Genomic DNA, 71494 nt, shown 5'->3' with positions numbered 1-71494 from the left:
AATTATAACTTTTATTTTTTAACAGTTTTTTTTACTCTTTCACCCATTTGACTTCTATATTTTCCAATTTGATCCATTTGATTCCTTTTCTTTCGAGTTTGGTTGTGTACCTATTTAGATGGTAGCCAAGTCATAATTTTTTGACACATCAGTGCATTCACGTTCTATTTATTTTTTTAAATTAAACAAAAAAATTAACTAATTTAAATGTTAAATAAATTAAAGTAAAAGATGAGTATTCAAAGAAGTAAATAAATATAATTTAGAGGTCAACCAATATATTAAGCGGAGAAATAATAGTGATTTCAATATATTATGGGGATCCCTTCCATTGTAAATACCACAAAATTGTCGAAGGATTTTCACTTTTATTATCTTTGATGTATGATGAGATGTGATGTCTATTCCTTATATGATGATTGATCAATTTAAAAAGTGAATAATTACGATTTTAAATACTACTAGCAAAAGTGCATTTTTTTTTAAATAAGCGCATTATTTTTCTATACACGTAAATAGGCCAATATTATTTGCACATAAAATTAAATAACAAAGATACTCAAGTTGACGGTGACTGATGCCAAACTTCGCGGCACAAATAAAGGCACGTGAGAAGGAAACGATGGAATAAGAACCGTTGGATCAAAAGTAAAAGTATCGCGGCGGTGGATTTGTAGGACCCGTAGAAAAGAACACGTGTGCGATAAAGAAAAAGATCAAGTGGCCCAAAAAGAGCCGTGCATCGATGTGCGGTGTGGGCAGCGATAGGGACACAAGGCCGTGTCTTGTGGGCTAAATTTTAGACACTCCAAAAGGATTGTATCATTTGGTTTGGATTTTACTTGGCAAAATCTATATTAACACCTAAACTCTTGTCTCTTGTTTTCATTATTTTCTTTATACAAAAAGAAAAATTATGGTCTCATTGATTATTGACAAATTAACTATTATTGGATGTAGTCTTGGGAGTTTTTTTAAATTCATGTTTAAAATTTATAGTAACTATATATAAATATTTGAAAATATGAACTTATAGTATTTTTTTTAGATGAAATTTATAGTAATTATTTATAAATATTTCAAAATACAAACTTAATTTATAGGACAATCAATAATTAAAAATGAACAATCATGCACCTTGAAATTTGGATCAAATAAACTTTCAACGTCCGAAAAGATTCACCAAAGCTCCGAACGTGTATAAAAATGAACAATCAGGTCTCTTGGTTTAACGCCGTTTCATTGCTTCTAAGACTCTGTTAGTGTGATCCTACGTGGCAGAGATAAAAGGATCATTTATTCTCTTAAGGTTTGGATCCGGGATCAAATGAGCCATTAATGTTTGAAAAATGTTCACTTATGCCCCTAATGTTTGAAAAAGTTCACTTATGCCCACAACATTTGAAAAAATAAATAGTTAGGCCCCTAATTTAACACTATATCATTGCCTCCCAAACTCCTACGTGGCAAATTTTTAAAGAATTCATTAATCGAACTGTAGGCGGCCGGTGTCGAACAATTAATCGTTAATAATTGTCTGCTATAATAAAAAACGGTTACACATAATTAATAATGAAACATAAATTATAAAAAAAAAAGCAGTTTATTCATATTCTTCATGTGTTGCGATTCGACAATTACATTCCTAAAAAAATTAGACACTGATCAATTATATAAAAAACTAACTAAAAGGATAAATATTGCATTCCTTTCATTTGGCGTTCCATCTCATGCACTACCAATTTCTACCTCATCAAACACTTGTTTTTCTCCGTCTCTGTCATTTCAAGTATCTTGTCACCGATTAATGAAGAGAATACATTATTCGATTGTTGGAGAAGGACAATATATCGGTTTAGCTCGGTCTTGTAATAAAATGACTTTACAACGACGAACTATTGTTGCTGAGAGAAAGACCGTCATGGAGAAATATTTGACGGTAAAAAATAGCCACGTAGGATCACTCTAACAGAGTCTGGGAAGCAATGAGACAGTGTTAAACTGGAGACCTAACTGTTCATCTTTCAAACATTAGGAGTATAAGTGAACCTTTTCAAACGCTAGGGGCATAAGTGAACATTTTTCAAACGTTGAGGGCTCATTTGATCTCTGACCCAAACATTAGGGACATAAATGATCCTTTTATATCTGCCACGTAGGATCACACTAAGAGAATTTTATGAGAAATTGAACGACGTTAAACCGAGAGGTATGATTGTTCATTTTTACAAACGTTGGGGGCATGGGTGAACCTTTTCGGACGTTGAGGGCTTACTTGATCCAAACCTCAAACATTAGAAGCATGAATGACCCTTTTCCATTTTTTAATATTTGTCATGGTAGTTAGACAATGAACAAAGGGTCAATGCGCTCCCTAAACTTGTGACACGGAGTTATCTAACCCAATTTATACTTTTTTGAGCAACTAACTCCAAAACTCTTTATTTTTTATCAAATAACCCAATAATTTATATTTTTATTTCAAAAAATATATTTAGAATAATTATATCGCAACAATTAGGGAAGTATTTAATTATTTTTTTGCATCTCTCATCTCCGATTTGTATTTTACGCGTTTTAAAAATACAATTATGGGAGTTATTTGACCCAAAAATGAAATTTTTTGAGATTAATTGCTCAAAAAAGTATAAATTGGGTTAGATGATCACGCCCTTTGTTCGTTAGACAATTATTACATGTTGACCCTCTTAATTTCAACAAATTTTTAAATTTTGTATAGCATATGAAAAAGAAATTATTTTGCCCTCCTTAATTTCTAGTTCTGGCCACGCCCCTGGCTGGACCGCCATTTTTTGTTCCCCCATGCCACTACTCCCTAAATTTCAGTAAATTTATAAATAAATAAAAAATTAAAAAAATTTTAATGGTTAAGTATCATTTTTAAAAGATATATTTATTTTTATAAGTAAACTTTTAGAAAATGTGAAACATGTATTTTCCCGTAGATGTAATGCATTTTAACAAAGCTCTATAAAGATTATTCTATATCATTATGATAAATATATATGTAGCAATATATTATTTATACATGTAATTAAAATAATATTTTTCACTTATAATTAGAGAAGAAGAATGAGTCTAAATTTTTCAGATTAATTCATATATCTACATTGACATTTTTTGATATCTTTTGCTTGTAAGTTGTAGAGAAATGATTCATATTTTTTAAATGATGGTACCTCTTGTCTTGCATTGAGTATATATATATAGCTAAGCAATTAATACAATGTCTATTTGATAGATAGCAAACGGATAAAAGTGTTCAATTTTGGTGAGAAGTAAATTGGTTTAGATATCATAATATACTTTGCTTATGCATAGCAAATAAACTATGTTATCCTAATAACACCCAAATCATCATTGAACTATATTTTCTTCAACTAATATAAATAATATGAAACGGGTACACGCAGTCATGAAGGTATTCCTGGTCTACATATATTCTAAACAATAACTAATTACTATTTTTCAATTAGATTTGATAATAATGGAAAACATATAGTAATAATCAATGGCGGAACAGTAAATTTTATTTAGATGGGCATAAACTTTGTGTAGTTGAACAATATGTTATACGACTTTTTTAAAAGTTTTGGATCAAACGCGCGATATACCGTTTATTTCAAAAAAAATTAAAAAATTGTCTTCTTTATAATAATTATTTAAAACTCATCGGTCTTGGATCGGAACCGGGGTGAAGCGGCCACCTCACCTCCCTCCATTCTTGTTCCGCCACTGGTATATATTTATTTTATATTTGGTTTAATCGTTTTATATTTTTCTATACATGATAAATTTATTTAAACTAAATATAAAATTGTTAGTAAATTTAAATTCAACTATTTTTTCAATGCATTTAATTTTTGGTTTCATTTTTTTTTCGAAAAAAAAGGAGGTGTTAGATAAAATGAGAGTGAATGAGATGTGATCGGAATACAAAGTATAAGGAGAAAAGGGTAAGTAAATAGTTGCCAAAAGAAAGTGAGAAACCAAATAATGAAAGCATGCACATTTTAGTGGAGCTTACACGCAATTTATGCAAGCGTGCGATCGATCATACCACACGTGCATAACCTTTTTCATACATATACTATGGTACTACATGAAAAAGGATAAATAACATATTTTGCTTTCTCTTCTTTAGTTGCGAATGATTTATGTATGAATTAAGATGCAAAAGAAGATGGTAAAAAGTAGCCGAATTCACCGACTTTATATAAGAAGAAGCATGCATGTATATATCAATCTTCTATTTATTTCCCAACTTTATTCATGCAATCATGTTTGGTTCTTTGATTCCCTTATTAGGATAATTTTATTTTGGACATTAATATATTGTGTACCCTTTTCAATTTGATGACTATAGGTTTATTTAAAAAAATTGTAAAAAAAACAAAATTTTATGACGGATTAGTAAAGAATTGTCAAATTATAATAAAAATTTATCGTATTGTGAATCTATATCGAGTCATATGCACGATCAATTCATTTATATTTTCATTCTGTTGTTTAATTTATACAGTAAGATTTTATTTAATTCATCATAATAGAAAGTTTACGAATTTTTAATTTATTGTGATTTACGAATTTGGTGAGTAATTGTTTTATTGAGTGAGACTTTGTTCTTGTTTGAGGACAAGTAAAAGGTGGGTTTGAGGGTTTCTACTAGAAGTAGAATTACTCTTATTTTCATATGTTGTTTAAGTATAATTATCTCATATTCGTGTTTGTTTTGATCTTCTTTTGTACTCATTTTATGTTTGAGCATATCACCCGTAATACGAGTTTGTTTTGCGAGTTTAAAGATATTTTGAAGCCATCAGAAGTGCAGTGAAAAGTTGTGCAATGAACTGAAGAAAATAGACGTCGAGAACATAGCTGCTTACTTGCAATACCCTTTACATTAAGTGAAAATTTTAAAATTCTTAAAGACTTTGAATGAAGTTATGTTCTTCATAAGTGATACAACTAGAAAACTCTTAAGTTCGCCTCTTGAGTGTTTCATGCACAAAGAACAAAGTAAGCTCAAGGAGTTTAGGCTGGTGTTGCCTGAAAGGCGCTCCGATATTTAAGTCAATACGGGTTTCTCGGTAGATAATGTGGGTAATAAGTATTTAAGGTTTAAAAAATAAGTACTTTTCTCAAGCACCGTGGAGCTCTTTTTATAGGCCCTCTAATGGCCAGTTATCTCGTTCAAGATTGTGGGTTCAAAGCACGACCTTTCATGGGTGTAGGCAAAGTTTTTTGATATATTCTGTTAGTGGGAGAGAAGGGCTGGTGCACCTCTTTATTTAATTGGCGAACTCAAACTAGCAAAGGGCGAAGTCTCTATTTGAACTAGAGAGGACTCAAATAGGGACGTTCTTTAAGATCTGGAGGCGAACCAGGTTTATGAGGCGAAATTTAGAGTTCAGATATTTCTAGGTCGATATCAGATGCCCCCCCCCCCCCCCCCCCACCAGAGCCAAAGTCAAAGGCTTCGGGCGGTTTTTTCATCATTTCGAATTTCAAATTTTAAAATTTGAATTTTTTAAATTTCAAACGTTTTGACTGATGTTCAGAATATAAAGAGTCGTGTCTCTTTGTTTTTGCAATGAATGCCTTGTCTGGGAAGTTGTGTCATGTTGTCATACACTCAAGTACTTAACTGCTCCTTGTTTTTCTAAAAGGAGGTAAATAAAATTCAATTTTTTTCTCTCTCTCTTTTTCTTTTATCTCTAGTATATCTTTTTTTACTCCTTTCTTCTTGTTTGCTTCTCATTTTTCTCTTGTCCTTTTTGCATTTTTTTTCAACAAAGCTTTCATCTGTCATCAGTTGTAAATAAGTGCCTCCTTTCCTTCCTTGTTATTTCATTGATTTTCTTTGTTTGTTACACACTAGTCATGTCATCTTCGTCGGTAACTTCTTCCTCTAAAAAGTCTAGTGATAGGTCAGCATCATATATTTCTCTTGGAGTTGTAGAGGTAGACCCTGATATGGAGGATTTAGAGAATAAGGTAGTGGAGGATAGCCAGGAGGAAACGTCCAGTCCCGAGGCCATATCAGTGAGGCGAAGGGGAGATGAGGTTGTGCGCTGGCCGAAAGGGTGAAGGGGAGGATCACCTCGATGGTGAACAAGAAGGAGATTAGGAGTCTGAGGATGAGGATGAGGTCCTTGTTAAGAAAAAACAGAAAAGATCACCCCAATCTCCTCAATCAAAAATACTTCCTTTTAAGAAGAAAGCTCATATTACTCTTTCTGCATTTCCATGCGTGTTGGGCGATGGCGCCCTAGAGTGGATCAAGGGCCGATATAAAATCCCTGACTGGATTACTTTTAGGCTACCGGTGTCCAGTTATGCCCTGGATCAGGTGTGGAGCCTAATGAACATGTTATTTTTGTTCAAGATATTGGGGGAGGGCTAAAACTGCCACTGGACAAATACATTAAGGACATCTTTGACCGTTTTCGAATTCCATTGGCCATACTTCATCCTAATGATTATCGACATTTGAGCGGTTCCTTCATTTGTAAGATGAAATATAACAGAAATATGAACTACCGTATAATTCGTTATATTTACTCCCTAATCAATATAGTAGTTTTTCTTATCCTAAAATTGTCCAATATGATAGCTCATACTTTAGCAAGGACTTAATTTAGTGTTTGAGATAGTTTCTTTATTTGGAGGGGATGCAACTTTCTGAAATTTGATCACTTGTAATAACTGAAATACAGTTTAAACCAAATCTAACCCACTCTATTTTATATATATAATAATATTTTTCCCAAACACAAATTCTGTCTCAAACTCAAAAGAATATCTTAAAACTATAAAATTAAATAAGTTTATAAACTTAAGTAAGTTTATAAAGTTAGTTTGAAGTTCATTTATTTTATATGGTGGAGCTTGACACTCTATTATAGAGTTAGGTTAAATATGCTCTTATTAACTAATGGATTCTCATACTCTTGGGGGAAAATCAAACGCGGTGAACATCTTCCACCACAATTCGTACAAACTAACTATAATATTATCTTTGATTTGATCTCTTATTATCATATCATATTTATATAATAAAGGTTAATAGGCCGAAAAACTACCCACCTTTACTCTTTTTTCAATAGTACTCTATCCTTATAAAAAATCAATTTTACCCCATTTCGTATTTTCGACTTTCATTAGCACCCTAAATTGAAAAAATTAGACGATTTTATTACTAAAAGGATGAAAAGTTTCAAAACAACTACATTTAAGAGTTATGTCTGAAATACCTAAGAGGGAAGTAAATTAGGTTTTATGTCTAATTTTAAAAGTTAAAGAGAAAGATTAGATTTAGAGAAAGGAACATAAGAGATTTAGAGTGATTCGAATCACAAATTGGTTCTATTCCACTACTCAATTAAAGATTGATATTTGATTTAATTAACTAATGGGGGTGTTTTAAGCTTAACACATAACTAATACAATAAGTGTTTTTCTAAAACTAAACACAAACTCAGCAAAGTGATTTTTTAAAATTAATTACAAATCTACAAACATTACATGATTATAAAATAAGCAATAAAGAAAGGCAATCACTAAATGATACACAATAAATGAAGAAAGAGTTTTAATCAATTGTTTATAGTTATTGTTGTTCTTAAAGTGTCTAACCACATAAATGTGGTGATTGAAGGATATTTATAACCTCAACAACTCTCCTCCAAATCTTCTAAATGAAGAAAAAAGTTGTGCACAAAGCAGCACAGTTGCGCCCGCGAGTACCATAGCGCTCCCGCGACATTTAACTTTTCCAATGGGTTATTGCCATGTGTTAGCCAATCGTTAGGGGGTTTGAAAGTAACTGTTGGACCCTCAATGGTAATAAAGGTCGCCCCCGTGATCTCTGGGTGGCGCGCCCGTGACTTTTGGTCCTTGAAAGTGTGCAGGATCAGTCCTTTAATTGGGCCCGTGATTCAACTGTGTCGCGCCCGTAATTTTAGTCTAGCGCAAGTGCGACTTTCTCGCTGGAACATTGCAAATTTGGAATTTTTTATTCTCATTAGAAAACTTCGAATCGATTCGCGATGGTTTAAATAGGTCCATACACACTTATAAATAATATTAGAATCTCTAAATTGATTGTTAAAGTCAAATCAAAGAGATAAAAAAAAAAACTGATCCAACATTATCATACTTTTTCCTACTTGAATAAATTCAAATAAGTTCTTTAACTTAAAAAACATTCAAACAAGTTATAAATAAAAAATTAATCAAATATATATTGTTAATTTTTAAATTTCAACGCCTACACTTCAAATCTACTACCACTTCTATCGGACCCGCCATCGTTGGATCTGCCGATCCGTCGCCCACCCGTCATCCATGAAGCAGACCTTGTCGTCCTCTCATAAAGGACGGCGGCAGGTCCGAGAGCGGACAAGCGGGTTGTTGTGGGATGGAGGGAGACGGTGACGGTCTAAGGGAGGTGGCGGTGAGGTCCGGTACGTTTTAAAAAAATTTAATTATTTTTTATTTCTTTCTTTAATTTGTGGATAAGAGGGTTTATTTGTTATATTTATATATAATAGGTTAATTTCATATAAAATTACCACCTTTACACATTTTTATATTTTAATCACGTCCTTTAAAAAGTGTCAAATAAAATCACCACCTTTTAATTTTTATAAATCTATCACTGATGAAAAAATTCGGTGTCTTTTTTCTCCCACATAAATATCCAAATCTGACTAATGCGCTAATTAACATAAAAAATACCTTCCTCTTACTTTTTTCTTGTTGATTCCGGTTGTCGATACACTGAATTTTCAAATCCGTAATATAGATTTGCAAAAAAATAAAAGGTGGTGATTTTATTTGACACTTTTTAAAGAACGTGATTAAAGTGAAAAAACGTGTAAAGGTGATAATTTTATATGAAATTAACCCCTTATAATATATACTCCCTCCTTCCCAAGAGAGTTGTCACTTTGAGAAAAAAAATTTGTCCCAAAATTCTTGTCCACTTTCAAAAAATAACTGATTTTTTTTACACTCAATTTTCTTATATTATCCCTACTTAAAATCTACTAATAGAGTAAATTAAAAATAAATTGCAAGTGTACCCTATATTAAATAGGGATATGACAAGAAAAGTAAAGAAAATTTTACAAAATTCATAAATAATAATTGTATTTCTTAAACTGTGTAATAAAAATAAAATAGACAACTCTAGTAGGACGGAGGGAGTGTAAATATGAAGAATTGTGTTTGAATTTTATCTAAATAATTTGATGTTTCATAGTGTTTTTGAAAGTCATAAATACGAAAGAAAGATAACATTAATGAAGTTACAACGTCGACTTTTCGGTCAATTAACTTATAAGACCATCTTCAAGGGGTGTCATCAAAATGGAAATTGATGACTCTCCATCTCCAAGAGAGTCACTAAAATGTATTTTGGTGACCTTTTTACACTCTCTTCCATCAAAAATGATGAAGGAATTTTTCTTTCACCATTTCACTTTTTGAATATGATAATATGGTTAATGTACACTTTGATACATATAATTTATAATTGTATATAATTAATTATTTATTTATTAAATAATTTCACGAGATATTGATATAAAAATATTACAAGAAATTTTTTATGAAACAATAACATAAAAGTTTTATATTAATAATTTTAGGAGACAATTAAAAATTATTACATAATTAATTTTAAAAGACAATAGTATATACATAGATAATTTTATTATATAATAACTTAAAAACGAAACATACTACGTTCGGAGTTTTACAGTCACATTTTGCAATTATTGCGGGACCTTCAAGATTTTGGAAAAAAGATGTGCTACATGATATTATGACAACGTGTATTATCATGCATAACATGAAAATCGAAAACGAACGAGATTTTATTGCAACAATTCAAGATGCAATGGAAGTACAGGTACTAGATGAACCGGTTGAAATAGCAATGGATGGTCATATCTGATTTCAACAATATTTCTCGAGATACCGATAATCTAAAGATAAAAGTATTCATCTTGACCTTCGCAATGTTGTAATAAAGCATTTGTGGATTATGAGGTTTGATTTATGTTTTCGTAATTTTAGTTTTTATCTTGTGTTAATTTAAATAAATTAATATAATATTTATTTTAGTTTTTTTTATTGTGTCAGCATTTTCTGTATCTATCAAGCCTCTTATTTAATTTCATTTGCAAAATTAACAGCCCATCATCATACACTTGTCACTAAACAAAAATGCCATAAACATTCTTTACACCATACAAAAAAAATATCATCAATAGATCAGCATACTGTATAAAAAAATCAAATTATAAAAATGAAGATATCTTTTGCTTTTGGAGGATTAAAAAAATCACGATTAAATACAAAATTACAACACTTTGTTTAAATTAAAAAGCCGTAATTAAGTATCTCTCTCACGTGTTTGCTAAATCCCGTTTACATTTAAGAGAAAAAAACTGGTTAAGCAGTCAAAATCCACGTATGAATGGTTAGACCACTTGGGTTTTTGTCGGTACACATTCAATACCAACGACCGGTTCTGTTTCATGTCCGTACAAAAACTTGACCTCCAATCGCCGGTCAACAAAATAAACTTATGATAACAAGGGCCAAATATATCTTTTTACCCTTGTACTTTTAATTCTTTATACTCCCTCCGTCCCGTTTAAGAAGGGACAAATGACTTTTTCACATATACTCCCTCCGTCCCGTTTAAGAAGGGACAAATGAATTTTGCACAAATATTAATAAAATAAGACAATATTTTATTTTATCATGTCTACCCCTATTAATTAGTATAATTTCTCCTAATAATAAAATAAATGTATTGTAAATTGAGTTGTTTTTAATGCATATTGAAATAACTAAAGGGATAAAAGTGGAGGTTCAATATAAATTGGCACAGAAAACACGATATGGCCTTTTTAGATGGGACAAATAAAAATGGGATATGTCCCTTCTTAAACGGGACGGAGGGAGTATTAAAAAAGCATTAATTATTATAGTGTTTTCTTATTTTACCCCTATTTATGATAGTGTTGTATTTTGTGTATAAATTAATAGTCATTAATTATGGAAAGAAAAATGGGGGTAGAAAATGAAAATTCATATAAATTGGCACAAAAAACACGATATAACCTTCTTAAATGGAACAAATAAAAATGAGATATGTCCCTTCTTAAATGGGACGGAGAGAGTATTTATTCGATTTTTATTAAATTCTTATCTTCATCTATTTTTTGTATTCAATTACTTTGAATTTCTAGATATTTTTCATCTAAAAAAGAAATGTACATTACATCTACCGTAAAATACACATAAAATCGGATCCAAACTATTCTTCTGACTCGATACATTGGCAAAATAGATCACATCATCAAACTTAAAGAGTGATTGGATAAGTAAAAAAATTAAATATAAAGACCTATTGAACAAAAAAAATTAAAATAAAATAAAAATTTAAAAATATAGGGTCTTTTATCATTTTTGACGTACATTATTTAAATATTTAACAGTGACTGAGATACACTCATAGTTTCCGTCAAATAGTAAAAAACTATTGAATAATTAATTTTAAAGAGAGACTATATAAATAAAATATAAAAAATACAGGGGCTTTTTGATATATTAAACCAATAACAAACAACTCTCATAAGTCATCATCATCATCATCTTCATCAATTCACTTTCTTTGAATTTCTTTCACACCTCAAAGGAAAAAACCATTCTCTCTCTAAAACACATACACCCACCTACCTACCATAAAAACCAGATCAACCCTACCCTACTTCTTCTTCCTTTCTTCTTCCAAACAGCAAATCAAACCCCATTAGTTCTCTCTCTTTTTCCTCTAGCTATCTTATATGGTAGTATTTTACTATTTTCATGAAGTTTTAGTTTCTTTAATCTGATAAACAAAAAGGATACTAATCACTGTTATTATTATGGAAGGGGTTGAAACAGTAAAGATTGAAAATATGGTGGGTTCATCATCGTCAACGACAACAACATTTCCTGATCTTTTTCTTCAGAGTAGTTATTCAGTACAGAGTGTTTTTGATAATTTTTATGAAGGAGGAGGAGGTGGAGATAAGAGTTCGTTAGGGTTTCTTGAGTTGTTGGGCATGCAAGATTTTGGTAGTGTAAGTCCTTCGGTTTTTGATGTGTTTCAACAGGCTGTGCCGTGTAAAAATGGTGGTGTTAATACTCCAGTTGTTGTAACGAAGATGGAGTCGGCGGATGGGTTGGTTAATCAGCCTGCAACTCCTAATTCTTCGTCTATTTCTTCGGCTTCTAGTGAGGCTTTGAATGATGAAGTTTTGCCTATTTTGGCTGTGGATAATAATGAAGAAGAAGAGCAACAAAAGACCAAGAAAGAGTGAGTTTTTTTTATATGTTTTTTTATGAAAAAATGGATAGTTTTTGGGGGTTTAAGTTTGAATGCTTTAATGGATGGGAATTGTTAATATTTGTGGTGATTTTTGACTTTTAAAGTTGAAGGTTTTTGATGGGTTTTTTGGTGTGTTTTGTGGGTTGTTTTTTCAGGTTAAAGGCAAAGAAGACAAATCAGAAGAGACAGAGAGAAGCTAGATTCGCATTCATGACAAAGAGCGAGGTTGATCATCTGGAAGATGGGTACAGATGGAGAAAGTACGGTCAAAAAGCTGTGAAAAACAGCCCTTTTCCTAGGTACTAACTTCAATGTTAACATATTTAGCACGGGCATCTCGAAACGGTGTTATTTTAACGTTTTTTTATGTTAAAAATGTCGGAAACGTCAAGTTTCCAACACGTTTTCGAAACGAAAAATGTTGATTGAATGAAGTATTGCGGTACTTCTTAGATGTTAACTAATTCTTCATTTTTGGATAATTATTTTTAGCTCAAACGCTAATGAATTTGTTTTATTTTGCCCATTTTTTGATTCTTTTCAGGAGTTATTATCGTTGCACTACTGCATCATGTAATGTGAAGAAAAGAGTGGAACGATCTTTCAGTGATCCAACCATAGTTGTCACCACCTACGAAGGCCAACACACACATCCCAGCCCCGTAATGCCTCGTCCGAGCTTTCTCGGAGCTCCGGCGGACTCTGGTTATTCCACCGCGGCTTTTACCATGCCGGTGCAAACAAGATTATCGCTCTATCAACACCAACACCAACAACAACAACAACCTTTTGCTAACAGTTTTTCACCGTTGGGTTTTGGTTATAATGCAAATACAAATGGTAGGCTTTTACATGAGAGGCGTATTTGCAGCATTCAAGGAGGTGGTTTGCTCGAAGATCATGGCCTTCTTCAAGATATTATCCCTTCTCATATGTTAAAAGAGTAGATTATATTATATAGATAAAACCCTATTAGTTACTGCTTTTGTAGTTTCGGTTAACTGACATGAAAAAGGATGTGTAGATGAAATACCCTTTTGCTGATATATTATACTATGATATGAAGTTTAACAATATATCTTTTGGGTTAAAAAGATTAATTGTCATTTAACCAAAGATTTTTTATATTTTTTGATTTAGAGGTCGAGTTACTAAGAGCATAAAAGCAGGTTCTAGTCCGACTTGCCGTCGAAAATTCATTAGAAAATTTGAAGAGAAAGAAGTAGGGTTTGCAGGTCGTTCAGACTAGATAAAGGTTATGTTCGGATTGTTGGAAAGTCAAAAATATACTTAAAGTTAAGTTCGGTTTGAAACAAAATTCTGATTCTGCCACTGCTTTGATTACCATCATTTATTTTTATATTATGATGACTCAATTTTTATTTTTTTTCAACAACGGGAAGTTGTTACTTAGCGAATTCAGATAAATTATTATTTATGTGGTCAGCGAAAAATTATGTGACGCTTAACGTTTACAGTGCCGCATAAGTAATTTTATTGACCGAATTGCGATATTACCTCTCATTTTGAAAAAAAATGAAAATAGATTATCATATATATAATATAACAAATAAATCAATGATGCACGAACCGTAAAAAAATTATAGTTCAGTAATCGTAATATGTAACTTTATTTCTTGCTGACCGGTCATGCATGAATATTGCTGATCTTGATGAAAAGAACCAAACTTTTGATCAGTGATCATCTGATGTAGAACTATTGGGTTTTTGATCCAATGCCATTTCTTGAGCTCAGTTTCTTCTGTTTTTGCCATTTTTAGGGGTTCAGGGAATAAAGAGATTATAGAAAAGGAAAACGAGGTTAAGTTCAGCATTAATGTAAGATTCTGACCTTATCGTTTGTCTTATACCATTTGTTTTTGTTGTCCAAGGAATGTGCATTGATTCTGAGAGCAACTTCAAGCAAATAATGGCGTCAAGATCTTTATAGTAACACTAGGGTTTTCTCTTCAAAAGAGAGTTAATAATTTTTTTTCATTTGTCTTGGAATCCACAACATCATTATTACCTATTCTGAAAGAAATGAGGTTCCAAACAGGAGAATTTGGTAAAGAAAATTAATGTTATGTCTCTCTAAAACATTAATCCAGTAAGTAAGAAAGAATAACTCAACTACCATCTTCACCCACTTTCAGCTTTCTATAGTTAATGTTTTTTTAAAAAAAAAATTAATTTTTTTTATTGCTTTTTAAGAATGTATAATGCATAGATGTATATAAATGGATAAAGGGTGTTGAGGGAGAGATATAACAAGAAAGTGAGGCAGAAGTCTAAATATAGAAAGAATATGAAGTGTGTCGTTTGTTCGATTCTATTTGATGGGAACTAAATTAAAGAGATGCGAGGATTGGGTTTGCACACTTTCTGTGATCAACTTTGTGTTGCCATTTGATGAGAAATATATTATCTAAATAGCCAATAAAAGAACTCTTAGTATTGATGCTTTTAGCTCTTTTTCTCATTGTTTAGTATGCTAATGTTTGCTTGCCAATCAGCGGTACCATCAATTATTTTATGTCGACAATTAATCCGCATTTTGCTATTTTAGAGAAAAATCTCTACAATTAATTCTGTCAATAACGTTTCCATTGGAATGCTAAGCGGCCGTAAATTTTACAAAAGAACCAAGGGTAAAAAGTAGAGGTGGGGCAGCCCTTGCCCCGCTACCAACGGAGTTCTTTCCTAGGCATGGCAAGTTCATATCGAGTCAGTTTCCCGCTTAAGCGACATGTTACATAGAGAGAGTTTCCTGGCCTAGACAAAATATCAACCAAATCACGACCATTCCAGACCAATGGGGCTCTACGTTATTAGTTAATCACCTAAAAAGGAATCTCCTTGGCGGAATTATGTCTTACTCATACTTCTCTCAAAACTCCTGTCGGTATCCTTCTTCCCCTTCCCTCTCTCGGAGCAGAATATAATTCCTGCAAGATTCAGCCAGATAACAACCCACACAAACCTTGCACATACTATTTACATTGCTTTAATGATCTCCATCAGTCATTTTCACAATATATTCGTAGGGAAACAAGCTCATACTATTTATTCACCACCAATACGGCGGCGCCGACAGCTTTTCCTGTAGAAAAAAGGGAATCAAAAGAGATCATGCCCCGACAGCCTCTCTTTTTTGCCTACTATTATTTTGCTTCTTTCACTTTCAATTTTTTACATTACTCTGCAATTTATGTAAATAAAAATCACTATATCACTGATTTCTTTCAAAAACAAAAATAATAAAATATTATTTCATTGTTTGAATTTTTTAATTTCAATATTATAAAGTTTAAAAGTATATCAAATAATTGCTCTAAATTACTAGGGTCACCCTAATAAGTTAACTAAATGCACATAAAAACTGGACTTTCACATAGCTGAAGACAAGGTTCTAAAATTCCCTACAAATGTGCCTATAAAAAGCTAGTTTCCGACCCCTTACTTTTCTACTTTTGTCATGATACACAAATTGTATATATGTGAATGCTTGTAATTTATGCAAGGAAGAAGAATACAAGAAATTACATACAGGTTAGGGGTAAAAAAAAACCTTTTTAGCATCAAGAGAACTGGGTATACTCTAACATCAGAAATTGCATAAAACGTAACACAGTTGATCATCGCTAGCATATAGGAGCTTAATGATTGTTTTGCTAGCAGAAAAGTGATACCATTGCAAAACATCTACGAGAATTTGCATATTAAAACCACAAGACACACACAGGTGAGGTTAATAATATTCACAGAGAGAAGAATTGATAGGGACCCTAGAATTACTTCAAACAATCACTAGTAAACAAATCAAAGCTTTGCAATAATTTCATAAATATAAAATCTGAGCCTTATAAGCAAGTGCCAGGACAATTACAGCAAAGTTTTACTAGACTACCGTTAAGTGCAGGTGGGATCAACAACTGAACTTGTTTCTGGTCGTATTTGCATATGATCCAAACCCTGCAAAAAGGAAAAGAAAAGAAAAGGCCAAGTGGAAAATACTGTCCACCTATTAGATAGAAAAAGCAGTTGGTGAATATGCACAGACAAGTATAAGCAGAAACTAATTATTGCAATGCTCCTCGAAAATGGAAAATTTACGTGCAAGTTTCTAACAATTAGGTGAATTTGCTCTCATCTGCATTCAAAATGAATATATTGGGACTGTTATCCTTCAACATACAAATGAATGATACTTATGGAAAATATCACAACAAAGTAGGAACAGCAGCAGATGTAGATCAGTTCATCAGGAGATGTGGACTAACAAAACATTTACGACTGCAACAAATATTGTAATTTTATTGAAACTTATTTGCAAACTGAAGACTGTTGATACAGATAACAGAGATAAATGTCTATTCAGATTTATTAGGGACTTCCTATACTACAAGAACAGCAGAAGTAAATTTTCCCCAAATTGTCAATCATGAAAATATATATTCAGTCACATTAGCAGCAGTATACTGAGCTCTGGCACATATATGACTGGAAAAAAAAAAGTAGAAGAAAGGCTGATACTTATCCTACAAGAAAAAGGGTTTAAAGTTAAATATTACGCTACCAGAGCTAAAGCAGTTGGCATGGAATTTCTGACTGAAGAGGTATGATCAGCTTCTTTATCAGAAAAACCTTCTGATAGGAAACAAGGTTGCTGACGTGGATTATGCGTTTTTTGCTTCTTCTGTAATTGTTGCTGAAATAAAGCGAACTCATCAGGCTTCTCCCACTGCATAATTAATGGATTATAGCTTCAGCAACCAGCTAATCTCTAGTTGAATGATTGAATCTATCACTCATGAGTTCAAAATAGTAAACTCTAACCAACCCGACCAAACAGAGGTTAAATTAGACATCCAAAATTGGATAGGAATTCAATTAAAAATGCTATGGGAATTCAGAGAGAATTTTTGAAAAGTTACGGAGGTGGGAATACACATACATCCTTCAAAACATATATAACGCACACAATCCTGAAAAGCTCAAGGAAAACCAAGGATAACACGGGATTTATCTCAGATGCCAAGAATACCAATCAGCATCAAGTTTTTTAGATCATATCCAACCTTGCCTATCAAAACGTTGATGACATCATTCAGTCCCCCCCATACAGGCCTCTAACATTTCAAGTAGATGAAGTTTTTGTCATTTCAGGTTGACCTCAGTCATGGACTCCATGAGAAAGTATTATCTCCAAGCTTTAGGTCCAACGCACACAACTTTATCATAACCAGTTACATAGATTCCTTTTTCTAATCCAAATTCAATCCACACCTGAAGCCAAGCAAGTTGGGGTTGGACAACCACGTGGACATGAACATGCCTCAAGTTGACTTTTGCAGTTTGAGATGTACCCATAAATCGGTACTAAAATGAAAACAACATTTTAAACCACCAAATTAAAAAAAAAACTGAATGCAGTGTAATCACTTAACCAAATAACTTACCCTGCTTTCACAAGTTGTGCAATTATAATAATACTTGCACCCATCTGGACAGTTATGCTCACTCCAATCACACTCTTGTGGATCTTCTGTCTGGGGACTCTGGGGTACCACAGAGGCAGAAGATTTATCACCCACAGCTGGACGATTACCTTCACTACACTGTGACTGCATGAAGACATAACATTAAAAACAATTAGTCAGACTTGCAAGTCTGCCATAACTTGACCAAAAAAAAAGGTAAGCTATAGATTGAAGTTACAATACTCCCTAACACACAATGACTACTCAGACAAAAACAATTAGAAGACACAAGACAATAAAATGCCACTATTTTCTGCCACAAGTTAGTACTGCACCTAAAGTTCTAGCGCACCAATGCTACGTTTCAAGAAACAAAAACCCAGATTCTCAAATGCATTACAGTAATTATTATAAAATGGATAGTAAGAAGTCGAAATTGCAACTACACAAAGCAGGTCATTATAAATTTGCATTAGATGGAACAGACTTAATAGCTCCTGCAGTAACTTGCATACTAGATCTAAAAACTAAATGAAAATTAATCACTACCTCCAGGGAAATCCGGACACTTTGCTGCTGGTCTAAATTTGAAATTTGTTTCACCATTTCAGTGACTGCTGGTTGAGAAGATTGCAAGAATTTCTCGGGACCCCAAGTCTGCTCTAAAGGCATCTGAGACAACTGTGCTGGTGGCTGCTTTACTGGAACAAGTGGTTGCGCTATGATTTGTGGAGCAGCATGCGTCAACTTTACTTGGTTGGGAATGGCTAGAGGTTCAGAAATCATGGAAGCTTCTTGCGCAGGATATAAAGCAGTAGGTAAAACACACCCTCCCATTGAATCGCCAAAATTGGGTGGTGGCCTACAACAAATAAACCATAAAAATAGAAACTCTACATGTTACATACAGCACAAGGTGTACCATGTACATGAAAAGAATAGAAAATGAGTAAACCAAAATTTACCTAATCATTGGTCCTTGAGAAAAAGAGCCAGAATTTTGTCCATCATATCCCCTAAGAAAAGATGAAGCAGATTATATTGAGAGTTAGGGAAAATAGAATAGGGCCAAATAAATTAGTCTCATTGCACACACATAAGCACCCAATTATTCTTAACTCAGATCTACTAATCTATGATCAGAAATACCAAAGCAAGCAAAAAATAATATTTCTATGTCTTTTTGTATGAGTGGATATCCCAAGCAGAAGAAAATTCAACTGGTACCTATATTGTCAAACTGAACTATAAACATAACTAAGCGTCATTATCTTTTGTAATTAGACATAGGAGATATTGAGATAGCCAAAAGAAGTTAAAAAAATCAGGAAAATTACCAAATTTAAAGCTAGCATCTTGCATAATAACCATTATGCATTTTATGGTTCATTAGCAGCTCAATAGAGTGGCAAATAGATTAGAATTAATATTTATTAAATTGGTTACGCAGGGACAGAAGGTCCAGATCATGAAGAGAATATACAGGAACATCAATACAAAAGAAGCAACACCTTAATTCTCCCGCCCTCCGTTTAGGGGGATCTGCAAATCTAATGATCAAAGGTTGATCACAGCCCTGGAAGCATGTAGTATCAGAGATTGTATAAGGAACTACCATTGAAATTTATAATCAGAAAATGACAAAACAACAGATGCACTTTACTCTCATTGTGAAAGTTCCATGTAATGCTGTCATTGCTGCTAATGCCATATCTCTGTGAGTGAACTTAACAAATGCACATCCTTCAAAAAAGCAGATGGACCATCAAATCAAAACCACCATAGGTTACTGGTCAACAAAGATAGAAGTTTGCCTGAAATGAAATCTTTAGACACAAGCTAAAACCATTAAAAGAAGAAAATCCAAAATGAGAAGGCCGTTGCTATATTGCTGGAACATAAATGAGAGTTTCAAAACAGAAGACTTGAAGCAATAATACAGGTCGACAAAAAGTTGCACTTATTGAACAGTGTCGTAAATACTGATCAGTTCCAAGAAGTTTGCCGCTTCTTTTAATTAAAAAAAATAAAGGCATGAAAAAATAACAATGAAACTGATAAGGGACTAATAAAGCCCATAATTTCTATTAGTGAATGGCCCCACACTGAGTTATAAACTAGAAGGCTTTAAGAAAACTAAGTTCCTATGAGTCCACTACTCCAGATATATTTCCAGCTAAAAGAGAAAAGAAATCAACGTGAAAAAACAACTTACCACGACTTTGCTTCAGATTATCTCGTACGATATACACATCTACCACATGACCATATGGAGAAAATATCTGACGGAAAAGAAAAGGTCAGATAAAAACATTATGCTATAAGCATAAAAAAATGAAAAGCAAAGAGTTAGTCTTGGGATATAAATGTGCACAGACTCAGTTAGCTATCCTCACAAACTCTCGCTTGGTATATGCAAGTATTGTCACCTATTTAATAAATTTAATCATATAGAACATCATACAGGACAAAGCCTTCAAATTATCAAAGAATGGCCATGCCATCTAATAACACTTTATTTCCCTTTTTTGTTTCAAATAGTGATGTCTAAGCATTTTGCAAATTTAGAACTTTGAATTCACAAAGTTACGCTGGAAGTTGTAAATCTTCGTTTTATCCATGTAAAGCTACAAAAAATATAGCAAATGTGCCTCGTACTTCCTCAATTTCTTGCATTGAAGCTTGTCTGTGAACACAACCAACATAGAGTTTTTCTACCATCTCCACGGCTGCTGTCATAAAATAAGAAAGGCAGTGAAGAGTAAGAACCTTTCAGATACATTATTAAACACGTCAGCAAAAACTCGGGCACATCTTGTAGATAAAGACCATACAGTTTTCCACCGCAAGAAAAAATCTTATTGTTAAAGAAACCCACAAGGCAAGTAAAGATAGACTGTAAACGTCAGACAACAAAATACAGTCAGATGCAAAGAAACACCCTCTTTCATGGCATCTTCAGCTGACGATAGGCCATATTTTGCTACAAAGAGAGAAGATTAATAGTCTTTTAAATAGATTTGAATTTTTTTTACAAGCACCATGATTTCATTACCAAAATGGAAACCTTAGACTATTTACAGATAATTAATTAAATTGCATATGGCAGAGATCTATATATTCTGATGCGTAGGTGAGAGGTGATAGAATGACATGTAGAAGAACATACTTCGTAAATAAATGACACTTACCAGGGCGGTCCCTTTCAACCTTGGCAACGCGTTCCCTCTCCCTATCAGCATATCTGACTTTAAGGGGAACCGCTTCCTGAATGAAGATATTTATCAACAGAACATTATTTACATATCAGTTATTAACAACATCAGAATTTGTTTTCTGCATTATCAACCAAAAAACTTACCCCAGGAATAGTATACTGACCATTTAAAGCCCTAATAGCCCTGTCAGCTTCCTCTATCGTTGCATATTTCACAAAGCAATACCCTAATGAAATAATTTTCATATAGATATATTTAATTACCATGTACATCAAGTTACAGTAAAGTATAAGCAATAACACATAAAGTATGAATCGGGAATTTTAATGCTTCAAACAGATTTTGAATCTAAAGATTGATATGCATAAGAAATTATAATGAAGAACAGACATCACTAGAAATTAAGCGTAATCCATAGACAAGGAAAATGGAACTATTCCACATATAGAAAATGCACTTCAATAGCAAAACAACCACTAGATTATATGTTATTTTGCTAAGGACAAAATTAGACATATGAGACATGTACCAACAATAAAGCAGCCAATAGCTATATTTTGTACCGAACAATACAAAACATGATCATAGTGTAATCAGCAAATTAGTGGGAAAACCTAACACTAAAATAAAATTGCAGAAAAGTTGCAAAGCATACAATGAGTTATAGATATCAAATCCGAGTACCTTGTTGATGACCACTCCGCTTATCCCTGGGGAGAACTACCTCAATAACACCTCCATGTGCTTCAAACAAGGGGCGTATCTAGCACAAAGAAGCAATGGCCAAAAGTTATGCAGGAAAATGATATATTATAGAGTAGCCGTCAACCCTCAGCTGAGAGGGGAGAGAAGCTTTCTGCTTGAACACGGATAGAGTAGAATTAGAAATATGATTTGCAACAACAAATAAAGCAGAGGTGTGGCATTTGCAGATAAAAGAGAAAATAAGGCATGCGAAATACCACATGCCTGCACGACCTAGGACTTTTTAAGATTTAGCTCAAGGGGAAAAGAGTTCTATTTTCAAACTTGAAAATCTCTGACTTCATGAAAATTAAATAGGGCACTACACAGTACATCCTGACAATTGGTGAGTGTTCCACTAAGTGATGTCCAAAGAATTATGAAGTTTATTACTTAGTCAGCATATTCAACAAAATTTCGTGTTATTTTAATGTTTTTTATGTAAAAAATGTAGTTGAACATTTCGGAAACAGGACATGATTGAATGAAGTGTCCGTGCTACATTTATTACTATACTAAATCTGGAAACAAATGACAAAGCAATTTGAAAGAAATAACTTACAGCTTCCATAGTTGTGGGAAGCGGAATAGGCGCGACAAAAAGTTTTACATTGCCACCATCAGCATTATGATCTAAAAAACAAAATCAAGTAACATAAGTCTGCGTATATTAGTCTAACAAGTGAACCTAAACTGTATCTTATATAACAGTGAAGATTCGAAATAAGATTAACAAAAATAAATCAGCTATAGAATTACATTGTTACCTGGGGAACCTGGACGGCCAGAATGACATCGAGCTCTTTTCAGGCCATTGGAGAAAAATCCTCCGCCAGCAACCGGTGCGTTTGGTTGGCCGGTCATCTGTTGGTTAGCATCAAAATTAGGACGGGCGTCAAAGTTCTGGTTATTGAATTGATAATGGTCATTGTTAAAGTAGGGGTACGGAGGCGGTGGTGGCGGCGGTGGCTGAGGCTGGAGCGGTAGCTGTGGCTGGAGTGGAAGCTGCGGCTGTGGTTGGAGCGGTAGCTGCGGAGGTGGCTGGAGCGGTAGCTGCGGAGGTGGCTGGAGCGGTAGCTGCGGAGGTGGCTGGAGCGGTAGCTGTGGCGGAGGTGGGAAAGGAGGCTGGTTAGGGTGTTGGAAATAGTTAGGATGATGATGGTGGTGGTGCTGTTCTTGGTGGTTGAATCGGGGGCGGTGGTGGTAGTTGTGGTGGTGGTGGTAGCCTTCTCTCGGTGGTTCCATTAATTAAACCCTAACCGGCGGGTGAGTTGACAAAAAATTTAAACGTTGAAAGTGGGAAAACGGTATTGTATCATTGCGTTTTGCTGCGCGGTTAAATAACACGTTAGCCTGATCTCCCTATTGTTTAACGATTATCGTATGGTGGGGTCAAATTCTTTCTTCTTTTTTTTAAAAAAAGGGTCATTCATACCCTTAAAATTTGTTTTCATGATCAAGTGAACGCTCAACGTCTGTACAAATTCATGTATGCCTCCGACGTCTAAAAACATGAACAGACATGCCCATCAGTTTGGCACCATCTCATTACTTGAAAGACTTCGTTACTCTGATCGTACGTGGCTAAAGGAATTATGCCTAAGATTTGGGTCTAGGATTAAGTGAGCGCTAAACATCTAAAAAAGTTCACTTATGCCACCAACGTCTGAAAAAGTGAACAGTCGGGCTCCCTAGTTTAACATTGTCTCTTGTTTCCCAGACTCCGTTAGAATGATCCTAAGTGGCTAATTTTTAACATTTGCCTTATAATCGAACCTTAGGCGACATGTAAAGCAATTAATCGGTAATAATTGTCCGATGTCATTTAAGAGGATTAAAACATAATTAATAATGAAATATAAATAATAAAAATTAGTTCCTTCATCTTTTTCATGTGTTCCAATTCGACAATCACATTCCTCCATAAATTAAAAACCCACCGATTATATAAAAGATATTAGCACAAAGGATAAAGGTTGTATCCTTTTCCATTTCTCATTCCATATCTTGCACTTCCGCCTTCCACCTCATCAAACGATTCTTCTTCTCTGTCTTTGTCACTACATGTTTCATTGGACGAGATACTACGAAGAGAATTCCTCGTCTGATTGTTGAGGAAGAACGGTGTATTTGTTCAGCTCGGTTTTATGATGAAATTACTTCACAGCGACAAACTATCGCTACTGAAAGAAAGATCGTCACCACTGAGGACAAATTTGACGGTAAAAATTAGCCACGTAGGATCTTACAAACGGAGGTTAGAAAAAAGAGAGGCAGTGTTAAACTATGGAGACATGGCTGTTCATTTTTTCAAACGTTGGGGGCATAAGTGAACCTTTTTAGAGAGTGCTCATTTAATCTTGGCCCAAACCATAGGCACTTATTTTTTCTTGGCCATATAGAATCACACTAACGAAATTTGTGAAGCAAAAAAACAGTGTCAAATTGAGGTATACATAGATAACCCTTATCCTTATTTAAAAAAATTACTTAACCACTCTCTCATCTAATCTAAGCAAATGGAGCATCCATCTACTACATATGGCAATTCTACATGTATTTTTAATATTTTTTTCTTTTTTTATAATGTCAGATGGCACTTCCACAATAATTTAATATGTTTTCTTATTACATTAAATATTTTTTAGTTTCAACAACTAATTAAACTATAACAATAATTGGTCTTTATCAATATTTAATAACAATAATTTCCAAAACTTTGACATATGAATTAATGATAACGGTAATTCTATTTCTTTTCAAGAATGATTTATTTTTTTTGTTAAGATTTATATCAATAATTGAGTAGCTATCTTTTTTAATACTATAGAAAAAAGGAACTTTCCTTACAGGTTAATTTTCTTCAACGTCATTGAATTTAACTTAATTATATCTATTTACATAATTATAAATTTATTACCTTTTATATATATTTTTTTAAATCATTTATGAAATTCCAAATGCTAGTTTAGAGGGGGTGAATAAGGTGTTTTAAAAATTAAAAGGAGTTTAAGAGATAGAAGATGACACAAGAAATGCAGAGTGGTTTGGATTACAAGTCGATTTTACTCCGCCACTCTCAAAAATTGAGATTTTGATAATCCACTGAATTATGTGTTTTGAAGGTTAACACTAACTAATACAGAGACATTTTTTAGAGCTAATCTCAAACTCATAATATGATTTGTCAAGGCTAATCACAAACATACAATACACTAAAATGACATATCAATATATGATAATCAACAACAATGAAAAGCAATCAATGTAAATTGATGCACAAAAAAGAAAGTAGTAATAATTGAATGTTTGTATGATTGGAGTTGTTCTTAGAGTGCCTAACCACATTAATGTGGTGGTTGTGGGATATTTAATACCCAACAACTCTCCTCTAAGTCTTTAAGGGCAAAAGTTGGAATTTAGCAAAAATTAATTATGTCACGCCCGTGACATCTGACTTGGATAGGTGGTCCAATGTTGAGAGGTCATGTGTCATAGAGCCGTTAGGAAGTTTAAAATATGACCGTTGTTATCCAACGTCGTTGTGTGTCAATCTCGTGACACACTTTCGTCATGCCCGCGAAACCTTGTCCAAACTAAAGACTAAAACCCTTGCTTGTGTCACACCCCTGTATCCTTAAGTCACGCCCGTGACAGTCCTTTGTCACGGGCGCGAAATCTATTCTGGATCTTAAAAATCTGAAAATACGAATTCTTGCTAGATACATCCGAATTGTTCCACGATGGTTTTGATAGGTTCATATACACTAGCGAACAATATTAGAACCTTTAAATTGATTGTCAAAAGTTAAAATTGAAGAGATTAAAAAGACGTGGTCCAACAATTTCCAATTTGGCAGGCAAATTATGTTCTCTCTCCTTTTTCAATTAATTGATATTTACTCTTGTCGTTTTTAACACTAAATCATTCCTTAATAAATATATTGTAATCTAAGATATTTTTTAATTCTATTGACTTAATTTTGATTTCTCATTCTAATATATGTAAAAAAATGAGTATTTTTTCCTATGATTGACTTGTGGCATTTCCACATATATTTTTTAATATTTTTTCTTTTTTTAAATTGTCACGTGGCACTTTCATAATAATTTTATATATTTTTTATTATATTTAATATTTTAAAGATTCAACAACTCATTAAACTAAGCAATAATTAGCCTTTAAGAATTATTTATTATAAATAAATTATTATTGAATAACTATCCTTTTGAAAGTAAAAGGGACTTTTCTCATAGGATAATTTTTTTCAATGTCATTGAATTGAATTTAATTATTTATAATAATAATATTTTTTATATATGTTTTTCAAACCATTTCTAATTTGACATGTAAACTATGTTCTCTATAAATTAGAATGATTTAAAAAAACAAATCACTAATCTATTCAAATCAAATTATTATAATTTTTGCACAAGAATTATGTCTAAATGGACTACATTTTTCACAACTATCAATGGTGAAGGTAATTAAAACTCTAAATTTTAACACTATCTAATTTAATGGTGATAATTTTTTTACTTTTACATTTCAAAAAAATTGAAGCTACATAACACCACTTTCAATTGTTAATAATATAGTTTCAAAACATACATTACCGCAGTATTATTGTTGCTTTTATTTATTACTCCCTCCGGTCCATAATATTTGTCGCATTTGAGAATTTTTTTTTGGTCCATAATATTTGTCACACTAGAGTTTCAAGAAAACATTAATTGCTATTTTTCCAAAATTATCTCTAGCAATAAATACTTTATAAGGTTAAAAGAACTAGTTAAACATAAAACAAGTGGTAATTAATATGGACAATTTAGTAAACTATACACAAATCAAGACATATTAATTATTTTCTTAATCTATGTGAAATGGACAAATGCGACAAATATTATGGACCGAAGGGAGTATGACTCATTTTCTCTATTATTACATATTCTGTAACTTCATTCTTAATTATCAATATAAATGGAATTATTTAAAATTCCATACCAAACTTGCAAAGAAAACACAACATAACATCCCAATTAAATTGCTATATATTAAAATGTTATATATATATATATATATATATATATATATATATATATATATATATATCAATTTATGTGGAGAAGATGGATATTATGTAGGAATATCTTACAACACAAAATAGAAAAAAATCAAATAGAAAAAGAGATATTGTTAGAATGAGCGAGTACTATGCATATAGAATCCAGGCAAGAAAAAATCAAGGACAAACATTGATAATGGATAGTCGTTTATTCCAACAGTATAGTGTAGATGCTTACACAAGTACAAAAGAAGAAAGGTTGCGGTGGGTAAGAAATAATCATCAAACGTTAAGGATTGAATTCTTTAAAAATCTAGATGATGCCATCATTAAAAGTGACATATATGCTTCCTCAATTGGTAAGAGGATTATTTTACCCCTATCATTCACCGGAGGTTCAAGATACATGGTACAACATTATCAAGATGATATGGTAATATGTCGATGGGCTGGAAATTCTGATTTATTTATTACATTTACTGCAAATTCTAAATGGCCATAAATTAAATACATGGCAAGTGAAATTGAAGGACAAACTGCATAAGACAAAACAAATATTTTGGCAAGAGTATTTAAGATAAATCTACATAAGTTGTTAAAACATATAAAAGAAAAGAAATATTTGGTAAAGTGCATGCAAGTAATATTTTTTTTAACAAAAATAAAATTTCTTTTCAATAATAAATTTGTATTGTTTCAGAGGTACACACAATTGAGTTTCAAAAGAGAGGACTCTCGCATGTTCATATCTTATTGTAGTTATATACTTCTATCCAAAATACAAAAACAAATTGATAAAATTATTTCTACATAAATAGCAGATAAAGAATTTGATCCTGATTACTATGAAGCAGTAATAGAGTTTATGATGCATGGTCCATGTGGATATGCTAATAAAAACTCACCGAGCATGATTGAAGGAGTTTGTAGCAAAAACATTTCCAAAAATTACATCAGCAAAACAAGTATAGATCAATATGGATATCCAATATACAAAAGAAGAGATGGCGATAAATATGTTCAAAAAGGTCAAGTTAAACTAGATAACAAATTTGTGGTTGTTATTGATGATTAGATCTTATATTAATATTGAATGGTGCAACCAATCAAATACAATCAAATATCTATTTAAATATGTTAATAAAGGTTCCGATAGAACTATAATGGTGATTGAAGAAAATATTGTTACAATAATATTACGATTAAAGATGAAATTAGAGAAGTCGATCAGATAATTTTTTTCAAGATTGTCGTTATATTTCAGCATGTGAAGCATGTTGGAGAATATTTGAATTTGACATACATCATAGAAGTCCGGTTGTAATTCGACTACCATTTTCACTACCAAATCAGCAAACAATTACATTTAGAGACTCAAAAAGAATATAAAACACCCTTCAAAATTAAGAAATGGACAACACAATGTTCACAAAATGGATGTAAAAAAAATACAGTTGATGAAGAAGAAAGACAACTACTTTATGGTGATTTTTCAAGCAAATACGTTCGACAAAAGGATAAAAAAAATGGATGAAGAAAAAATCAGGAAAATGTATCGGTAGAATTGTATATGCACATCCAACTTCAGGTATTTTTTTTAAAAAAATTAATACAATAATCAACTTATAAAAAATATAATTTTTTTAACATGAAGAACGTCAAATCATTTTTTTTTCCAAATAGGAGAACGATATTATTTACGTTTACTACTCAACATTGTTAAAGTATCTCAAAATTTTAAAGATTTAAAAACAATAGATGGAACAACATATGGAATGTTCAAGCAAACATGTTATGCATATGGTTTGCTTAATGATGATAAAAAAATGGAATGATGGAATTAAAGAAGCAAGTCAATGGGGCTTGCCACGTCAACTTAGAGAATTATTTGTCACAATTCCTCTTTTTTGTGAAGTCTCAGATCCATTATAATTATGGCAGTCAAATTGGAAACTTTTATCTTATGATATTCTTTACCAAAAAAGAGCTATCAAACCTCCAGTTCATAGTATTTGAAAAAAAATAGTCCATAATATTTGTCACATTAGATTTTTAAGAAAGCATTAATTGTTATTTTTTAAAATTTATCCCTATCAATAAATAACTAGTAAGGTCAGAAAGACTAGTAAAAAATAAAAATAGTGGTAATTAATATGGACAATTTAGTAAAAATATATACCAAACAAAACATATTTATTAGGCCCCGTGCCGTTTCAATTGTTAATTTAACAATTGAAACAGCAGCTGAACGGGATAAAAAGATTAGTTGTCCCAGTCAGCTCATAATTAATGAAAAGTTTTAAAAATTCTCTTTGCAACTCCACTGACCCACCACCATTAATCAACTCCCATTTGAATTCTTTAACAATATTTATTAACTTTATCATTTTATTCACTATATCCGTCAATTTTCTTTCTTTACATATTTTTAACCTAATTTTCAAATTTTCAACCTAATCTTTCTAATTCCAAATTGTCCTTCAAAATCAAACAATCTCCAAACTTGAGTAAGTATTATTCTTTTTAAATTTTACTTGGGTAAATTAGTTTAGTTTACATATTTTATGGAATAATTATATCAATTTTATTTTTTCAGGTTTGAAGAATAAAATAAATGGTTAGAATTTTAGACTATAACAAGTAAGTATTTTTAATTATTGTCAATTTATTTTGTTGATAAATAATTTGTGGGTTTTATTATTTGGATATTTTTGTGAACTTTTAAAAAATAATTAGATAAAAACTAATAAAATAATTCAAAATAATACAATATAGATTATGAATAAATTTGTTATTAGAACACCAAAAGATGTCAATTTTTGTGACGGAGAAGATAATTTGGATACTACTTCGGGAGAAAAAAGAGCACATGTTGAATTTGATTCTGCAAGCATAATTGCGTATCCTACAAATTGGATTTTGATTGATGAATACGACGTCAATATTAGAGATGAAGTGAGACGTGCATATGTTCTTAAAGGTTCATGTCAACCAAAGAGCCATATGTTTCCTCAGAAAAAATTTGGGAAACAAAATAGAAATTTTCAAAGACTTGATTTAGTGACTATGTGTGGTTGGAGTATAGTGTATCAAAAGATGCTGGATTTTGCTTTTGGTGTAATTGTTTAAACCACCAAAGCTTAAGTCTCAAGGTGGTCGAGAAGTATTCACAAAATCGGGATTCAATAATTGGAAGAATGCAAAGGTTAGTTTTGGAGAACATATTGAAAATGTTGATAGTGACCATAATTATGCAGCGAGAAAATATCAAGCGTGAAAAAACAAACGACAAAGCGTGGAGCACATATTCACTCAACACTCTTCAGACATGGAGGGTGCTTATCGTACCCGATTGACATTTTAGATGCTATCTGATTCTTACTCAAGCAAGGATTAACCTTCCGTGGGCATGATGAGTCGAGTGATTCATTAAATAGAGGCAACTTCATTGAGTTACTCCAAAGGGATTTGAGCATAATGAAGAGATAGCAAATGTGTTAAATATTAATGCTCTAGTTAATTTACTAACATGATTTAAATTAATTTACATTTACTAGTAATAAAAATTAATTATGTCAAATGGTTAATTTTTTTTTCAATATTCTAGGCTACAATCATATGACTAATGGAAAAATTCAAAAAGAATTAGTGAATTCTTGTGCTGGAGAAGTGAGGACTGGCATTATTAAGGACATTGGAGATCGTGTTTTCTCACTCATGGTTGACGAATCCCGTGATAACTCAGTGAAAGAACAGATGGCGAGTATGGTGAGATATGTTGATGATCATGGAGAGATTCTTTAGAGGTTTCTTTCAGTTGAGCATTGTAGCAAATACTTCATCACATACTTTAAAGAAAGCTATTGACAACTTTTTTTGCAAAGTACGGAATTTCAATATCTAGACTGCGAGAGCAAGCATATGATGGGGCTTCAAACATGCAAGGAGAATTCAACGGTTTAAAGTCGCTCATACTTAATGAGAATCCTTATGCTAGGTATGTTCATTATTTTGCTCGCCAGCTTCAATTGGCGGTTGTTGCTGTTGCAAAAACATTGCCAATTGTGGAGAATTCATTTAGTTATTTATCCATAATTGTTAACATTGTTGGAGCTTCTTGTAAAAAAATGCACTCAGAGAAAGCCAACATGATCTTATGGTCACATAATTAGAAAAGGGTGAAATCTCTTTAGGAAGAGGGTTGCATCAAAAGACAAGTCTCATTATCAAACAATATTTCGTATATTGTTGATGTGGCCTTCTATAATGGAAGTGCTTGAGAATGTTCATGATGATGCGACCGGTTCAAAGGAAAAAGATGCAGCTTTAGATTTGCTTAACCGAATGGAAAATTTTGAATTTGTATTCACCTTGCATTTGATGAAAAAAGTCTTGGCAATTATAAATAGATTGTCACAAGTTTTGTAAGAAAAAAATCAAAATATTTTAAACGCTTTGGATATGGTACGTGCTGTAAAGGTCAAGTTCAAATTATTTAGGGAGGATGGATGAAATGATGTTTTTGATGAGGTTCGCAAGTTTTATGTTGGAAATTCGGTCGATGTGCCTAATTTTGAAGATAGTTTACCAATTCATGGTCGGTCAAAATATGAAGGTTAAACTATAACATATTCTCATCGTTTCCGTGTGGAAATATTTTTTGAAGGTTTTTTAATATACTATTTTTTTTACTATTAGTACACTTCTTTATGTTGGGTTTTCTAGGTTCATAACGCAGCGGAATTTCAAAATTTTATCTAAAACCCAAACCAAGATCCATGTAATTTGAATAAATAGATTAACTACAGAATTAATATTTACTTGTATGTCGAATTCAACGGCAATGTAGGAAGGAAGGAGGTGGTTCACTTTGGTGATACCTGGCCTCGGATTAGAAACGCCTCCAAAAGAATGCGTACTCTACGAGTATCCACACGAACAGACTTTAGCCAAAACTAGTGCTTCTGTGCTAGCACTATTTCTTCACAAGCAATTTCGAATTTTTAGTGATTTGGTGAATAATGAATTTCGTGATTCTCAAACCAATTGCTTAATGTGTATTTATAGTGATACAACAAGACTAGGGTTTGAGACAAATTCGAATTTCAATCTCATTACAATTCTTACAAGTTTATGTTTATCAAAAACTCCCTTTTTGATAATCATCCATATATATTAATTACTATATTTATTATCTTCAAAAAATAATAAATTAAGGAAAACACTTATCCTTAATTTCGAATTAATATATATTTATTAATATATATATTACGAATTATATATATATATATATATATATAATAATTAATCACTTAATCACATTGGGCTTGTATAACCTATAACTGTTTTGGGCCTGTTTTTAGTGTTGGACCCTGTAGGTTCATATAACGTTGGCAGTAGGCCCGAAATCTCTATTTCAGCCCACAAGTCATAAGTGGCCTCTAGCAAGACATTATGACTACTCAAGTTATACGAATATCGACAATCTGATTTAACCATTTACAATAATATTTTAATCCCTTTGTCTCTCGATATCCAGATTGAATATAAGGCATAGTCCTGTCATCCTTATAATATTCAATCATTAATTTCTTGACACTAAGTAGACTGAAAATGATAACTCTTTATCAATTCATTTAGCATGATCATGCATTTCCTTCAGTCTATCTTCTTCAAGGGGCCCATAGATATCTTACTCAAATAAATAAGGGAAAAATTCTTTCTCAATCACTCACATTTCTCACATAGTTACTTTCATATCCAATGACAATCTATTCCATTATCCTGTTAAAGATAATGTAAGACTGTATCAAATATGAAATAGCTATATAGAAATCCATGATGATTTCAAGGTCAAAGGATTATACTAATAGAACTGTAATGAGAATTACTTATGACAATGATCTATGTAGTATTCTCACAGTGGGTCATCCAGTGCCTTATTTCTCAAATAGCACCTACGATTTGACTTAATATCTCATATACATGATTAGTAAAACATAATCATCAGTCAACATCATACTAGTCTCAATGTTCTATTAAGACTAGGGATAGATGGTATATAATTTTTTTATTAAACCTAAGGGTTCTACTATCAAGTCACATACTTGATGACCTTAGAAAGAATTAACCATTCAAGTATTTTAATCATTAATATAAAATGATAAAAACTGCCAATAAATAAATAACAAAATGATAAAGTCAAAACATGGTCAAACATGATTGACCTAGTGCATATCACTAACACTTTATTCTCTTAGTTTTAATTTTTTTTTTCATATCTTAGGTTATTGATGTGATTCTGCAAGATGAATGACCGTTTCTCTGAAGAAAATCTCGAGTTGCTTTCTTGCTTAAGCTGTCTTGATCAAAGACAATCATTTTCTCAATTTGATACCTTGAAATTGCGCCGCTTAGCTGAGCTTTATCCAGAATATTTTTCTTACATTTGATTTGATGATGTTGAGTGATCAATTGGAGATATATATACATGATGTGAGGCAAAGTGCCAATTTTGTTATAATTGTGGGAATCAGGGAACTTACAAAAAAGCTGGTCGAATTAGAGAAGTACACTGTCTATCCCCTTATTTATCAATTGATTGAATTAGCATTGATTTTGCCAGTTTCAACTGCTTCAGTTGAAAAGGCATTTTCAGCTATGAATATTATCAAGACCGATTTGCGTAACAAAATGGGTGATGAATTTCTAAGCGACAACTTAGTATGTGTTTTTGAGAAACAAATTTTTGTGAAGATTGATGACAAGCTCATTTTACAACGCTTTCAAGCTATAAAGACGCGAAGAATACAACTACCTCTCCGCGATCGAAACTAATGTAAGAATCTATTATAATAGTTATTATTTGTTTTTTTATTAATATAAATTTTAGACAAATGAATTTATATATTATTAATTGCATGTTAATTAGCCCGTGCTGGAAACAATTCCTGGTTCCGCCCCTGTGTTGATGATTATTAAATATATAAATAATTTTTGAGTTCTAACATTTATACGTTAAGACAAATTTTATTTCTAAAATTACAAAAGAATGCCAACTATTTTTTCTTTGAGTTCAAGTATTAAAAATCTCACTAGCTAAATTTAGTCTAGAATTATTTCATTTTGAAGAGTTTTCAAGTATTCAATTAGTTCTCTCTCATATACATCCTCAGTTTCTTGCTTTAGTTGTTGGATCAAACTGTCTTTCGATTGGATTTGATTGCATTTATAATAAAAATATGCAACAAAGCGCATGCAAAGATAATCCCAGAAACAGTCTTCACCGGGTACCATGTTGTGCATCTCATGATACGCCATCTAAGCTTTAACAGACTAAAGCATCTCTCGATAACATTTCTTGCTCGAGAGTGCTTCATGTTTGTCACGACCGGAAATCTCGAGCCGAGACTGGCGCTAGAGAATGAGACTGGTTGCTTCAAACTCCGTAGCAAGCCTAAAATTAATATAATTTTTTTGCTTTTCAAATCATAATAACTTATGAAATACGTTTTCAAAAAACTCTTTTATAAAATATAACAGTAATTGTTGATATTATTTTTTGAAAGCGTTACTATATACATGGAAACCAGGGTCTTTACATATATCTCGTGTATCACACATCGCCCTATTTCAGACATGAAGCTCATATCATATAAACCAGTTCAACACATAACAACTGGTTAAGCATCCAAACGGTAAACATAGCGTAGTATTCAAAACTATATACAAGCACAAACCGCATATCAGAGTTTAAAAGATTATATCACAAACCCGTTAGATAAAAGACCGAGTCTATTAACTACCAGCTACTGACTACTGCAGCTCTAAATAAACGGTAATCTGAAAACAAACCACTGCAGAGGACACATAGAACCATTTAGATTTTGGAGGAGATTTCCAGATTTCGAGATTCATTTAAACCTAGAAATACCTTCAAAATCCGAACACATCTATGAGAATAAACGTAGGAACAAAACATCCTATATGCGCTTCTTTTAAACTTAGTCCATAAATACACTTAAGGTTAAGAAAAAATACGACTCCAAAACCAAAAGCATCAAAACAAACAAGTTACATCGAAAAAAAACTAGACATAAATATCCAGACGACACAAACTACTAGGAGAAGATTAATGATGAAACACCACAAAACCAAAGTTCCACATCACTAAATAAATTTGGGCCACAAGGAACAATGTTTTAAAAACCGAACCGGTGGCCGAACCGGTGAGGCCACTGGTTTCCGGTTCAACCGGTTTAACCGGTTCAATGACCTATTCAACCGGTTCAATAAATTTAAAAAAATTTTAAAAAAAATTTATGGTTCACCGGTTTTTTACCGGTCCAATCCGGTTCAACACCCGGTTTTTACCGGTTTAATCTGGTCCAATCCGGTTCAGTCCGGTCCAACCCGGTCCAACCATAAGATCCGGTTTATCACCTTTTCAGACCGGACCACTGACCGGTTTGCGGTTCAATCGATCTGATCGGCCGGTCCGGTTTTTAAAACACTGACACGTAGAAGCCTATAAAAAGCACAAGAGTCCCACTCCTTTGTTTCCTCTTTACATACATTTAGGCTTAATTACTTAAAAACCACCCACCTTGAACTTTTTTTTCGTTTATACCCTGACCTAGGAAAAAATTCATTTATACCCTGACGTATGTGTTTATGTTTCACCTCTATCCCGAGACACTAAATTAACCTTTTTTTATTTAACAAAAAGTTTAAAATAATCCTTCATTTAGAGAAAAATTCATTTCTAATTAAACTCTAATTAGCTTAGGTTAAAAATGAAGAACCATTTTAAATTTTTTTTTTAATGAAAAGAGATTAATTTAGTGCCTCAGGGTAGAGGTGAAACATAAATACATACGTCAGGGTATAAATGAATTTTTTCCTAGGTCATGGTATAAACGAAAAAAAAGTTCAAGGTGAGTGTTTTTTAAGTAATTAAGCCCATACATTTATGACACCCATTTAATACTTCACTAACTTAAGCATTAGAGTGAATTCGGGGCCCAAAGTCCAAAGTTCTCCTTTCGCTACTTCCGATATCAATCTTCCGCAGGTAGTCTAATTCACTCTCATACCATATCCACTATCCAGATCCGTTAGATGCTATCTTTAACCGTCTCTCCGGGTCTATTAATTCTAATTATAAGCCTAATTAAAACCATAAAACTATAATTACTCTAAATGGCAAAAAAAAAATACGTAATTCAACATATTAAACACTAATTAATCATAAATAATTTTAAATTAAAAACTCTAATTAATTCAAATTATAACCCTAATTAAAACCTTAACTAACCCTAATTAAAACCATAATAAACTCTAATTAAAATTCTAATTCTAAGTAAACTTTATTATCCATTTTCTTCTTCCTCTTCACTTTACCGCCGCCACTCCATTTATTCATTCACTTCACCGCTAACGAAGGACTCTGCGATGGATGAATGGTCAAACTGCTGGCGATGGACGAATGGTTGGTGTTGTTGGTTGTTTTTGGTGCGATCAATGTTGTTTGTGTGCATGGTTGTTGTTGTTGTGCGTGATTATTACTGCGAGCGGTTGTTACTGTTGTGGTTGGTGCTGTAGTTTTTGCTACAACATGCGTTGTTATTTGTTGTAATTGTTGTAATGAACGGTAGACGGTGGATGGCACGCGGTGGTAATGAGAGAGAATAAGAAATGAAGAAGACGAAATTAAAAAATATATAAAGATAACTTTTTATTTAAAAATTGATTCGAAATTTAAGATTTTAAAATTATAAGGGACATAACTGATTTGTAAAAATCATTAGGTGTCAATGTGAAGAAGGTTTTTTGATACTAAAACTCCACTTTGTGGGTAATTTTGACTCGATTTAATTGAGAATGATTTTTGTTGATAAGTTGAGGGGTGAAATAATTTTTTTTTTGTCATTAATGATTTAAGTGGTAATTTTTTCCTTCAACTTGTAAACAATGGAAAATTTATATATAAATTAATTTTATGGGCAAATTAGTTACGAACTTATTAATTATAAATATTTAATTCCATTTTGACAATTTTTCCTCCAACTTTTAAGTTAATTGTTCTTTAAACTGACAATTTGCCCCCTCAATTTGTAAGTTAATTTTTCAAATAGAGTTAATTGCTCACGTATCAAATTTATGACTAATTTGTCCATAAAAAATTAATTTATACATTAATTGGTCATTCTTTATAAGTTTATGGTCAAATTTTAAGTCTATTATTAACTATTGAAAAATTATTGCACACAACCGTTGCGCCATGTCATTCGTGCAACAAACCAATTGTGCGTTAGCCATGTGGAAAATTGAATGATAAAAAAAATAAATAATAATTAAAAATTTCCTATCGCAAATGTTTATTGGCTTGATGTAAAAATGACGTGGCGCAACGGTTGCATGAGATAAACATTCTTAACTATTAGAAGCAGAGAAATCCTCCAAGATAAATAAAGGAGCGCAGCCCCAAACCCCAGGTTTTGCCCTAGCTCTAAGCTCCGCTCACTTTTTTCCGGTATCATCCTCAGTCCGCTTATCCCCCACTCACCGCACAGGTAATCTCCTATTACCCTCTCCGTTTCCGCTCCGCTTCATTTCTTTTGCTGTTTCTTTATAAGATAGCCGTCATCAATTTATTCAGAATTTCCAAATTATTGACTATAGAGCAAACGCAATTTATTTTCCTGTTTTTCATTTCATTTTTGTGTGGCGTTGGTTGATTAGGTTTCTTTAATCGCGAATTATGCTAGCTAAATGATGATAAAGTGTGGATTGTTTTATGGTAATGCAGTAATTGGATTTTAATTTGTGTTAAAATGGCAACACGGCCGGATTTAGACGACGACGATGATGATTTTAGTCAACTTTACAAGGAATACACTGGTCCTTTAGGGTCAAATGCTAATAGTAATAGTAATAATGCGCAAGATAAGTCAAAAGCGAATAAACGGTCTCTAGCGGGTTCTGATGAGGAGGAAGAACCTCGGGACCCGAATGCTGTTCCCACTGATTTTACTAGCCGGGAAGCGAAAGTTTGGGAAGCTAAATCGAAAGCTACGGAGCGGAACTGGAAGAAAAGGAAAGAAGAAGAAATGATATGCAAGATATGTGGTCAATCGGGTCATTTTACTCAGGTATTGTTTGCTTTCTTGGAAATTATCTTTCGGCTTTTTATTCATTGGTAAGTTCTTATTCTAATTGATAAGAAACTGTGTTGGCCAGTAGGGAAACGATAGATTTATACATGCTATGTTGCCACTGCGCTTAAGCTCTCAAGTTGTATTAGTGTGGTTTAAACTAAGGCTCTTCACTCTTGTTAGTGTGTGAAAGGCTATTTGAAATCTGACTTTGGAAGCTGTAAGAATGTTGCCTGAACTCAAATGTATTTCTTATGAACATCGCGGTGGTTTTAGGTTGTTTATTTTCTAACTTCCTACTGTTATAACAATTTGCTCTACTACATGATGTTTGCAGTTCCTTTATTTTTCCTTTACTTTTGTTAAGTTTGTTGCTGGGCAGTCGATGGATTATATTATTCTCTCGCCTTCGCCTTCTCCTTCTCCTTTTCCTTGTCCTTTTTTGTTTTTGGTTTCCTTTCTTTGTTTATGTTTCTTTAAGTAAATGCTTTGCCGTGCTATCTGGCACATACAGGGATGCCCCTCAACTCTTGGAGCGAATCGGAAGTCGCAAGACTTTTTTGAAAGGGTTCCTGCAAGAGAAAAACATGTAAAAGCCCTGTTCACTGACAAAGTCATACAGAGGATTGAAAAGGATATTGGCTGCAAACTCAAAATGGACGAAAAATTTATAATTGTTAGTGGCAAAGATAGGTTAATTCTGGCAAAAGGTGTTGATGCTGTTCACAAGGTGATTAAAGGGGAGGGTGATAAGAAGGGCTCCTCTAGTTTCCACAACAGCAGATCTAGGTCACCTGAGCAGAGTCCTGTTGGCTCGCGATTGCGACGCTCTGAATCGGAAAGATCTTATTCAGGTCACCCACGTGATACACCACTGTATCAGCAAAAGTTTGGGAGACAAGATAATAAGATTGTGGAAGATCGTGTTCATGAGGATTTGCAAAAGTTCAGAAGACAAGATAAGACTGTGGAAGATCGTGTCCGTGAGGATCTGCAAAAGTTCGGGAGACAAGATAAGATTGTGGAAGATCGTGTCCATGAGGATCTGCAAAAGTTCGGGAGACAAGATAAGACTGTGGAAGCTCGTGTTCGTGAGGATCTGCAAAAGTTTTCTAGAGGTTCTCCACAAGGTAGGGACAGGATAGGATGTTTTTATGGCATCCTTGAAATGCTGGTAATCCAATTCATACAGTTCGTAGGCCTTTACATACTTTTTTCCTGTTTTACCTAGTCTTCGTTGTAGAAATTCTGAATTGTTAATGATGGTGTTTGTTGCTTACTTTTTTCTTTGCAGCAAGAGGTAAGTTATTAGCTTCAAGCATAATCTGGGTTTTGAAGTATTTTCGTGGGTGGGTCTGAAATGGTCAGATTGTCTGCAAAACGAAATTATTTACTGAAAGCATATTTGGACATGTTAGCGACCAGATGGGTTCAGTGTGAATGTGTTAAATAGCATGTTGTTAAGCTACCATCTAGCATCTCGAATCAAGTGCTTAACATACTCTTCATTTCATGAAGCTTATGGTAATGACGGCGGTAGAAGTCGCTCAAGCCTTTCTAAATCTCCTGCACGCCCTCCTTATGCTGGAAATTCATATGGTACATATGATGGTCACAATCACAGTATGGGTTATAGAAATGATGGGCAGGAAACAGAGAGGCGAGGACCTGATTTGCAATCTGGCCATCAATTTGAGTACCCAACTTTCCCTCAGACATTAGAGGAACTAGAGTTGGAGTTTAAGAGGGAAGCAACAGAACTTTGTAGAATTCGTGACAAGGAAGAAGATGATGAGAATATCAAGCATCGTGAGGTAATAAGACCGACTCATTTCTGATGCTGGCATTTAATGTATGGGTTTTAACTATGACTAGGTGATTGGCTCCCATATTTGATGCATTTTGGTTCCATATGTATAATTAAGAAATTAATTTGGAGCTGAACATTTTTTCGTTCTGTTTTTATGTGATACTTAGATGTAGGCATTTGCAATTTTTTATTTTTTGTTGTATTATTGAATTATGTCTATCCACGACATATGCGTCATGGTTATAGTATTTCATTCTCTATTTTGCGAAGTCTTAAAAATCTAATCAAAGAAACAGTCAGTCTTCTCCTCTATGTTTCATATTCATCTCCTTATCATGTTGTCCTCATAACTAGATTGAAATTTAAAAGGGAAAACATGGGGTATTGATCAGTGTAAACAGTAGATGAATGAACCATTTCATAAATCTGTTACTTTATGCTCCTTTGATGTACTGATTTTGATTTTTATCTTTTGTCCTATGGAATTTAGATTATCTGGGAGATGAGAGAGAATTACATGAAGAACCTAGCTATTCTGAGGGGCACACATACAAGACAGTGGGAGGAGTTTCTTCAGCTGGATTCTCAGAGGCGCCAGCAACAAGTTCGGCAGCAAATGCCTGCATCAGGCTTTAGCGGTTATAAGCAGCCTACATATTCTGATTATGATGGCTCTTCAGCCAATCCTCATTATACTGGGACTAGTTTACCAATGGATTCGAGGACCAGGTACTCAAATCATGTGGAAAGTTATCCTTCTAGGCCACATGACAATTATGGTGAGCTCCAGCGTCAGAGGCGTGAGGATTTTGGGAAAGCTTACAATCGATATTAAGTTGGTATACTAAAACTGATACCGGTGAGTTGTCTTTCTCAAGTTAGCAAGAGCAAGATCAATTGTTGTGTTTTTTTTAGATTAGAACCTCAGATTTTGGAGACACCCTTATAATTTGTTTGCTCACGACATACTTTCCAATTACTTATGCGAAATCTAACCATCACATAAGAGTTATCAGTCGGGATCCACGGGTGGGAAACCATGGTTCAATAAAATGCTTTGTGCCCATTTGAGAGGGTGCTGGTTTAGTAAATGTTAATAGGTTTCTGATTGGGAAGCAGATGTTAGGATTATTTTTGTGGGTATTTGCAGATGTTTTCACATTTATACTGCATTAGATTAAAATTTTGTTCTAACATTTTCAGGCTCCAGATCATCGTCCCGTATGAGTTAATGCACAGGGGATGCTTTGATGTAGGTAAGTATGGTGATTGTGATAGACCTTAAGAATGGAATGAATTAGCATAGACTATGGTATGAATTAGCATAGACTATACCACTAGAATTGGTTGCGTTGCGTTTAATCAATGTTTCATTTTATGTGAAAAACTTTCTTGCTGAGTGAGTTTGATGTTCGTACGTAGGGTATTGCACACTTGTTAGTTGCAAACTTCTATCTGGATATTCGCATCAATGGGGTTCTCTTTAATTTTTGACCTTTTTTAATTTCAAATTATGCTTAAAATGCTATGTATAAGCAAATTCTTGGCTTGAGCAGAGAAACTTCAGTGACTGCTTCTGCAGACCTACAGAAATCAGCATTCACAATGCTATATTTTCACAACAAAGGCTTGGTAATTTCATGACATATGAGAGATGAGACTTGTCTCTGAGTACAGTGTTCTTAAATTAGTTCATAACTGTTTTATCTTTAATGAAAATCTTTATATTAGTATTTTTTATAATTTTTGCCTTCAATTAACTTTATATAGGTATAATCTTAGGGTACTTTTTAAAGTCAATTTTAATTTCGTTGTTTTGCTATAAGTCATCTTACAATGGGTTGAGTTCATTAATGAATGAAGTATTGGTTCGTTTTAGATAAGAATTTTTTGTTAACAAAATGGTTGAATGAAGTATTGATCATTCATCAACAGGTTGTTGAAAGAGACCTCAGTTTTTTGTTTGGTTATGTTCTCTCAGGCCTCTCCTTATAATTGTGGTTTATGTTTTCTGCAAATTTGCTGTTAATGTCTCTATTTTGCCATAAAAATGAAATATGCATGTTCATAGTAATTGATCTGCTACAAGCTGAATGCTTGGTCAGCCGATTTTTCGAGCTGTTGGAATTACTTGTTTCACTTCCTTTAAATAAAATATGGGACTAAGTTTATTTTTTGAGCTGTTGATTGCCAAAAAAGAATGTTGAGTTAATTGTTTCACTTCCTAATTATCAAAAAAATAAAATTGTTTCACTTCCTCTAAATAAAGTATGGAAATAATGAATAAGATGAACATACATTTTGGTATGTTAGTCCTTGCAGTTTCTAGTGAATGCATATCTTTTAGGAAATTGATCCTGTTGGTATTGAAATTATTATTATTTTTTTGATAGGATCACTTTTTTTTTCATTTTGGTGATTTCTTTTTTGCTTTGGTTACCAATTTTCTTTTGCAATGCTAAAAACGTTTAGGTGGTAGTCAGAGTTTATTGCTTTTATCTATAAACTTGTCATGTATTTATAATTTCTTTTAAAAAAAATTCTCCCCAAATGAAATTATGCATTTGTGCAAGTTTTTGAAGTAAAACTAGTAAAATTCAATGTGTTAAAGTTTATGTATTTGTTTGGCCAGAATTTTTTTTTTGGAAAGAATTAAAGGTTAGTAATTAAAATAAAATTTAGTCATTAAAATAAAAAATTAAAAATGACTTCTAGGATTTTTGTTAACGTAGTTTACCTTTTGAAATTAAGATGTGCATACATGGAACCCAAAATTTAATTCTGGAGAAATTATTGTAAGCAATTTGTTTTATTTTATTAAGATGGACATTTACAAAAAATATTATTGGATGTTTTCAAATTTATATAATATGTAATTTTTTATTAAATCCTAATTAATGAATTTATTTACATAAAATTTTAAAAAATATAATCAACTATAATGAATTAAAAACTGCAAAATAATAAAATTAGGCTTAGTTGTTTTTAAAAAATCATAAATATGTGTGTTTTGTAATTTTAATTTTGGTATGCTAAAAATGATATTTGTTAAAATTGTCTATTGAAAATAATCATTGTGATAGTTTCATGCATGTATATAATGAACAAAGAATCACTTCACTCCTTCAACTTGACGTGAAATATCAAAAAGGTCATTCTTGCTTATGGTTTCTGTGAGCAAGTGAGCTTCGGCCAGCAATGAACTAGATTAAATATTTCTGAATATGGCTAAATTGTACTATTTTCACTCCTTCGAAAAAATAGAGAAAAATTTTTAATTAGATAACTCTATTTATTTCTAATTACAGTCGACCCTCTAATTGTTAATATTTTATAAATTAATAATTTTAATAATTAATAGAAAATTGAGAGAACCAACTTCGTTCCACGTCGGTTAATTAATAATTAATAATTTTATTATTTAATAATTAATAAAATTTAAAATATATTCTACTGAATACTAATTATTAGAGAGTTTTTTAAAGAAATATATAACAATTGATGATTTATTTGAGGCAATATTAATCTTAATTCATAAAGTGGAAGTTAAAATAACATCAAATTTTGACTTTCTTATTCTTTTAAGAAATTTTAAAAGAAGTTATTAGATAAACAAATTAAAATAAGTAAAGTATCTCTTGTATAAAAATATTAAAAATTATTTTATTCTATGAATACAACTTTTTAATAATTATTTTTTAGTTTGATATCAATTGATATTTTTTTTAAATTGAATATAAAATTATTTCTTTTAAATTGAGTGATTGTAAAGTGTATTTATTTAGTTTTTTTTATAATATAATACTAATATTAGGTCTATTATTGTAGATGCTTTAAAAAATCTTTTATAATTTATTTTTTATACAAATTTAATAAATTAATAATTTTAATAATTAATAAATTTTTGATCCACCATGTGTATTAATTATCAGAGGGTCGACTGTAATTTTAATTATGATCCTAATTAACCTAATTGAATAACCTAATTAAACTATAATTAACCTAAATCCACTTGAAGTTGTCGTCGCCTTTCCTTCCGTTGCCGTTCGTCCAACAACATCGTTTTTCAAGCAGCAATGATGGTTAAAAATGACATTTTTTGAAAATCGATAGAAAACATATTATTCGGATCACAATTCTCTCAAGTTCATTTGAACATGAGGAGGTTAAATTTACGGTCTACACCGTTCATTGTAATAAATTTGACCCCTCAAATTCATTTGAATTTTAAAATATACCAATCCATATTATTTAGTGTATCGTTGAAAATCAGTTTTTACACCAAATGGGTGTTTCAGTAAATCGTGGGAGATGTGCTAATCCTTAATATAGTAGGTCATGAAATACTGCCAAATTTAAAAATGTGGCATATCCATAGTGGACAGACATTCCGTTAGAAGATGCTTTTGACGGTGTGTTCAAATATAAACTAAAACAATAAGATTAAAAAAATAACAAGCTTTTAAAATAAACACTTATTGGAGCATTTCATAAAATAATACTATATGAAAACATAAGGACGTTATCTTATAGTATGAAAATTGGGCTTAATACATAGTTTAACCTCTGAACTTGTACCCTTTTACCCATCTAACCCCTAAACTTAACGTCTCACCTATCGAACCTATGAACTTGTTAAATAATCCGATTTGACCCCTGAACTTGATAAATATGCAAATATTGAACCCTTCGTGTCCACCTGTCACTTGAAACGTTCTAGAAGAAATTGTGTATAGAGGGGTTCAATGTTTACGTATTTATCAAGTTCGGGGGTCAAATCGGGTTATTTAACAAGTTCAGGGGTTCAATAGGTGAGACGTTAAGTTTGGAGGTTAGATGGGTAAAAGGGTACAAGTTCAGGGGTCAAACTATGTATTAAGCCTATGAAATTGTAGTCTGCAATTGTATGTAACGCGTGTCTTTTATGTTATCCATATGTATTTGATTAATAAATTAATTAGCATTATCATCCCTATGTTAAAAAATTATTTAGTGCCAGATTTAATTTTTCAATACGAGTTTAAATTGTAGTATTACCCCTCACTAACTATCGATTCCCTACAAAGTCTACTTTCAAAAAAAATAAATGATCCGAATATAATCCCACCTTGGCATTTAACAAAAATATTTAAATACATTCCAGTTTCTATCTAATAACAAAAAAATCAGCAGCTTATAAAATTTGGCAATTTACACTATAATTTGAAATTAATTTTGATAGTTAAGCATATAAATGATCCAATATTGACTAACGATATCTTTTTTGTTTTTTTTATCATAAAACACAGTTTTTTTGCCGGAAGATACATAATCTTCGCTGATAAAAAACGGCTTACAAAATCCTCGAATCCAGCCGCACCATATGTGCTAGCGAATTGTTATAAAAATGACTATCTTTAAGGGCTCGTTTAGCAACTTTATGTGCTACTCAGCTACAATTACGCCTAACAAAATAAAAGAAAATCTTTGTAGATCATGACACAATTCTCTACAATTCTGAATGACAATTTCACTAATGATATCAACTCGGCCTCCATTATTCATAGTATCGATGATCCCTTTAGCATCGCCTTCGAAGATAATGTCAAAAATCCAAGTCTTCGTGCCAACTTAATGCTTTCTCGAAGAGCTGTTGCCTCAACTAGTGTTGGAGAGTTAACAACCTTCCCACGGTGATCCCTTGCTACACAAACACCTGCTCCCGAAGCCAACTCCATTGAAAATTACAAAGTTCATTGGAAACTTTTAGTATTTTATGCTAAGTAGGAGGGTTTAGATGACATTTTATTAAAAATTTATTAGTATTTTATAAGTTTGAGATTAATAATAATTTAAAATAAAAACTATGAATTTTGGTACGTTATCTAAATAAAAATAATTAGTACTCTATAAAAACGTAGTAATGTTTTTTTATGTTTATTCTCTTCGTTTCTAATTAATAAACAATTTAAAATAAATATGAATATTAAAAGATTAATTAATTTAAACATAATAAGATAATTATTTAAAACAATACTTATTTTTATTTAATATAGTAGTAAATTTTTATGTTTAATTAATTTACTAATATCTTCTAATATATTATAATTAATTGATTAAATAATACTGATTATCTTTAATTAATGATAAAAATAGAAATACTATCTATCGATTTGGAATGAAAACCATTATACCTTTCTGAGTGCATTTTAATAGAATTAACAAAAACTGCATATAGTAATTATTAAAATGTAACTAACCCTCTATACTTTGATATAAAAAAGTAATATTATTTGATAAATCAACACAAAGGAAGAGAAATTATAGACACTATTTAAATGAACAATAATATATAATTTTTTATTAAAATGTAAAATTTAAAATTTATCTCTTAAATAATAAAATATTTTTTTTTTCTATAGATGATAAATTATTTTATAAATTACTTAGCTTTTAGCTTTTATTTAGATGATGATACTTTATGAATTTAACTTGTTTATAGTTTTTTCAAAAAAAAAAAAGAAGTTTTATAGTAATAATAAAATTCTTAATAATCCAAACAGGTCCGAACAGTATATTAAAAAAAAAAACGTTTTAAAACACCGACCCCTTTAATTGGTTACCGGCAATTACCGGTCGCCATCTTTAAGAAAACCTGTTGGACACGTTCAACTTCAAAGAACAGACAAATACCTGCTACTGCTGTTTCCCTTTTCTCTTTCTTTTATGTCTGTTCTTTTGGGATTTTCCTAGAAAAAATATTACAGATTAAATTAAAGGCCAAATGTTGTAAAAAGGCCAAAACTTTTATAAAAATTTCACAAAAGTCCTGACCTTTCAATTTTGTCGATTTTGGCCAAAAACTGATTATTTGGTTTCACAAAAGTCCCGGCCTTTCAATTTTGTCGAATTTGGCCAAAAATGAATTATTTGGTTTCACAAAAATCCAGACCTTTCAATATATGTGCATGCCACGTAGGCGCCACATAGGCAAATTGAAATCAAATTAAGAGTTGGTCACAATTGAAATCAAATAATATGTTTTTGGCCAAAATCGACAAAATTGAGAGGTCAGGACTTTTGTGAAACTTTTATAAAAGGTTTGGCCTTTTTACGACATTTGGCCTAAATTAAATACAATAAAATTGGAGTACTATTTTTAGAATTTTATAAAACAGCTCCAAATTTAGGGATTTAATTTCAATCTTGTCCTTCACTGATCTCGCCAAGGGTTCCTTTAAAGGTGCATTTTTGGATTTCTTTAAATACATTTTTTGTGATTTTGTTTTGGAACTTTAATGTCATTGCCTAGTCAATGCTTTTGGTTTGTCCAATTTGTGGTTTTGGTTGATGGGTTAGGTTTATACTAGTTAAATAAGGGAAAAATACTGAACCTTTTTTGTTATGGTTTGTTCATAATTCTTGATTCTGTTTGGTCTGCATTTTTTATTGTTAGAGTTTAGATTTTGTTTGATATGAATGTACTGTTTCATTTACAAATGCAGGAATTATTTTTTGATTTGCTTGAGGTTTGAGGGACTTGTCTGGTTAAATATGATTGAGAATTGAACATATGTGAAGCTCCTTGGGTTTGGTTTTGGAGTATAGTTGATGAATAAGGATATTTATGTGTGTGCTTAGAAGAAGATATGTTTAGTTGAGGTTACGGGGTGATTCACGTAATTGATAATACTGAGTTTTCGTGATATAGAAAGGGAAGGGACGTCGTTTTTGACATATAAATGGGGGCAGAACAGTGTAATGGCAAATTAACTTGGATGATGGATCGAGAAAGAGAATTTGAAGTAGATATTGAAAGTGGCGGAACAACTAGTGATGATGATGGAATGAGTGATAGCATTTCGGGAAATACGAAAGTGTTGAATAGTGTTTGGAGTGGGAGAATGGGATTCGATGGATTGATCAGCTCATCGAAATTTTGTGATGATGAGAATGTGGAGTTGTTGTTGGATAATAGATCAGAAGGGGAAGAGGCTCAACAACAGCACGTGGGGTTTGGGAAAAAGAAGGTTGTCGAGGAGAATCATAAGAAAAAGAACTCGAGAAAAGCTCCTAAACCACCAAGGCCTCCTAAAGGTCCAGCACTAGATGCTGCTGATCAGAAGTTTGTGCAGGAAATTGCGGAGCTTGCATTGAGAAAACGAGCGAGGATGGAACGAATCAAAGCACTAAAGAAGATGAGAGGGGCAAAATCTTCATCTTGGAATAGCAGCCTATATGCCATGATCATCACTGTTATCTTCTGCCTTATATTTATCTTTCAAGGTATTGTGGCGTCGCTTCTGCTATAGCTTACCTTTCCTTTTCAGTATGGTAACTAGATGAGTTATTCATACAATTTATAAGCCTTTAATGTTGTTTCATTACCTATTATGTCATCATCTATGATTTAGACATACAAGATTTGCCTCAGTTTGAACCTGCAACAGACTTTAGCTTTACATTTACATTTGCCGGAACGAGCATGTATTTTTGCCCTTGATTAGAGCTTTTACTATCCTTTGTGGTTTGGGTGTTTCTAAAATATGGTTTTGGTAGGTTGTTTCGTATCAGCTCTTGTAGCATTTCACTAGGTACTACTAGCCCAGATCATCTCACCTACTGCCAATTCTCCTAGTGGTTTATGTCTGGAATTAGTCATAAAGGTTGTGCATTTTCATGGTTTTTCCATTTCTTAAATAGTCTAAATTATCATATGTGATTGGAGATGTGTGAATAGGATTACCACCTTTTAATGCAGCAAAAAAAGTGTAGCTATGAGGTTACACCTTGATGACGAGTTAACACCTTCTTAGTTGCTTTCATTACAGTATCCACCATGAAGTTAATTTACACTCTTTATCACTCATTATAATTTTTGAACTATGGGATTATAGTTCAATGTTTAGCTCGAAACCTTGCCTTCTATTTGATCAAACATGTGACAAGCTTTTTCTGATTAATGATTTGGAATATGTACTGTATACTTGCTAAAATATCATGTCCATCTTTAAAGCCAAATGGTTAACATGCTCTCTTGGCATTTGAAGCTCTTGATATACTGTGTCCTTTAATGACTGAAACATATGGAGGTATTTTGTTTTGTGACCCATTGTTAGGAATCAACTGCCATGTCGACGCAAGCATGATCTGCAAAGACTACCTATCTACATTTATATTTACATTAATTTTTTGGACATAATGTATGCAGCCACAATCTAATATTCATTTTTTTGGCTTGTGGATTTGATTTGATTTGCAGCTGGTACTCTACATGCTAAAGTATAATTCTGTATGCTTGACTGATCTCAAAAGTCCGACATTTTTTTCTTGCTTATAGCTGTTGTTACTGCATAGGCGATTCTTTGTAATCTGTACCCTTGCTGAACATCACTAACTTTATATTAGTCATCAAGTGAATTTGGATATTTCGTAAGTTTACGCTGTTCACTTTCATTGTATTTGAAACTAGACGATTCTATTTCATTTCTTAAGTTTTTTGAAATATTTATGATTCGATTTTTACGGATTTTCAAACACCTACTAAGTACTAACTCATGTGTGTAAATGTAATGGAAGAAAGAGTTGAGTTATACCCTCCTTATTGCCAGTTTATTCTCAGCAGTTAGTTGAGCATAGATAATTTACATGCCACCTTTGAAAGCTAGCTTGCTTTGTATTACTCAGCCGTTGCTTAGGTTCAAATGGTAGGTCTCTTGTGTTGAAGCTTGTTTGAGGTTCATGTAAGACAACTATTTATATATGGCCTTTTTTGCTAATCATGAACTTGAAACTTTTCTTACAGGAATTTGTGCCAGAAGCAATGGAGGTGTGTTTCTACAAGGGTCACCTGAACCAGCAGTTGCAGCTTCTGAAGATCTGATTTCAATTCAATTTTACAATAAACCTTCCTCCGGCTCCAGCTCTGGCTCCGACTCTCCAAAGTGCGTATTCCTTATGTGTGTTTTTTGCTATCCCTTATATGATACTTGTGGTCAATATCGATATCTCATGGATTTGAATTTTATTAGGAGATTCCAGGAATGTTCCTTCACTTGCTACCGTTCTTTTGTTAATTCTGTGTTTTGTTTCTATACAGTTTGGCGGAGGGGCAAGTTTCGGGTTCAGGTTTGCGTAAGTAGTAGAGCTGCAGATTTTGTAAAGTTTTGTTGGTATCTGCAGCATGGAAGCTCAGTTAGGCAGAATTAGTTTATCCATTTTGTAATGTGTCATCTGAACTAGTTGGTTCTTGTATATATGTGGAAGGAAACCAAGTCGGAGAGATGTTTATAACGAGCAATTATGTACAGCAGTCAGATTGTCGAGTTGCTACTGATTTTTGCAGTTCACATATTTATTCCTCATCTCTTGCCTCTTACTATCATCTCTTCATAGCTATTCTCACTTTAATCTCAGGCCTCATTTTCTTCTTTTCTTGCAATACAAAATCTAAACTCGTAAAACTTCCTCGAGGACCACCAGGTTGGTCTATAGTCGGCGATCTTTTTCAAGTTGCTTGTTCTGGTAAACATTTTTTCCAATTTGTACAAGATTTAATTCCCTTGTATGGTCCCATTTTTACTCTGAAGATGGGAACAAGAATGCTTATTATCATTACTTATGCTAAACTAGTCCATGAAGCTCTTATGAGAGGGGACTGCTTTTCGCAACCCGGACACGCGAAAACCCTACGAGATCTGTCTTCAGCTGCAACAAGTTTACTATCAATGCACCGGTCTACGGACCGGTGTGGCGGTCGCTGAGGCAAAACATGGTTCAGAATATGCTTAGTGCAAGCAGGATTAGGAAGTTTCAGAGTGTAAGATAGTGCAATGGATAAACTTATTAGTAGGGTTAGAATTGAAGGTGAGGCTATTGATGGAGCTGTTTGGATGCTAAAAAATGTACGATTTGCTGTTTTTTATATACTGTTGGCCATGCGTTTTGGACTCGAAATGGATTAAGATACAATCATCAAAATGGATCAAATTATGAAGTCAGTTTTGGTAGCTCTTGATCCAAGAATTGATGTTCCCATTTTAAGTCCTTTTTTCTCTTTTGAGTTTCAAACCAAAATCAACATAAAAATATTATATAAACAGCATGTCAATATATATATAGTTTCCGTCATAAACACGTAAAAGGAATTTATCAAAAAACAAAAAAACACTCTCATTGCAAAACTTAATTCAGATCTAATAAAAACATGCATCTGATGTATATTAATCGACTACCGTATAACATTTCAAATAATTCACTAAGAGGTCAAATGATCTACCCAAAAAATACGAATTAAAATTGGATAATATCAGCAGTTTGATAAATATGTCCACCTCCCGGCCAAAAGTACTCATTAAAATTCATCTCCGAATCTTTAAAACTCTTCAAGTTGCTGCAGTTGCCAAAACAAAACGCACCAAAGGAAGATTAAGTTTACTGAATTGCTCCATTATCCGGTAAATTTGTGCTTATAACGAAACAAAAGTGATGGAATAGAATAGATACCTTTGGTAGGATGTTCATCTTGAGGCTTCATAGCTGGGAACAGTAGTACCTCCTATCCCCACAAAAATACCCATTCAGTGAGCAACCAGTGAAATTACATTTTCATCCTACCACAAACAGAGACGCGGAACAGATAAACATGAGGGGTACACAAAACTAACCTTGATATTCTGTGAATCGGTTAATATCATAGCCAGTCTGTCAATGCCCAACCCCCAGCCACCAGTTGGAGGTAATCCATACTCGAGAGCAGTGCAAAATGCTTCATCAAAAGCCATAGCTTCATCATCACCTGATTGCCTGTCCTGATATTAAGAGAAGATAAACTTTCAGACAAGAGTTGGAGACATTTATTCAAATTCCATATTTCATAATGATTCAAGATACCTTGAGTTGATCAGCAAATCGCTCACGCTGTACAACAGGATCGTTCAACTCCGTGTACGCATTGCAAAGCTGAGACATTAAACAACATGAAAGAACAAAATAAGGAAACAAGGAAAATGAAGAGGAAAAAAGAAGCAAACATATCTAGAAGTTCAGTGACACCACCTCATGCTTGTTTACAAACAATTCAAAACGTTCAGTCAAGCCTGGTCTTGATCTATGCCATTTTGCTAAAGGACTCATGACCTCGGGATGATTGATGATAAAAGTAGGATTAACGCAGGTTTCCTCTAGAAAGTGCCCAACCAGCTGTAAACACCAATGTACAGTAAGGATTTAAAAACAGCTGTTTTCATAATGGCAAGAAAAAGAATAATAGGATGGGGAAGCAAGCATTTGCTTCAAATTTTGGGGACAACTGCATAGTAGACAACTTTATGATGCAGTCGCCAAGGCTTAAAATAACAAAAAATAAGCGGAATCTCATACATGCATTGAGATGTAACTTAAGCTAGCAGCAAGCTACCAATAAAAACCAAATAGAAGCTAAACATAGTTGAGCAGCAATGTCGATACAATTATCCAGACAATGAATTATTTGATTCTGAATTATTTGTTTTCACAGGCTATATGTCATCCTCAATGATAGCAGATCTGACCCCTAATTAATTGTTCATGAAATTTGTAGTTTCATTCAACAGAAAAAAAAAAAAAAAACAAGAACCTAAAATAACAACAGAAGCAGCAGAAATAACCCCACAACAATACTAATTCTAATAAAATGAATGAGGAATTACTTTATCCAACAGGCGGGTAGTTGTTTGTGGAGGAGGACACTTGACCTCAAACCTCTGACATGCAGAGGCAAGATACTTATTAGTTTCATCACTGGCAAGGTCCTTTGGTATGTTTAGATTAGCCATCTTTTCCAACTCCTCTATCATGTCAATTCGTCTGCATAGGTGAATCTATTAGTTGGTTGAAACCACTTTAAGAACTTTCGGATTATGATCAAACCAATACAACATAAGAGCACTAATATCCAACAAACCTAAAAGGTGGTGTAAAGTCAATCTCAATTGGATTATCTTCAAGCCCATTAGCGTGATATTTAATCTTGTAGCCACCCGTAAGCTCTTTCACCATTCCTAATTTGAACAAAGAACCAACAAAATAATCCAACAAGATCACATTTTTTCCCTACTTCTCTCTCAAATGTGAAACCAATGAAAATAACATGCAGCACAAAATAGAAAAACCTTACCACTCAATAATTTTTCAGTTAGTTCCATCAAGTCATAGTAATCTGCAAAGGCCATATAAAACTCACATGTTGTAAATTCAGGATTGTGAGTCAAATCAATACCCTCATTCCTAAACTGTTTTCCTATCTCGTATACACGGTCAAGTCCACCAACAACTAACTCTTTAAGGTAAAGCTCAGGAGCAATGCGCATAAAGAGCCTCATGTTCAGTTCATTGTGATGAGTCACAAAAGGGCGAGCAGCAGCTCCCCCAGCAATCATGTTCATCATGGGTGTCTCAACCTGTTGATGGAAGTTAAGACGATCAGCAAGAAAAACGTAGGAAACAATGCAGGAAATAACATAACGGCACACAAAAATTATAGCAAAGCATATTACTAACCTCTAAAAAATCAAGATTGTCAAGAAAGCTTCTAATATATGTTATGATCCTTGATCTTGTCTTGAATATCTGTCGAACCTCCTGATTCAACATTAGATCTAGATAGCGTTGACGATAACGAGTTTCCTAGCACCATAAAAAGAATAAATTAATGATAAGAATATGAAGGGAATGCAGAAACTGTAACTGAATGAGAGTGTTGATTCTTTAAACAGCAAAGAATGCAACAATAATTGATTGTCAAAGTTTGGCTTCTAAAGTTCAAAAAAAGGAAATAAAAATTAAAACAGTAGCCACAAACATATCTTAAGCGATCTTTTAAAGTTGCACACTACATCTGCATTGATGAAAAATAAAAACTAATTTTCATCATTTCTTCGAGTTGATGATCAAGAGGACTTGTAAACCATTTATAAAGAAATAAGAAAAAAAATAAGCTGTATAGTAACAATCATCAATTCCATTCAAATTATATTTCCATTACAGCCAATACCTGATCTTTTAAAGTATATGCATCAGGATTCCTGGCACATCCTGGGACCCAAGTATTGGCATTGCCTCCACTAGGACTGGCCTTCTCCTTTGGCATCATATGCAGACAGTGAGATAAAAGCACAAAGGATGTTGGAAAAATGCTCAGCTCTCCTCTTTTAGTTTTTCCTGGGAGAAAGGAAGAAGCCAACAAATTAGATGCAATGAAGAAACAACAGTATATTAAGACAGTAAATAGAATACTGTCTGCATCAACTGTTTTCCCCCCTAACTTAGGGAACAGCAATATAACAGACATAGTTATTATATACGAAAGGTGAACCGAGGCGACAAGGGGTCCTAAAGCCTGAGGCGCGAGGCGATGCCAAGCCTTTTGGAAAAAAGGCGACTGAATATATATATTTAAAACCCATGTATTTAAAAAAGTTCAAATATAATTTAGAAACTTAGATGTACCATAATCAAATTATTCAATTCTTAATTAAAAGACTACTAATGTACAATAAGTGAACAGAGTAAAAAATTAAACTCTTTTGAACCTGGAAAGCCAGTGACACCAACAATATCACCACGCTTCACATTGGAATGGTACTTAAAAAACTCAGTGTCGTCCATGCCTGATTTGCTAGAATTACAAAAACAAAATTCTATTTTAGTCCAAAAAGAAACAAAAAAAAAGAAGCTATACTAGCATGTCAAATGAAAAAATAAATCATGAGATTTTAATCAAAGAAATTCATGACAAATAAGCATTTAAGAAACTCAGCATATACAAATTTTAAGGAAAGATCAAATGGTAGAAATTAAATACCTCAAATCAGCCATGACTTGGACCTTAACACTACCACCATGCAAATCATAAAAGAATAGCTTTGCAGAGGAAGACCGTTTTTTCATGATACGACCTGGCAGAAAGGGGAAAAGGTTTTTTACCATAATGTAGCAAAAGAATCATATCCCAAATAAGAAAAGGATCGTAGATTATGCATACCAGCCAAAGATTCAGAGACATCCTCAAGATGCTCTCCGTTGCTTAAAGTACCATACTTTTCTGTGTATTTGTCAATTGACAAGGTAACCAAGAATTTATGAGGATAAGGGTTTCTTTCCTCAGCCTTCTGGGCAGCCAGATAAGCTATCCGGTTTTCAAAGTATTGCTGCAAAATAAGTAAAATCAGATGAAGAATCATCCAAAGGAGGTGAATCATGCTTTTACCCATTAAGTCAATGTAAAGAATACGCCGTTCTCTAATGATATTAAAAACAAACAAATCATCATGTCAGAGTGTGAATAGGCACATACTGTTGGGTCGATATTTTCATCATCAGCTGCTGCAGATTTCTGACCTTGAGTATCGCCTGCAGTCTGAAAAGCAGGAAAGTAAATAGTTACTTCAAAACTAGTAACCAGTATAACATGAAAACAAAGTAAAAAAGTTGATCAACAGATCTTTGCACCATAAAAATTAGCACAAATATCTGCAGTTATGGTCTAAACTAGTAACTTGACTGCTAAAATCTAATTACCAGCTTAGCCTTCTCTGCTTTCTCGGCTTCCTTACGACGTCTCTCTTCCTCCTTTTGTTTCATTTTAAGTTCCTTCTTCTTAGCACTGATCACAAATACCCATCAACAACCACAATTCAAAACATAGATTATGTAATCCGTTCCGTTCCATCTATTAATCAATCATAACTAGAACACTAACCCTAAGATTAGCAAAATCGCAGTCATTTAATTGAATTTGAAAAAATGAACACACGGAATTTAATCACTTACTTCTTGCTCATTTCAGTCGATTGAGAGTTATCTTCGGCCATTGCTAAATTAGAAACAGCTTTGGCTGTTTCATCCACAGAACCTTCCATTTTTTCCCAATCCAATTTTTCTTCTCTTCTTTTCAGCAGCAAAATTAAGGTTAGCGACCAAAAAAAAAGGGGAAATGGAGTTATCTTGAGTTTTATACCTTAAGAGGACTAGGGTTTATGTGCCCAATTTTTACTGCCTTTTTTCCTTTTCTTAGAAAAGCAATGAACAAAGGATCAATTAACCCCTCAATTTGGCACGATATATCAAAAAAAACCAAGGTCATAAAAGTGGATCAAAAAACCTAATAGCTACGAAAATCGGTCAAATCTGACACAAAAAGAGAGTGGGATAACTAATTTAATCTAATATAATTATAATTAACCTTAATTAAAATTTGAATTATGACTAATTAATTACAATTCTAACTAATAAAAAGTTAGGGACCTATTTTACCTTTTTTCCTAAATTTAATCTTAATTTATCATATTTAAACCTAAACACATTTTTATCGAAAAAAATATGAGAATTATTAACTTCCAATGCTTTAGACTGCAAATACATAATGAATTTGATTACAGTTACGGAATTCATGTGATCATGTTTATAAAAGAAGATATGATTATGGTTGGAACTTGGCCAATGGCCACACATTTCTTACTCTATAGGCTAGTGCATTACCAATAGAAAGTATTATTCCCAGTATTAATAATACTCTTATTTTTTTGTTCAGTAAATATAGATAATAAACCTTTATGAGAATTTCCACCAAATCTTACAATTTGAGTAGATTATTTTAATTAATCACATATAAGAAAACTTCGACTCTCAATCTTCAGATGATGTTGCCCGAGAAGATGGAGTCGCGAGACGAGGAAGTGAAGGTGGTGAAAGGAAGAAGATGAAGTAGTGATGGCAGTGGCAATTTCTAGTTAGGCTTTTAGTTTTAGGGTTTTAAATTTTAATTTCTAGAGTTTGTTTAGTTGGGTGGAAGTAGAAAGAAAAGGTGCCTGTAATTTCAATAAAAGTGCATATGAAAAAGTGCAGAATAGTCCCTACTTTTATATTTATTTTTAAAATGGTATCTGAAGTTATAAAATCTTAACTTATGACCCAAATCAATGTCAATGTCTATTCATAATTGCATTAAAATTTAACTATAAATAAAAACTTTTAACTTATTTATCATGTTTCCTATATTTTCCATGTCTTGCAATTTTATAGTAGTTATAAACACTACTTCTGCACTTATCTGCTATTTGGGTATGCTGATTTTACTCTCTAGATTCTTAATTTCTATATTCTCAATTATATTTTAAAAAATCTGATTAATGAGTATTTAACCAATTCAAATGTTGACGATTGTTTGTCTCCAAAGGTCTAAATGGATTCAAATGTTGCCTAGACAGACGATCGTTTGTATGTATGCCTGATCGTTTGCCTAATCGTCTACCGTTCACACTTTTCTGAGTTAATGTCAAATGAAATGGTGCGTTTTGAAGTGACATACAATCATTTGTTACTTAAAAACTGCACAAATCGGCATATAGCTAGGGGTGATATTAGAAAACATTATATGCCAATTGATTGTTTATATCAAAATTAGGACAATTAAGACGCATAATCTAACATTCTCTCCCCTTTTTGATATAGACAATCAGTTGCCTAAAAATGAAATAAATGCGGAAATAAACGCTCTCCCTTAAAAATGTAATAACAAACCACGGTTTTAAGCATTAATGCAAGTAACATTTTTAGACATTTTAGCGAAGAATTTGATAAATACTTCTCCCCCGATTAACTATAATCAAAAAGGTTAAGAAAGCACAAACACCATATAAACAAAAAATAAACATACAACTCTTAAAAGCAGTGGAGGTGTGTTTTCACAAGGGTTACTTGTACCAGCAGTTGCTGCAGCTATTGAATATCTGATTTCAATTCAATTTTACAACAAACCTTCCTCTGGCTCTGGCTCCGACTCTCCAAAGTGCGTATTCTTTATGTGTTTTTTTTGCTATCCCTTATATGATACTTGCCGTAAATATCAATATTTTATGGATTCAAATTAATAAGGAGAATCCAGGAAAGTTTCTCGACTTGCTACCGTTCTTTTGTTAATCCTTTGTTTTGCTTTTATACAGTTTGGCAGAGGGGCAAGTTTCGGGTTCAGGTTTACGGAAGTAGTAGAGCTGCAGATTTTGTAAAGTTTTGTTGGTGTCACCTGAACTAGTTGGATCTTGTACATATCATGTGGAAGGAAACCAAGTCGGAGAGATGTTTATAACGAGCAATTATGTGCAGCGATCAGATTGTCGAGTTGCTACTGATTTTTGCAGTTCACATATTTATTCCTCAGTTCTGTGTTGACACATTGAACCATTTTAAACTTCTTAGTTGTAGTTAAGGAATCTGGAATACTACAATGTGCCTGATATGCCATTCTTTGAACCTCAAAAGAAATGAAGTAAAGTAAGATCAAATTATGATTAAAACAGGTCCTCCAAATATTATTCAGTAATCAGAACTTAGTGCTTAGAATGCCTTTTCTTCTGATGTGTTCTTTATGTGTCGACCTGAACCTTGCATATGCGATTATTCAATTCTAATTTTTATAGCAATTACCCAAAATGAAAAGGCAAAATCCAGAATAGAGCAACTTTCGGTACATAATTGAGACATTCAGCTTCAGTTAAATTATGAAATTCAAAACTCACTCAATTTTTATTTTTACAGTTTTTAATTTATTGGTAAAAATTAAATGTTACACCACTAAATAATTTATAAAAATAAAATTACTTAAATTTAGTGATCTATACTATATATAAAAGCGACTCTTTTTCATTTTTTGATGGATTAAAATCTATCAACGAAGCGCAATTCATTTACCAAGAAGTGAAGATAGATCGAAGATCTTTCATCAATAAAATGGAATCGTTTATGAGCTATATTAGTTTTATTTGTTTTTCATTGTTTGTTTTTTTTCTGAATGTTTTATGTTGTCCTTTCATTATGAAAGGTTTGTTGTCCTTTCTCTGTGAAAGGTTTGTTGTCTCCTTTTTATGTAGGAGTTTGCTGTCTCTTTTTTATGAAGGAGTTATCAAGTGGTGATTGAATGGAATGCTCTGAGTTTGTGGGTGATTGGATAAGTTTTGATCGACGAGTGATCGAAGACTGCACTTATTTAGCGAAACAGTTAATAATTTATTTTTATTTTCGTAAGTAAGATCTGCGAATCAGGCAGCATGTTGTCTGTTCCATGTCAGGTCATCGGATTTAGTTTTCGAATTATTCCGAATTTCTTACAAATGTAACTGTTTCATATTCGATTTAATGAGATTTGATGATTTCAAAAAAAAAATACTATATATAAAAGCACAGATGGGAAAGAGAGTTGGAGAAATACATTTATATTAGTAATACCTTTAAAAATTAAACTATTAAAATAGTTTTATCAATAAAAGACTCTTAAAAGATTAATTTAAGAGATATTGTTAATATTAAGGTCATTTTTGAATATTTTTTCTAATAAAATCTGACTGTACTAACCGCCGCATAAGCAATTTAACGCCAGACCACAAACAATATCTAACAGAACGGTTTATTTGTACAGTTTTAAAAATTCAGAGGTTTAATTGGCCCATAAATTAAACAAAGAGGCTTAATTGTTTTCAAAATTAGTTTGAGGATTTATCTGTATTTTCGTAGAAACACAAGAGTTTTTTCGTACCTTTTGTCTATACAATACTAATAATTACTAGTACTTTGTATCTAAAATTTAAAATTACTTTGTTAATAAACACTGCAAGATCACACGAACTACTATAAAAGAATGGTTTTAGGATTAGATGGTGGGCTTTAGCATTGTTGTGGGAGTAGAGATGATGACATCTACAAGTGTTTGAGAAAAATCAATGTTGCGCTTTCAAAGACTGAGGTTTCGTTTCATAACAAAATTAGTTGAACTTTCAAGTACACTTTGATCTGCTACATATTTATCTGCCCTCACCCACACGATATGATGTTCCAAAACTGACATAAATGGCGATGTTCCGAAATACAGACAAAAACGACATCATTTGAACATTCTACATGTCCTCCATGGCCAGTGTGACTTATTTTAACCGACGTGTATCCTTGTTGAGACTCACACTCCCGCTTCACGGAGGGTGAGATTCATTTTTCACGTTCTGTCCAATTCGAGACTTTTTAGTTCAATTTTGGTTGTAGAGGGACCATAAAAATAAAAATAAAGGTAAAGGACTAAGTAAATAAAGCACAAAAAGTATAAAGACATCGATGAATGTAAGCTTTCACTATTTTATAATTGAGCCATTCATTCATTTTTATTTAATTGGATTTCAATACTTTCATTTTTTTCGTTCATAAGTCCCAAACTAAAGGAAATTAAGAGCATGCATTACAAACATTTAATTCCGTTAAATAATAAATTTAAACTATAACAACATCCCAAACTCATCGACTCTCTTAACTTTTATTTTCAGATTATTAAACTTGTTGACGCTTGTTAAATGCACTCCTAACATCCTTTAATTAGGGATTAACGAATGACAAAATTGAAAGTTTAGGATTCCAGGTAAATAAAAGTTAAGTCGAAAGGCTCAACATCTTTTTAAAAAAAGTTTAGAGACCCGGGAATGTGTTTTTCCAAACAAAAATGCTGAATCCCTATCGAAAAGTTCAGAATGGGCATCGATGAATGTAAGCTGGGAGTAGTTTATAACAATACGAAACAAGAAGGCCGACATGGGTGTGTACATAAACATCTCAAAATTAGGAAAGTATTAATGGTAAATTGAATGAAGAGTTGTGTTCTCAAAAATCTTTGTCTATTGTGTGCGTGAATGGAAACTATATGATGAAAAGAACCTTTTAATGTGTAAAAAAAATACATTGTAGCCATACTTATATTCATAAGGGTAGGCTAAATTATACAAAATGCCCATCCTTCAATTTATTCATATCCAAAAGAGTTTCATTTTATTGGCAATAGGGGACTCCCCTTCCTTTTTTTAGTAACTAATTTCCTTAAATTATCAATAGAAACAGTTGAAGAAATTCTTAGCCAAAATTTGGAGATAATTCAATGAACACTCTACTCCATTTTCATACACTAAATCCTTTGATACTAATCATTCAAAATATCAAATCTTTTAATTTTTTTGTTTATGCTCTGTTATTTTAAAATATCGATTTTGATCTAATTTTAATAAGTACATTTTAATTAAGATAGCGTTATTGGCAGCGCAACAATTGATACGAATAGAGTAAAAAAGTTTATTCTAACAAAATTATTCTCTTATGATTTGTATCTAATTTTTCTTTATCAATAATGAAAGGTGATTTTGTCAAAATAATTTTTTTTTTACTCCGACCTTATTGACTGTTGCTCTAATAATAATGTCACCCTTCAATTATAGCTATCTATTTGTTTATTAAAGGCTATTTTTTTATTTGTGATTAAACTTTTTGATTTTATCAGTTGTAATCTACTTTTTACAAGTATCTTTCAGCTAATTTTTTTTAGGTTTTGTTATAAATTAAACAATTGACTTTATTTTTGATATATATGCTTAGTTTCCAGCAATTGAAGTATTATATATATATCAAGATTATATTGAAATAGATGTTTTTGAACAATTGACCATAAATAAAAAATTTATATATTTTTAAGCGATTAAACCAATTATTTTTATACATGTGTATATGATCTCATCACCTTCAACAACAAGATTATGTTTTTTTTTTAAGTATATACAATAATTGGCTAGTGATTTTTCTTTTTAAGAACAGCCCATGCATCCTATAATAATATTTAAGAAGATACAACACAGTTTTGTTTTTGGACCATGTTTTTTGATTCCATTGACATCACCATCTAGTTTCCTTAAACAGAGTTTTTACAATATTTTAATTCTATGTAGAATTTTTTTATTGTTATTTATATTTTAATTTTGACTACTTTAGAATTGAGTTAAAAAATTTAAAAGATATTTTTTTTTAATAATTGATGGATATCGAATCCTATTTTAAATATAATGGAATCGAGTCGCAGGAGATCTATTCTCAGATGATACTGGACTCCCACCCAAAGGACCAAATCAGACGAAATAGACGGCCGAGACCATAGGATTCGTTCCGACTGGAATATCTTATCATCCAACAGAAAAAAGACCGAATTCCTGAGGACTCGGATAAAGCGTGTCGACCCCGGGATTCGGACAAATTGCCAGATCTGCTATATATTCTCGAGTATCCTTACTATTTGGATAAAAATTTTAATTTAGGAAGATAAACTCCAACTTAATAAGACGAGATTATTTAGGAAGACGTTCCTAAATAGGACTCATGTCGGAATAAAAAATATCACTCTTAATCAGCGTCAAACCCTACAAAATATGATTCATCTTTCTATTACAACTCTATAAGGTATACTATCATCTACTATAAAAGGAGATTGAGGTATGCTTAAACACACAACTACAATAGATACACAAAACTCTGCTCAGAGCTCAATACTGACTTTAGCATCAGAGAGTTAATCGGACAACCACCGTCCGATTAGCTTTTACCCTATTTTGCAGGTCACACTACCGAATCAGAAGACAGACTCTATCAATAATAGTTGGTATAATTATATTTTGACATTTATTTTCTTTCTAACAAATTTAGTAATTTTAGTTTAAATAATATTTTTATTTTCTCAAAATATCTTTCATATAACTTAAATCCCTTATTATATTTTAAATATAAAATCTTTTTTAACATTGAATATGATTCTACTCTAGAATTTATTTAAATTTTCATCATTTTTTCTTGAATTTAAATTAGATATATCAAAATAAATTCAAAATAAAATTTGAAAAGAATTTTAAAGAAATTCCAATCATTTTATTCTATACCATGAACGTATTTTGAGTACCACTTGTTCTCTGTGTTGAAATTCTTCTGATGGGATAATAGGGATGGTAATCACCACGGGATCCCTTTTTATTGCTATTCTGAATCCTTAATTTGTTAGCAGAAGCCCCAGCTTTAAGGAAGCGTTAACGTGGATCAAAAGCTATATATTTTAAAATGTTATACTATAGTATTTTTTAATGTGATTTCCTCCTATTTATTGAAGCATTTCACAATCAGACGGAAGAAACCATACATTCTGTCCTTCATTTTAAATTGTTTGTACTCAATTGCTTTCGTTTAATGTGAAAAAAATATTTTTTCAGATTGGAGTACCGTATATATTTTTTTAATCTGCAAAACTCGAACTAGAATTTAAAAAATAAAATGAAATTAATGAAAGAGGCATGGGACAATATGATATTTTAAATGTTTTTTATTTTTGGCTTTGGATATAGGCAGAAGGAGGAGGCCATTCATGACTCTTAAAAGCACAGGCACCTGCGGATTTCTTGGGGGAAGTTGCAGCAAACCGTGGTCGGCCATAAGATTTAACAGCTTTTTTAAGAAAACAATTAACAAACTGATTCGGCATTTATACAAGCTCTAGCCAACTTTGGAATTGTCCAACCGTTGATATTAAATTCATTGTCAACCCTCTTTTATTTTTATTTTATTTTAGCAGTTTGTATTTAAATCGAATTATAGTGTCTCACAAGTGAGGCCTAACCCAAGTGATTAGGTTTTTCAAATACAATTCTGAAATTTCGGCTTCGAGTATCAGTATGATTAAGTAGTTTAAGGATGATTTAACATCTGATATTAACTATTAACAAATGATATAATTAAATTCTATTTACTAAAAAATAAAAATACAATTACAGTCTATGTTGCAAAACTAAACATGTGAAAAAAAAATGTTTGTGCTACTCTTTTCGAGTAGAGGTGGCCATGGGCCGGGTCAGCCCGTGAACCGGTCCGGAACCAGAACCGTCCTAAACCGGAACCGGAACCGGAACCAGAACCGTCCTAAACCGTCCTAAACCGGAACCGGAACCAGAACCGTCATAAACCGTCCTAAACCGGAACCGGAACCAGAACCGTCCGGTTCTGAACCGTCATAGAACCGTCTCTTAGGCGGTTCCGGGCCGGTTCCACTTTTTCTTGAACCGTGACCCGGCGGTTCCAAACCGGAACCGCCGGGTTATGAACCGTGGCCACCTCTATTTTCGAGTCATAATATTTGATGTTTTGGCTAATGCATATAAATTAAAAACATTTTCCCTTCATTTCGAACTAATAATTTATCTTACTATTTTTGATATCTCAAATTTTAGATTACCTTTTATATTTAGTAAACAATTTAGGTGTAATTATTTTTTTAAATTCAAATTTTTACATTTTTTTATCAATTACGACCACAATTTTTAAATTATATAATTATATCCAATTTGAAAGCTTTTTTTTTTCTTTCAATTATGGTCAAAATTTTAAATTTTATTTTTAAAATCCAAACCTCTCAATTTTTATCAATTGCGAACAAAATTTTATATTAACTCTTTTTAAAAATTAGACAATTTTTTATAATTTGGCCGTAATTGATAAATGATGCAAAGGTTTGGATTTTAAAAAATAAAACTTAAACATCTTGATTACTACTGCAAAAAAAAAAATCAAACTGGACACAATTATAAAAATTAAAAGATTTGATTATAATTGATAAAAAGTGTAAAAGGTTGGATTTAAAAAATGATTAATATAATAATTTAAAAATTAAAAATCTTATTTATCATAATAAATATATATATTTATTCCTAAATTAATCAATCATTTATATTTAATACAAAAAATACTGATAAATAAATAGTATATTATAGTTAATAATATACTATATTTTTTTAGTAATAGACTAAAAATAATTTTAACTAATTTAATTATATTGTTTTTAGTTTAACTATTAGGCCTATCATGGACGTATTCTAACTTCAAAAATGGCATCTTTAGACATTCCTCATTTAAATTAATCCACACTTGGATGAGGGAAGACCTTTGCAGGAGACAAAATTTTATCTCCAACAACTACATATATAGTACAGTTTGAGTCTGTGATCTCGCTTAAATTAGAAGAGCGTCTTATAAATTTACATATACTTTAAAAAAATCTAGTATTTTTAATTCTTATTAATAGATTATGCCTTCTAATCTAGTGTTAAACCTGCAAAACAGGATAGAAGATAATCGGACGGTGGTTGTTCGATTAATTTTCTGATGCTAAAGTCAATATTGGCTCGAGCAGCGTTTGTATATGTTATAATTGTATTTTTAGGCATATCTCAAACTCCTTTATATAGTGATCGAGAGAATACCTAGTTGACTTCAAGTAAAAAAGTGATCTCTATTAAGAAGAGATTGTCCTCGAATAAGAAAGAGATTCCTTATTCAAGAGGATGTCTTATTCAAGATTATCTTCGTGAATAAGTTTATCTTTCTAAATTGAAATTTGTATATTTTTCTAAATTGAAGTTTGTATCCAAATATGAGAGATATCTGATCGTTGACGAATCCCTTAGATGACGCGTTTTCTCCGAGTCTTCGGGAATGTCAGTTTGGTTAGGGATTCGTCTGATTCTCCTTTCGTTCTTCGGTTCCGGCGAATCCTATGGATTCGGGATGGGCTATTCTTGATTAGTCAGACTCAGGAGAGAAACGATGTTCTTCATGAAGGTTTATCTGATGCGACTCGGCCATATGGTAGTTATGATAGAATTCGATATCCATCACTTATATTTGTTCAAACGACCCATTATTTTAAACTTGTGACGAAATAATAAATATATCTTAATCTATATACACTTTTACATTATTATTAATATCAATTACTGCTTTTCTTGCCCCGTTTTAAAAAAATATAAGCATGTTGTATATTGATTAAAAAAATTTTATTAGTGTTATTTTTTTTATTTTGCGTTTATTTATGTGGCCGTATAAATTGTGTTTGGAGTTATAATCATTAATTTTAGAAAGAGAAAGATGAAAAAGAGAAGAATTTCTATATAATATGGCACTAAAAACATCATATGAATTTTTTTGACGAGACATTGTAAAATTAAATATGTTTTTTTAAACAGGATAAATAAATACTCCTTCTGTTCTATTTTAAAAGTCTAATTTGCTTTTACATAAAGATTAAAAAAATATTATTATCTTTATCTTTTTATATTTTTTTCTTATAAATGCTAATAGAATATCGTTCTTTTAAAATGACTAAATAAAAAATAAAAAGAAAAATTTAATGTAATATCATTCTAAAAAAATGAAACTTTTAAAATGAGGTTTTCTAAATGGAAAATAGGACTTATCAAATGAGATAAAAGAAATTTTATATTTGACTAGTTTTTTTAATTTCACTAAACTATTTATTGAGAGAAATAAATTCAAAAACAATAATATTACATAAATTTTTTGAATTTTTAAAGCAAGTCTGACATTAATAGAAAGGCCTAATTACTTAAAAAAAATTCACACCTTGTAATATTTTTCGTTACTACCCTGACCTAGGAAAAAGTTCATTTGTACCCTTTTTTTGATTTTTCATTTTCATCTCTACCCTAAAGAGCTAATTTGACCTCTTTTTATTTGAAAAAAATATTCAAAATGATCCTTTATATTTAGCTTATATTCTAATTAAACATTAATATTATTAATCATTTATAATATTTTCATTCTTTAATTAATTAAATTGTCAAAAATTTAAATTTTGGGGTAGAGATGAAAATGAAAAATTTAAAAAGGGTACAAATGAACTTTTTCCTACGTGAGGGACTAAACAAAAAAATGTTATAAGGTTGTTTTTTTTAAAGTAATTAGGCCTAATAGAAATGATGTCTTATGGGATTTTTTTGGACTTTTTATAAAAATATCTATTTTCATCAAACTATTTATAAAAATACGCTTGTTTTTCCCCCATAAAAATGCTCTCCTTTTCACCTTTTTTACAAATTACGCTTTTCATTGATTTTTAGTAGATGAATTTTTAAAGCATGTCTGACATTAAAAGAAATAATGCCTTATGGGATTTTTTTTGGACTTTTTATACAAATATCTATTTTCATGAAACTATTTATAAAAATACGCTCGTTTTTTCCCCATAGAAATGCTCTCCTTTTCACATTTTTTACAAAATACATTTTTCATTGATTTTTAGTAGATAGTTGGTAAAATTTTGATAAAATTTTATAAAAAATTTAAAATGTATTTTTGCGAAAGAAAAGGTTTCGAAAAAAACACATTTCTGTCAAAGAATAAAAATGTATTTTTAATTAAAAAAAGTGTATTCAATGTATGTGTAATTTTTTTTATTAGATAGATAAATAGAGTGGGTCCTAAAATGATTAAAAATATGTAAATTATATATTATTTTTATTGGTATTAATTATTACTAAGAGTTCTAATTAAATATTAAAAATAGAAATTACAACAACTATCACTAATATATATATATATATATATATATATATATATATATATATATATATATATATATATATATATATATATATTTAAAAAAATTTAAATATAATTTTAAAAGAATTTCATATAATTATGAAACCTTTTAAAATTTGAAGCTCTTGACAATTGGCATATAGGGGCCTACATATTTATATGAAATTACACCATTAATTTCATATAAATATGGGACCTTTTAAAAATATAATTTTTTTAAAGCAATAAATATTATGGAGAGAAATAAGTGTAAGCATGTATGGATTTTTAATATATATATATATATATATATATATATATATATATATATATATATAAAGCATATATTTTTTTGGTTTAAGTTTTTTTCCCTTTTTTCCAGATGATGGATTTAAAATTTATCATCTATTCATATTTTCTGTTTTAATTAGAATATTTTTATTGATAGGCTAAGAGCATCTTCATGAACTCTTTTAAAAAATCAAATCTTTAAATAAAAAATTTAACAATAAAATGCAAATTCAATGGATTATCTATGAACAAAAGGTCAACGCGCCCCTTAAACTTGTGTCATGGGATCATCTAACCCAATTTATACTTTTTTTAGCAACTAACCCCAAAACTCTTTATTTTCGGATCAGGTAACCCATAATTGTATTTTTAAAACGCGTAAATTACAAATCGGAGATGAGGGATGCAAAAAAAATAATTAGATACTTCCCTAATTGTTGCGATATAATTATCCTAAATCTGTTTTTTAAAATAAAAATATAAATTATGGGGTTATTTGACCCAAAAATGAAGAGTTTTAGGGTTAGTTGCTCAAAAAAGTATAAATTGGGCTAGATGACCCCGTGTCACAAGTTCAAGGGGTGCGTTGACCCTTTATTCGATTATCTATTATATATAATTAGAAAAGAGAGTGAGTTTGACTATCTACATGTAAAGAGCCAATTTTCACTCTTTATTGCTTATTTTTAAGCTAAATTAAATATATATTTTTAAAAATATATATGTTTTTCTTTGTTAATATAAAAAAGTATATTAAAAAATATCTAATCAATATTTATAAAAAAACTTAAAAGAAATTAAAGAGTCAATTAGAGCAAAATTTAAAATATTAATCTTTAAATTTACGATGCTCTTTATTATAAAAAAAACATTATTGTAGATGCTCTAACATGTGGTACAAACTATTCGTATTAAGTGTAAGTAAACAATTTTCTAGTTTATCTTCTTCTCTTTTTCACATATGAATTTAAATATATTTTGAACAAATGATCAATTCACCCTCTTAACTTGGCAAAACAAATTAAAATGGTCCAATTTTGTGAAATTGGATCAAAAAACCTAATAATAACGAAAATAATAAAAACATTTTAAAAAGGGATATCATTCCTCATGTACTATACAAAACTGGATTAATCCTCCCCCATTCACTGGAAACCGCTCCATTCCGGCCGCCGATCGTCGCACACTCATCGAAAACCACTATTGACTCTAACACCCGCCACAATTATTTTTTCGAACAATCTATTGAAGAACAAATCAATTCTGTAATAGATAGGCTGAACAAAAATTCGGCCGATCTAAGAAAGAAATTAAGGTGCTCTTTTTACGGCGAGAAGGAGTAGCTCGCTGCTTCTCAAAGAGAAGGAGCCAAGAGCATATCTACTCATTCTCAGATTAGAAGTAGTTGATCTTCCTCCGGCATACGCGATTTTTTATGGGCGTTGAAAACTTTTTTACGGGTGTCAGGGATTTTTTTACCGGTGGGTGGGCAGCGGCGAGGTGGAGGGATGAAAAGATTATAATAAAATCCTTAAAGTTTTTGAAAAAATTATTTAATATATGAATTTTTGAAATTGTAGGGATTATTTTTATTTTAAAAAATTTGAAGTACTAATTCGTAAAATTTAAGTTAATCCAAAAGTCTCTCGTACGTTTTATTTTATATAAGACGATATTTCATAGAAATAAATTACGGATACATGAAATAATTCAATTTGTAATTAATAATTATTGTCACCTAAATTAATTAATAATTCCAATAAATAATCATTTAATACAATTTCAAAATCGTATATTTTTATAAATTTCATTTTTAAGTGCCGCTTGTAACACTTAAAGCAATAGATTTCTTTGATAATATAGTAGTATTTGTTTCTTTGAAGTTATGTATCCTCTGAATATGATTACTAAAGGCAATAATTAGACAACGAAAAACTGAGGAATCGATAGGAAGAAACGCAATTACTCATTTAATGCTAATTGTCAATTGCAATTAATTAGCTGCAAAACACGACTAATTAAATCATAACCGAGTCAAAAACCGCAGCTGTTTGACCGGTACTTGCTTACTGTTGTTTAGTTGGAGTCAAATATTTTCTGAATAACTAAAATTCTCAAGTTTTTTTTTAAAATACTTCAACATTAATTTATTTTTGGCTTAATTATTAAAAAAAAACCCACTTAATTTTTTTCGTTTATACCCTAACCTTGTAAAAAAATCATTTGTATCCAATTTTGGATTTTTAGGTTTCATCTCTATCCAATACAAAAATATAATTGACAATTTAATAAATTAAAAGATGAAAAATTTAAAAACAATTAAATAAAAAGTTATATCATATGTTAAATTAGTATCTAAATATAAATTAAAGGATTATTTTAAAAAAAAAATCCAAAAAGAGAGAGGCAATTTTAGTACTTTTGGATAGAGATAAAACTTAAAAATTTAAAATTAAGTACAAATGATTTTTTTATAAAGTCAGGGTATAAATGAAAACAAAATTCAAGGTGTGATGTTTTTAAATAATTAAGCCTTTATTTCTTTTTAAGATCTCCACACTTTTTGTTTTTTCTTTCATAAAAGTTATTTTTGTCTTATTTCACTTAGCCATTTACTTTATTTATAATTATTTGTCAAATCGGCAAATGTTACTAAATTGTATATTTGCTTTAAAAATGAATATCAATTTACTTGGCATATAATTAAGTTGTCAACGTGACATATTCTAAATCGGATGCTCACATCATCAATATTTGCTCGAAAATATATTTTTAAAATAAAAATAAAAGTTAATGACTTTAAAAGAATAAATTGATATTCAATTATTATTTTCAAAATAATTTAAAAGTTCAGTTCTGAATCTATTTGATTATGTTCAGTTGGGTTGGGTCCCTTTTAATGGTTGGTCAATGGACTTCTCTTGCTACACAACATACACAGGCTTAATTACTTAAAAAAAACTCACCTTATATATTTTTTCGTTTATACCTCGATTTAGAAAAAAATTCATTTGTATCCTTTTTTTATTTTTCGTTTTCAACTCTACCTACAGTATTAAATTGAATTTTTTTTCTTTAAAAAAAGTTTAAAATAGTCCTTCATTTCTTAACCTATATTCTAATTAGACTTTAATGTTATTATTAGTACAAAAATACCTTCTTCTTTATAAAATTATAATAATTATTAAATTTGTATTATCTATAAATAATTTTTAAACACAAAACCGTAAAACTATATATTTTGTTTTTTAAAAAAAACAATCGAATACTCCATCCGGAGGAAGAGGAGCCCGCGGCTCCTCCTCCATGGATCGCTCCTCCTTACTGTCAAGGAGGATGAAGGAGGAGCAGATCTGTGCTCCTCCTCCATGGAAGAGGAGCGGGTCGGCTCCTCCTTTCGAGGGACCCGGAAGAATTTAAAAACAATAAAATTTTTTTGTAAAAAAATCCGTAACGGTGTATAAATTGGAAGAGGACGGTGGTTTGTCGGAAATATTTAATTAATTTGTTGGATCTATTTAAATATTTTTAAAGTTGAAGGACTTATTTGTATTTTTTCAAATAGAAAAAAGATGATATAATCCTTCTATTTAATTATTTTTAATGTTTTCATCCTTTAATTAAATAAATTATCAAAAAATAAAATTTTGGGGTACAGTTGAAAACGAAAAATCAAAAAAAGGGTACAAATGAATTTTTTCCTATGTCGGGGTATAAACAAAAAAATATTACAAGGTGGGTTTTTTTTAAGTAATTAGGCCACACAATTAAGATTTCTTCAACATACAAAACAGCTCGAAAATATAATGGTCGCTTTAATTATTTTCACACAAATGTCCAAATTTATAATTTTTTTTTAAAAACTGGTTAATATTCATAATTATAACTCTTTAATTATATATTTGTATTCTTTCTATTAATTAATAAGATATTATATATATATATATATATGTGTGTGTGTGTGTGTGTGTGTGTGTGTGTGTGTGTGTGTGTGTGTGTGTGTGTGTGTGAAAAAGATAATAATATATATTTTTTGGTATTTTAAAGTAATAAATATTATAAAATATTTTTTTACTAAACAATGACTATTTT

General features: G+C 31.7%; 8 protein-coding genes across 12 annotated transcripts; 6 read left to right on the top strand and 2 right to left on the bottom strand.

The window, feature by feature from the left end:
- Positions 1-11709: 11709 nt before the first annotated feature.
- Positions 11710-13566, top strand: LOC126686018 (WRKY transcription factor 23). Its single transcript, XM_050380029.2, has 3 exons — positions 11710-12403; positions 12571-12714; positions 12960-13566. Exons 1-3 carry the CDS (start codon positions 11970-11972, stop codon positions 13360-13362), a joined length of 981 nt encoding a protein of 326 aa, XP_050235986.1. The 5' UTR covers positions 11710-11969; the 3' UTR covers positions 13363-13566.
- Positions 13567-14839: 1273 nt separating this feature from the next.
- Positions 14840-23219, bottom strand: LOC126686724 (flowering time control protein FCA). Of its 4 annotated transcripts, XM_050380932.2 has the most exons (16): positions 22628-23219; positions 22423-22493; positions 21801-21879; positions 21260-21342; positions 21090-21165; positions 20557-20630; positions 20114-20180; positions 19562-19641; positions 19410-19474; positions 18864-18914; positions 18448-18760; positions 17878-18042; positions 17705-17797; positions 16995-17159; positions 16326-16390; positions 14840-15363 (listed from the first exon to the last, which is right to left on the bottom strand). In XM_050380932.2, exons 1-15 carry the CDS (start codon positions 23103-23105, stop codon positions 16328-16330), a joined length of 1923 nt encoding a protein of 640 aa, XP_050236889.1. In that variant the 5' UTR covers positions 23106-23219; the 3' UTR covers positions 14840-15363; positions 16326-16327. The 4 variants fall into 4 exon arrangements, with proteins under 4 accessions (XP_050236889.1, XP_050236888.1, XP_050236890.1 ...); XM_050380931.2 differs by lacking the exon at positions 14840-15363 and having other exon boundaries at positions 16230-16390; XM_050380933.2 differs by lacking the exon at positions 14840-15363 and having other exon boundaries at positions 16230-16390; positions 20557-20627; positions 22628-23218.
- A 5140-nt stretch (positions 23220-28359) lies between these two features.
- On the top strand, positions 28360-31098 carry LOC126687853 (uncharacterized). The gene is made up of 6 exons (XM_050382406.1): positions 28360-28484; positions 29725-30043; positions 30184-30261; positions 30314-30365; positions 30534-30694; positions 30811-31098. The coding sequence occupies exons 1-6, from the start codon at positions 28360-28362 to the stop codon at positions 31096-31098; spliced, it is 1023 nt and encodes a 340-aa protein (XP_050238363.1).
- A 94-nt stretch (positions 31099-31192) lies between these two features.
- LOC126687851 (uncharacterized) lies at positions 31193-33763 on the top strand. Its single transcript, XM_050382405.1, has 2 exons — positions 31193-31288; positions 33344-33763. The coding sequence occupies exons 1-2, from the start codon at positions 31193-31195 to the stop codon at positions 33761-33763; spliced, it is 516 nt and encodes a 171-aa protein (XP_050238362.1).
- A 3601-nt stretch (positions 33764-37364) lies between these two features.
- Positions 37365-41383, top strand: LOC126687261 (uncharacterized). The gene is made up of 6 exons (XM_050381754.2): positions 37365-37500; positions 37737-38079; positions 38597-39212; positions 39601-39896; positions 40383-40751; positions 41096-41383. The coding sequence occupies exons 2-5, from the start codon at positions 37762-37764 to the stop codon at positions 40725-40727; spliced, it is 1575 nt and encodes a 524-aa protein (XP_050237711.1). The 5' UTR covers positions 37365-37500; positions 37737-37761; the 3' UTR covers positions 40728-40751; positions 41096-41383.
- Positions 41384-47003: 5620 nt separating this feature from the next.
- Positions 47004-50795, top strand: LOC126653928 (uncharacterized). 2 transcript variants are annotated; one of them, XM_050347930.2, is made up of 4 exons: positions 47004-47114; positions 47587-48157; positions 49677-49815; positions 49971-50795. In XM_050347930.2, exons 2-4 carry the CDS (start codon positions 47614-47616, stop codon positions 50011-50013), a joined length of 726 nt encoding a protein of 241 aa, XP_050203887.1. In that variant the 5' UTR covers positions 47004-47114; positions 47587-47613; the 3' UTR covers positions 50014-50795. The 2 variants fall into 2 exon arrangements, with proteins under 2 accessions (XP_050203887.1, XP_050203886.1); XM_050347929.2 differs by having other exon boundaries at positions 47377-48157.
- On the top strand, positions 50155-50634 carry LOC126687850 (cytochrome P450 77A2-like). Its single transcript, XM_050382404.1, has one exon. The coding sequence runs from the start codon at positions 50155-50157 to the stop codon at positions 50632-50634; it is 480 nt and encodes a 159-aa protein (XP_050238361.1).
- Positions 50796-51067: 272 nt separating the features above from the next.
- Positions 51068-55851, bottom strand: LOC126687390 (lysine--tRNA ligase, cytoplasmic-like). The gene is made up of 16 exons (XM_050381943.1): positions 55682-55851; positions 55430-55514; positions 55206-55268; positions 54894-55059; positions 54714-54807; positions 54442-54527; positions 53904-54070; positions 53411-53536; positions 53028-53310; positions 52815-52911; positions 52561-52717; positions 51929-52072; positions 51764-51832; positions 51538-51681; positions 51377-51428; positions 51068-51263 (listed from the first exon to the last, which is right to left on the bottom strand). The coding sequence occupies exons 1-16, from the start codon at positions 55768-55770 to the stop codon at positions 51256-51258; spliced, it is 1830 nt and encodes a 609-aa protein (XP_050237900.1). The 5' UTR covers positions 55771-55851; the 3' UTR covers positions 51068-51255.
- Between the last annotated feature and the right edge of the window lie 15643 nt (positions 55852-71494).

Source organism: Mercurialis annua, linkage group LG6 (genome assembly GCF_937616625.2).
Source record: "Mercurialis annua linkage group LG6, ddMerAnnu1.2, whole genome shotgun sequence".
In the NCBI taxonomy this organism is placed as follows: domain Eukaryota; kingdom Viridiplantae; phylum Streptophyta; class Magnoliopsida; order Malpighiales; family Euphorbiaceae; genus Mercurialis; species Mercurialis annua.
Note: the sequence above shows the minus strand (reverse complement) of the source record. Positions and strands in the feature narration are given on the sequence as shown.

Bases quoted from the DNA above. Each gene is read 5' to 3' on its own strand.
- LOC126686018 (XM_050380029.2), top strand. From the start codon at position 11,970: ATGGAAGGGGTTGAAACAGTAAAGATTGAAAATATGGTGGGTTCATCA. The intron at 12,404-12,570 runs GTGAGTTTTTTT...TTGTTTTTTCAG, and splicing joins CAACAAAAGACCAAGAAAGA to GTTAAAGGCAAAGAAGACAA. The intron at 12,715-12,959 runs GTACTAACTTCA...GATTCTTTTCAG, and splicing joins AAAAACAGCCCTTTTCCTAG to GAGTTATTATCGTTGCACTA.
- LOC126686724 (XM_050380932.2), bottom strand. From the start codon at position 23,105: ATGGAACCACCGAGAGAAGGCTACCACCACCACCACAACTACCACCAC. The intron at 22,494-22,627 runs GTAACAATGTAA...TTTGTTTTTTAG, and splicing joins TGGCCGTCCAGGTTCCCCAG to ATCATAATGCTGATGGTGGC. The intron at 17,798-17,877 runs GTAAGTTATTTG...TTTTCATTTTAG, and splicing joins GCACAACTTGTGAAAGCAGG to TACCGATTTATGGGTACATC.
- LOC126687853 (XM_050382406.1), top strand. From the start codon at position 28,360: ATGGATGTAAAAAAAATACAGTTGATGAAGAAGAAAGACAACTACTTT. The intron at 28,485-29,724 runs GTAGAATTGTAT...ATTTGTTATTAG, and splicing joins AAAATCAGGAAAATGTATCG to AACACCAAAAGATGTCAATT. The intron at 30,366-30,533 runs GCAACTTCATTG...TCAATATTCTAG, and splicing joins GAGTGATTCATTAAATAGAG to GCTACAATCATATGACTAAT.
- LOC126687851 (XM_050382405.1), top strand. From the start codon at position 31,193: ATGGAAGTGCTTGAGAATGTTCATGATGATGCGACCGGTTCAAAGGAA. The intron at 31,289-33,343 runs GTATTCACCTTG...TGCGCCGCTTAG, and splicing joins GAATGGAAAATTTTGAATTT to CTGAGCTTTATCCAGAATAT.
- LOC126687261 (XM_050381754.2), top strand. From the start codon at position 37,762: ATGGCAACACGGCCGGATTTAGACGACGACGATGATGATTTTAGTCAA. The intron at 38,080-38,596 runs GTATTGTTTGCT...TGGCACATACAG, and splicing joins AATCGGGTCATTTTACTCAG to GGATGCCCCTCAACTCTTGG. The intron at 39,213-39,600 runs GTAGGGACAGGA...CATTTCATGAAG, and splicing joins TTCTAGAGGTTCTCCACAAG to CTTATGGTAATGACGGCGGT.
- LOC126653928 (XM_050347930.2), top strand. From the start codon at position 47,614: ATGGGGGCAGAACAGTGTAATGGCAAATTAACTTGGATGATGGATCGA. The intron at 48,158-49,676 runs GTATTGTGGCGT...CTTTTCTTACAG, and splicing joins CCTTATATTTATCTTTCAAG to GAATTTGTGCCAGAAGCAAT. The intron at 49,816-49,970 runs GTGCGTATTCCT...GTTTCTATACAG, and splicing joins TCTGGCTCCGACTCTCCAAA to TTTGGCGGAGGGGCAAGTTT.
- LOC126687850 (XM_050382404.1), top strand. From the start codon at position 50,155: ATGTTTATAACGAGCAATTATGTACAGCAGTCAGATTGTCGAGTTGCT.
- LOC126687390 (XM_050381943.1), bottom strand. From the start codon at position 55,770: ATGGAAGGTTCTGTGGATGAAACAGCCAAAGCTGTTTCTAATTTAGCA. The intron at 55,060-55,205 runs GTATGTGCCTAT...CTTATTTTGCAG, and splicing joins ATGAAAATATCGACCCAACA to CAATACTTTGAAAACCGGAT. The intron at 52,073-52,560 runs GTAATTCCTCAT...TGGTGTTTACAG, and splicing joins CTACCCGCCTGTTGGATAAA to CTGGTTGGGCACTTTCTAGA.